This window comes from Lotus japonicus, chromosome 5, assembly GCF_012489685.1.
Source record: "Lotus japonicus ecotype B-129 chromosome 5, LjGifu_v1.2".
NCBI classification, from domain to species: Eukaryota; Viridiplantae; Streptophyta; class Magnoliopsida; order Fabales; family Fabaceae; genus Lotus; species Lotus japonicus.
In genome coordinates, this window is record NC_080045.1 from 56,303,346 (window position 1) to 56,359,012 (window position 55,667).

A 55,667-nucleotide genomic window follows, 5' to 3' on the forward strand; every position below is an offset into this window, starting at 1 on the left:
TTTATCCTAACAGAAGAAGAATCTAACCCATGACTACAAAATAGAAGAAACAAGCCCAAATGCTCTGTTTTTTATCCTAACAGAAGAAGAATCAAGAAGTAACATCAAGACTTGAGCTGCTAAGTCCCTGTAGCATATGTTGAATGTGAATCAAATCGGAGGGATTCCTACCATAGAACAAAGGGAGTTGCTAGATCCACTCCAGATTTTGCTAGAGAATCAGAAAGAATGATTTTTTATGGAGTGAATCTTTGTGTGTAGATGGAAAAATTGGATCTTGATGGTTCTCCAACACCACTGCATCTCTCTTTTCCTTTCTCGCATGGTTGCGCTCCGGCGATCTTCCACCGCTCATCTCCATTGCAGCGTTCTTCTTAGCAGAGGTCAGGCTTCAAATCGAATCTGTGAAAGATCTCCATGCCACAAAGGGTGAAATGGCTAGGTTGGAGTGCAAAAGAGAAGGAGAAGGTGAGAGGATCATGGAAGGAGGAAAGGTCAGAGGAGGTTGTGGAGGGGCGGAGTTCGTTGGAGCGACGGTTAACCACCAAGGCTAAATCTCAGATCTGGAAAGGATCAACCTTTTGAAGCTTGTTTGGGTTTGTGAATCTCATAAAGGCTCAACCATAAGAGATATTGCGAGGGACAGAGCCTAATTTGGTGGTGCCGGTGAGGAATACGGCGGCGCCGGCGAGAATGACGGCGGTGCGGTGAGGAGTTTGGGTGAAAGCTAGGGTTTGGGAGTTTGGTAATGTAATCAGAAGGTGGAAGATGGAAGAGATTAAAGAAGGGTTATTTCTGGAAAATCAATATTATTAAGAGGTTATTTTTGTACTTTCACGTTTTTTTTGTGAAGTATGGTGCTTCACTTACAAACAGACTCACGGTAGACGCAACCTGAAAAAGATGGTCCCATGAGCAAAGCAATACAAAAAAGGATTTCCAAGGAAGATTAACTAAAGGATAGGAGTAGAAATCTACACAATCACTACAATTAACTATTACATGTCACTAGATGAAGAGAAAATGACTTAACACTATATTTATCTTTGGTTAATCAGAATTCACAACATGAACTAGGAATCGGAGTTATTCAATCTTCATCCAAAATCTAGGAGACTCACTATGATGATTGCATCCATTATCAATTCAATGACAAAGGGAGGGAGAAACACACACTCACACACAAAGACCATGGCATAAAAAAACGAGTGATGTAACTTTTTAACAAACACAGAATACAACTAGTAAAATACAAGAATAAAGATAGGAAAAGAATGACATCAAGGACATCAACCAGTTTGAAGTTTCAAGTATCAAAGTTGATTTTGATTCAGAATTATCAAGTTTACCTTCATTACATAGTCATGATGATAGTTAAAACATTCAGAAAAAAGTATGTTAACAAAGGAATGTTCCCCTCGCCACCCCTGCAAAGCACACAAAAAAAAGTGTCAGAAGTAGGAAAAATAGGAGCATAGTAAGTAAATTTGAAGCACAAAAAATCAGAATGCGATGTCAAGGAATAGACATTAGGGCAAGTAATGGACTAAGCTAAGCTATTCAATCTTTAACCAAATGCTAGAAATGATTGACTATGATGACCGTGTGCAATATTGATGGAGAAAGAGAGTTTCAAACCAAATTCAAATCATGCATAGATATAATGGTTGGATAAGTTATACATCTTGATAGTTTCAAAATCACCATTAAGTTTACTTGCCACAAAGACCATAATATCAAAAGTTTGAGTGATATAATATTAAGTAAACAAGAAATACAATCACTAAAACATGACAAATTTAGAGAAATGCTACATCAATCCAGTTTGAAATATCTAGTTTCAAACTTGATATCAATTCAGAATTATTAATTTTTCTTTTATTACATGGCCATGACGATAATTAAACCATACACGACAAAGTAAATTAAGGACCCTAGTAAAGCACAAGAAACGAATATATATATGTTAAGTAAATTTTAGCATCAAAAACCAGGACTTGATGTGAGGTGTTAGGGTGCGAGTAATGGATGTTTTGATCAACATATTGGGAAAAAATGATTATATGAGTAAAGAAATACAAAGAAAGGTTTTTCGTAGAAGATTGACGGAAAGAGAGGTTGTGATGAAAAGGAATTGGAAATAGTGCAAGTAATGCATATATGCATCAACATATTGGAAAAAAAAAAATTGATCCCCTTAGCAAACAACACATAGAAGGGTTTTCCAAGGAAGATTAACTAGAATAGATTGCAATGGAAAGGAATATGCACTAGGGAAAGTAATGGATAATTGAAAAATTGATCATATGTGCATAGCAATATAGAAAAGGATTTTCCTAGGAAGATTGACTTAAGGAGAGTGATTCGGAGTCCATGCAATCAAAAATCCAGACAGTTATTGCAATTAAAAGTCATTAGATGAATATCATATGAATTAAATTTATTTTTGGTAATCAATACTCACGGCACGTAGGGTTGAAGCTATTCGATCTTGACTAAGAATGATTGACTATGATGACTGCGTGCATTATTGATTCGGCGAGAGGGGAATGGAGTAAAAGAGCCAGAGAATTGGATACCAAAATCAAATCATCCATAGATATAGATGCATTGGCATGGCTTCAAAAATCAAAAGTTGAACAACCACTCAAACTCAAGACAAGGGAAGCAGAAAGACAAGGGAAGCACTTCATCTAGGCCATAACCCACTTCGAAGTTTCAAGCATCAAACTTGATTTCAATTCCCTTTTAACCATGTTTAAATAGCTTTAGGAAACGCATGCCTTAGTGTCTTAGTCTAAGTCTAAGTCAGAGAGAGGGGAGATGAAGTGCCCTTGTTTGATATATAAAGGGGAGAGGGAGGAGAGTAAAAGTAGTGGACCCCACCAATTTTAGGAGTTTCCTATCAATGAAGAGGAAGTAAAAGAGAATGTTATTTTTTTTTTTCCAATTTCTATGTTACCTTTTTATCATCTAAAATAATTGCTTAATAATGTTGATAAACAATCTCTCTCGACAGGGGTCAATAACCAACCATGTCAATATAGAACTGATAAAAGCTCAACAACTACAATAAAAACCTCCAAAAACCTCTAACCCCCAGCAAACAACTCCTAACATTTACACCATCTGGAAGAGTCCCCATTGAAACCGAAAAACATAGCTTCAATCGACACGGGATCCTCTCGAGCTGCACGATACCTGCAAACAAAGATTCAACCCAGCCGAGCAAACCAAAACTATTTTATCCAAAAACTAATTTTCTCCCTTTTTATTTTCTATTTAACCAAACAAGTAAAGATACTCAATATTTACAAATATATTTTAGCAAATGGATATATATTAAAAAAAATATGTTATAAAATTTAATTAATTTATTACGATCAATATTTTTAAATTTTTCTAAATAAGTCTACTTTTAAAACTAATTAATTTTTTTACTTTTCTAATGTCATTCTTTTTTTAACTTAGTATTGGAAAATAAAATATAACCAAAAAAATAATTATTATTTAAAATAAATATGATTTAAATTCATTTATTTCTTAAAAATGTATTTTCTTTAATCTTTGAAATATCCTATTTCCAAAATTAATTAGATACAATTTTATTTCTATAAAATATTCTTTCTAAAAATTATATAAGGTACGCAATTACAGTTGGGAGTATTTATAACAAAAAATGAATAATTTTAAAATAACACATTTTAGAAATAAATTAAAATAAATTAATTTTAAGAAAAATTTGTGAACTAAAAGAGAATATATGATATTTTGCCCTCTTATTCAACGTACCAAACGAGTTTTTAACTTTTTATAGTAAATAAGTTTTTTTTTGTTAAATAGGATAATACCAATTAAAAAATTTACTATTAAAATTCTCATAAAATATGTGCACCAAAAAAGTTTAAAATCTACTACTTCTTATTCTTCCACTACTGTAGCTAGAAGACCACCTATAGCGGCTCGACACGTGTCTTTGTTTTGTTTATTTTTTTGTTTATTTTTTTTTTTTAACTCCGAAAACTGAAAACGACGTCGTTTTCAACTTCAGCACTGTTTCTCCACATCTCTACGACTGATTTCGCGTGTTCCTCTTCTTCTCCACCCACCCCACCGTACCAGTCATCACCTTCTGATTCGTGATTTCTCTTCCACATCCTTCTTTTTCTCCACATCAATCTGAAACCCGACCTGTGTGATTCTGTGTATCCTTCCTCTTTCCACCCACTTCTCACCAATCCATCAAGTGGGTCTTTTCCGATTGATCTGATGAAGTTTTACTTTCGGCCGCCGCTTGATGTTTCCAACCATTCACATCTCTACACCTCAATCCCTCAACTATTCATTCGTCATCCCTTCTCATCAGTTGCCCAACTTTTAGGGTTGAATGCATCAACAAAGGTCAGTATCAATCCAAATCTCCATTAATTTTCTCCATTGGGTTGAATTTATTTTGTACTACACCAACTCTTTTATCTCTGTTATTGATTTTTGTTAATGAGATTTCAATTTTTTAAAATTTATATATTACAGCTGCTTGATGTGTGTTTGTGTCAGTATAGTCAAATTTTGGCTATAAATACCCCATGTTGTGAACTCTCATTCACACCATTCCCATATCCCAATCCTTCTGCTTGAAACCCCCACCTCTATTTCATCTGATTTCCCTATTCTGTTTGAATGCTCATATTTCATCTGATTTCACTGTTTCTTGCTGTGGAATGGGAGGGCAATTTTTATGTCATTTTATTATCAAATTGCAGGTTCATCTTTGCGGCATACTTGCTTCCTGGGGATTTAAGCAGAGAAGGAAGAATTGAATGTATGCAAAAATGGCATGGAGAGTTGTTTTAGGTGGGGTTAGCCATTCACAAAGATGAGATACTTCTCTCACTTAAAGTCTCTATTTTCAATGTTTCTCCTTATATTCTTTGTTTCCTTCCACCAATTACTTTAATAATTACTTTGGGATATTTATAATTCTGGTCTCCTCTGGTATTTTATGTCATTTCCAGATTCTGGAGTGTTGGGGTTGTGCTGTTTTGCCTTTGGAAGAGAGCCTTGCGGGTTTGTTGATGGCTTATGGCTATATATGGATACAAAGAGACCCCTCTATGTATAGTTTATGTAGTTAGCCTTTGGGCATTTGGTATTCCCTTATCTTTCTTTGTTCTGTTTTAGTCTTAGTTTAGTCATTCCTTCTGTTTTCTCCTCTATTGTAATTCTATTGTATTTAGGTTGAGGCACCCCCTTGTGCTCCCTTTAATACAACTCTTTGGCTTATAAAAAACTTCAATAATTACTTTGAAGAGCAAAAAGAGATGGAATGCAGGTTTTTCTCCCTTTTACTAATGCTGTCATACTACTAAAGGAAAGGGAAATATTTCTCAGCGGTTGAATTTGTATTTTTATATTTTAAGTTATATTGTGTTTCCAACTATGTCACAAATAGAATAAGAAAGCCTTGGCAAGTAGAGAAATCTAATTTAGTATCAAAGAAGCGATATCTCATGTCATGTACCATTTAGTGTCATGTCTTTATGCAAGATCGTTAATTTAGAAAACTAAAGAAGTTTTAACCAGATTTAGATATGGATTTCATTTGCTAAATATTCTGTTTAGCCTCACTCATGTGGTTACTGAGGTGGACTTTAGGGATGTTTGAGGGCTGAATTTTTATAGTCGTAAATATTAGATACAGAGTGAGTATAATGGAATGTTGGCAAAAATTACATGGAAAGTGGTTTTATGTGGGGTTGGCCAGTCCCAAGAGTGAGATTCTCTCACTGATAGCCTTTATTTGAAATGGTTATTCCTTCTTTGTTGCCTTCCATCAATCACTACAATACCTATCCTTGAATATCCATTGAAGAAAACAACATTGTTAATGGGACCACAACCGTGTTCTTTCATGCTTGGAGTGCCTTTGTGGCTTTTTGTTATTTTCACTGACAAGTTCCAATTAGAACATGTTCTTTTATTGTTGGGGTAACTTTGTGGCCTTATGAGATTAACTCAGTTTAATTTGAGTTATAAGTGGGTTAGGTTTTTTTTATGCCTCATTACATTTGCTGATAAGCCGTGAATAGTATTACTTTTTTGATACTTGCCAATAACTATTAGAAATAATTGTTTATTGTCAGTTATCTTTCTTACTTTCAATCTTGCTTAAAGTATATTTAAGAGCCAATTACTTGCCAATAACTATTAGAAATAATTGCTTATTGCTCATTACATTAGTTTCTTTCATTGCTTGGACCAGGGATCTTGAATTTTAAAGCACACATTTCCTCATTCTGTTTATAATTCTATAGTTTTATTTATTCAGATATATGGTTATTATTAAATGAATTGAGGCTTTATATTTCATATTTAGTGTTGGACATTGCAATTCTGGATTCAGCTTTTGACTTTTCTGGTGTTACTGGATTCAAATATTCACTGATGCTTCTGCATTTCTTTTTTCTGCTTAATTTTGTATTTTGGAATTAGAGTTGATTGTTAGAATTTAGAACCTCTTGAGTCTCCATCACCAATAAAATGTGTAAATTACAAGTTACTAGAACCTGTGGAAACATTTCATGTGGAAAAGTTGAATTACTCCCTTTTGGAGAAAGTAGAAGCTAAGGTGCATTACATCACTCTGCTTTTCTAACTGCAAAAGGCTGAATTGAAGGTGGTTTTTGTTTTTATTTCTTCTTTTTCTGGAGCTTTCCTACTTTCCCTTACTAGGAAAATGTGATCCAACACTTGCCTAATATTTCTATGATTACAGTATAACATACATTTCAGAGAATTTAAGAGTCAATAAGGAAGCCACTAATCAAGAAATTTATGTATTAGCTATTCAAAGGTTATGTTTTCATGATGTATTTTCTTGCTGTGATTTCCAATACAAGGTCCTTATGGGATAGTTTTATGCTATAGGGACACAGTAGGGGATCTCCTAAAGATAACAAGAATCTCCACGAAGAAATTGAAACCACATAATACTCCTCATGCAGCCATAACATTGAAGTAAAAGATCAGGTACTAATTAATTTATGGTGTTGGAAATATAGAGTTTTAATCTGATTTTCTTTTTAATTCAAGAAAACTGCTTTAATTAACATGATCTTGATGCTTTTAAAAAAAAAATTAACATGATTTTGATGATGAGTTTGCAAACTATCAGCATTTAAAAGATTAAACCAATTTAGTATGTTGATAAGCTTTGAAATGCATTAAACTATTATTGACTTTGAATCTTGCATCCTCATTGTTGTATTTTCTCTCTCCTGTTGGTTTCAAAATCATTATTTATACCCTTATGTTGACTTATATATTGAATAAGCCTGAGCCACTGTAACTTCATGACTTGCTGTCCACACATGAAAAGAAGTGGTGGACGTGTTTGGAAAAATTGTTGAAAGATCTTTAAACTTTTGGTGGATAAGTTTAAGCTTTTGGCATATTCACTTTTTCTTTCGCACATGAAATTTTGTTTATATTAAGTCTTCAATTCATGTAGTTTAATCTCTTGCCATGTTCATTTTTTCTTTCAAAATAGGATACTTTAGAGTCAAGAGCTTTATTTTCAAAGATTGTTTTTCAACTTTTTCGTGCTGAAGCCACATTCTGATTTGGCAGGTGCCTTGGGGATGAAATATGTGTTTGCTGAGAGTTGGGCTTCAGAATATCTAAATGTCATCTTATCCAAATGGCCAATTGAGAGGTGGAAAGTTCCAGAATGCTGATAAGGTTGATGATTTCAGGTTCCTTCTTCCTCTTATATTTCCATTGAAAAATTGACACTTTCCATTTTTCATCATGAAAGTAGTTAGTTAAGATTTTTGTTAAAAAAGACTGCAATAAGAAGTGTTTATGTGTTGCAAGAATGTGTTGAAGGCCTCAATTATTGTGCAGGAGAATCAGAAAATGAAACTGTTTAGATCATCATGAATTGTGGTCATGTATTTACTCTTTCTCACATTAAGCTACCTATGAGTTACACTTGCAGGGATACACATAGTTCTCATTCTTCTTCATAGGGACTTTTGTATCATGCAGCAACGGAAAACCAAAGGAGCTTAAGGATTTTAATGAGGTATGGCCGTATGGCACAATATTCAATTTTGCAATGTGTTTTCTTTACCGTGAATGATTGTTGATTATCTATTTCTTTAATTCATTTTTTTCAAATGTACAGTGTTTCTATTTTATTGTTCGTGCCACTATCAAATTGCCACAATCAGTTTTCTGTTGCTAATAGGGTGAAGGCCATCAATTTGCAGATAAAACATTCTTGGATTTTGGATAAGATGTGAATCTCACTCCTTCTACAGAGAAAGTAAGACAAGGATCATGAAAGTGTTCGCAAAATTTGAAAAGTTGTGATCATTTTTCCATTGGAACAATTCATTGCAGTATGTTTTCCATTGGAACCCTTCATTGCAGGTCATCATGTTTTCTTTTACTTATTCCTTAGTATAAGGAGACATCAATGAGTGAAGGAAGATCCAAATCTCATTAGATTTTTTCTTTTACTCTCTGTCATAAGGCTCACACTTCTACTTTTTTTCTTCTGTGTGTCCATGTTTTTATATAATTTTTTTTAACACTACTCTGGTTTTCATTGAGTGCTTCAGATTATGAAAATTACTATGCTCTTATTAATTTTCTTAAATCAACTTAACTAATTCTGTCTATTTTAATCTTGCTTCTCATATTGTATTTGTTAGACGTTGCCTCACTCTTCAATTTATCTTTTATAGTTTCAATTCAAAATCGAACAAACAAGCTTATAATCACAACTCTGGTTTTCTTCTTTCATAATGTATTGCAATTTTGAATTTATGCTTTTCTATAGTTGGGGATTTCTATATCTCCTTATGCACAATGTTATATCAAATATTGAGAAGAAAATTTATCAGAAAGGGAGTGAGCTACAAAATAGGCAAGTAACTGCACTTCAGTTAGAGGATAAAGTGAGATCTTAAAATGATTTGATGCCTGCCATATACCAATGTGTGTAGTGTGTGATTCTGTGTCTTTAGAGAAGTAAATATGTATTATATTTTTATAAATAAGAGGCAATGTTTCTGAAATTTAATGGTGTATTGCAGAAATTGAAGCTCTATTGCATGAACTTGATGAGGAAGAGATGCAAATGGATGAATTAGCAAAGAGGACTATAGAAGTTGAAAGAATCCATTCCTTGAGGTGTTGATGCTGTTAAACCTGTTGAAAATGGCTCATGACAAACTGCAGCTTTTAAACGTGCTGAAAATATTTATACAGATATAGAATAGTTGGTTGGTTGTCTCATACAACTATTGGTAGATAGGGATAATGAGTAATAGCTTTAGTGTGATGGTGTTAGATGATCATATGTGAGGGAATTGGATAAAGGGATATTTGAAGGAAGGTGATCATGAAAAGGCTACATATTCTCATTTGATACTGTGCCGAAAAACAAAAGACTTAGACATGATATGAATAATATTGTTAAACTATATTTCACCTTAAAAAAAAAGAATCTACTTTAATAAAGAGATATTATAAGTGTGAATATCACACAAGCTCTAATTTCAAAATTTTAACTTTAATCTCTTTGGCCAAGGTTAATCAATTTTTTTGATTGTGTGATTGCTAAATCATTGTCTATACTGTTATGCTTTTTTTTTTAATTAGCTAACAACCGACAAACTTTCAAAGAGCTATGTGAACAACAATGTTTTTTAATCTTATCAGCTTTGTATTACAGTTTTTTTGTCCTTTTTCTTTCTGTATCCTATCTCTTAAAAAACCAAGTATATGTTTAATGTGGTTTGCCAATCATAAAATTTAATCTTTTCCTTTCAGTGACATCATTAAAATCTTCTAGCTAGAGAGATGCTTGAGAGTTGAGTCAAATTGAACAATTTTGGTCTCTAAATGAAAGTTGATTCCAGGGTGAGTTGTTTTTTTAGCTATCATCATAATCAAAAACCACAAAAGCACACATAACACACCTATACTAACGAGAGTGATTATAGCTGGACCAGTACAGGTTAACAGAATAACAATAAATTGTTGCTAAAATCTTTGGGCATTACCTACAGAATTTAAGAAACCAATTAAGTTAATTGGAGGATTTTAGTGCATGTAACTTCACTTTTAAGGAACTAGGATCACTTGTCTTTTGCATTTTAATGCATGTAAGCTCATTTGCAAGGTCATTGAATAATGTTTTGTTGACACTTCTTATCCACATCCACCTTAGATATATAGGAAGAGAAAATAGAGAAATGTGTGGAAATGAGATAGGAAAGAAAGTGAGATATGAATAATACTCTTTGATGTGTAAATATTTTCTTTTAGTTTCAAATATCTTTCTCACAGTCTAATATGTTATTCCATTTCAGTCAACTTTTCATCTTTTACCGTAAAGATTGCGCCGTCGACAGGGGTCAAACACAATTTACATTTGAAACTCATATAATTCATATATATAAGAAAGATAAAACATTTAAACATAAACATAAGATAATAATGAGATATAAGTGTTTGACTAATTGAAATTGTACGTCTTAGTAAATACATCATTGTATTATTCCATATATATCAAATACTCAATAATTGTAATTAACAGTGGAGTTCGTAAAAAATTATCCGTGCATCGCACGGACAAACGGGTATAATACTAATAATCATAAAATTGAGTAATGATTCATTCACATTTCATTTTCTCTTATCTTATTTTCACTCTTTTCTTTTTATTTGTCATTGTATTTTCTATCACATCACTTATCATATTATTCATTTCTCTCTTTTTTTTCTTCTTATCTTATTAAGGTGGAGGTGGAAATGGTATGTGAGCATACTATTATTCAAAAAAAATCATGTTAAAATTCAACTCTCTACACCAAAATCAACTCGCGAAATTTCACATAACATTCTTTTACCAAAATAAGTTTTACCTTTTCTATTCCAATCAAAGCATCGAGGTAAAGCAAGCTAGAACATCGTAAGACTTGAGAGCACAGGTTCAAAAACCAAAATAGAAGACTTGAGAACACAAGTTCAAATGCCGAGAAAGACATTTGTTTGAAGGGAGATAATTCGTTTCCTGACGGGTGGCGACATTGCAATGCACATCCAATCTAAGAAATACTAGCATACTCTCTTCGAAAAGAGTGACTGAACCACTTCTAAGAAAATCAAGACATAAATTAATTTGAAAAAGAAAATGTTAAACTTTCTAAAAAATAGATCAATCAAAATAGAACCGAGCTTCACCCTGGCTGAGTCAAGTATCTTAGTTTCCTTTACGGAAAATTTAAACAGCCACGGATACCCTGAGAGGAGACGAGATAATAGAGAAACAAACAAATCATGAATAACCTATCAATCAGAACTCAGGCATCTATTCAAAGTAATTAATAATAATAATAATATATACTAGGAATTGTATCAAAGACCGTGTCACTCTAAGTTGGCACTCTGAAACAAAAAATGTATGTAAAGGTGAATATGTTACAATGAAGGTATAGATTAGTATGACTAAACTACCACAAAGAAATCTACAAGTTCATGGGATCCTAATCATAAAATGAGCGCGATCAACAACACAAAATAATATCCTAACAGACTGGTGGAGCTTACTCTCTCATAGCCAACCTTACAGTTGTCATTTAGCAGTATACATGTAGCTTCCAATCTTGAAACTCAGTGAGAGAATCAGAACCGAAAACCCCATCAAGTATAAACAGCCATGTGACAACACACATGTAGTCTTGCTAGAGACCAAGTCAGAAATAGGCATCAAAGAATCAGAGTTAAAGTCAGATTGAGAAAACCCGGAAGACATTATGGTGGCATTAAATCCTCCATTCTTGCCCACCATCCAATCCATCGCATTGCCTCTTAAAGTAATGTCTGTTATGCTGATCATACCTGCTATATGGGTGGTATTTGAAGACTGGGCACCAGGATGAAGCCCAAGAGCAAACCCCTTAGTAGGAAACTCTGAAGCAAATGCAGGTGGAGCAGGCATGCTGGCCAACAATTTATGGGCATGCTTTACAATTGGATTTGAATCTTCTGCCAAATATAGAAGAATTTCCCCACATATGTGAGAAAAACGTAACAAGTTGAGGAGAACCAGTTTACAAGCTATATTGATCAACAGGAACACAAACCAAAAGAGCAACTGAAGGAGATATTAGGATGTAAAATGAATTACCTGATACAAACTTGGAGGTCTGATGAACATGCTGCTTTAAAGAAGCTTCATTGCTAGATTGTGCTTCAAAAACAGGTTTGCTTGCCACGGAAATATCACGGGTTTCGACCTCCACATTCTGTCGATACCCAGAAAAGGTTTAATAAACAGCTATAATACAAATCAGTAAGAGAAATGACATTGAAAATCTGAAGTAAACCATAACCTGCTGGATGGGCTGTGGTCCTTGGTCAGGAATGGCGATTTCACTCCCTTCATTCCCAGGAGAATCAAAACATATATACTTGTAAATATCATCCTCAGTGTATGAAAGATACTCATCTACCATGCCAATAACAGAAGAATCTGCCTCGGCAGGATTACCCTCTGCCAAATTTGCAAGATCATCGGTTTCCAGGATTTCATCAAGATTCAGAGGAGACCAATTGGGATTCAAGCCTTGAGCTAGACTATCAAGACAATCGAAATTCAGAGGCTTTTCATCATAGCTCAGCTCACCAGTGTCTCCTCCATCATTCCCTGCATTGGTGTCAGCACCATATTGCTGAGCCATATTAAAAGGCTGGTGATTTTCAGGCCCAGAATTTCCCATAGTGTCTTCCAATAGCTTCCGATCACTGATGAATGCTTGGGAATATTCAGGAAGGCTACTACACTCCCCGTAATGGAAGTTTGAAGGAAAATCAGCACTCCCAATCGCAACAGCCGGCATATCAAGCTTCTGCTAATTAAATACATTTTTTTAAAATTAGAGAATCTAATCGCATAAAAGGCAAAACAAATAAGCAAAAGAAAAAGTCATGGTATAAATGCTTGAAAGGAAGTCACAAAAAGAAAGAAGAGAAACTGCAGATATCTATCATTGATCAGAAAAGGTCATAAAAATGACAATCTGGAGGACATGTCTATGAAATGTGGACCATGACCAAAAAATAACATAGATCTGCCTAAATGGCATGCTCTGGTGCTCTCTAACAATGTGAACATATATCCCAAAAATATGGAAGCTTAATAAACATTTCATTCATATAAAAAAATATGGAATTCCAGTTCTGACACATAGTGATCATCATCAGGGACACAATACAAACCTTATCGAGGTCGTTTGTTTCCATAAAATCACCATCATCAAGCACTCCATTCATAAGCTTATCATCCACAACCGCCAAAGGGGCCAAGGGAGCCACGTGCTTCTGCTAATTCAACACATTTTAAAAAAATAGAGAATAGAATATGCTGCGCATAAAATGCAAAACAAAATAAGCTAAACAAGCAAGAGCCATGGTATAAATATGTCTATACCTATCATGGATCACAGATCAGAAAAGGGCATAGCAATGAAAAATCTGAGGAAGGGCATATTATGAGTGAAGAACACGATTAAAAGAAACAAAAACACAGATCTTCACAAATGGCATGCTCCGGTGCTCACTCAACAGCCAAGATAGTAATTCACAATGAACATTTACCACAACTATGGAAGCATAATAATCATTTCGGTCACACAAAAACAAATACAGAATTTCAGTTCCAGTAAACAGATCTTAACAAATGGCATGATCCGGGGCTCACTCAACAATCAAGTCAGTAACTCACACTGAACATTCACCACAAATATAGAAGCTTAATAATCACTTCGGTCACACAAAAACAAATACGGAATTCCAGTTCCAGTACACAGATCTTCACAAATGGCATGCTCCGGTGCTCACTCAACAATCAAGTTACTAATTCACAATGAACATTCACCGCAAATAAGCTTAATAATCATTTCAATCATACAAAAACATAAATAGAATTTCAGTTCCAGATCCATAATCAAGGACACAATACAAACCTGGTCCTGATCCTGATCGAGGTCCTTTGTTTCCAACAAACCATCCACATCAGGCACTTCATTTATATACTCATCACCAAAAGCAGCCAAGGGACTAATCATATCAAAATTGTCCCATTCCTCCTCTATCAAAGGAGCCCCATACTTCTCTCCATTCTTGGGCCCCGCGCCACTCTTCTCGAAAATCCTACACAGCACATAAGCATCCTTCTCCACCCAACAAAAAATCTTATTATAACTCAGTATCAACTATCAACAACCCAATTGAAAAGAAAAACAAAAGCAATTCATCACTGCAACATACCTGCGCTACTCCAGATTGAGCCAGCACCTCATCAACAGACCTATACTCATGCATAACCCAGTTAGTCCGCGCCCCGGTCGGAGCGCGACCGAAGTGATAAACAAGCGTCTTCTTCATCCCGACGGTGCGGTTAGCGTGATTAACCGGACGATCCTTCCCGGTAGTCTTCCAATAACCCTTCTCAGTCGCGCGGTTCGTCCTGGACGAACCCTTCCCATACTTCTTGTCAAGCCCAGTGTAGAAGTACCACTCCAAATCCCTCGTCTTCATCTTCGACAAACCTACAAAAAAAAAACAAAAAAAAACAAAAAAAAACTCGAATCAATCAATGATTCATTGATTCACCATAACAATCGAAGATCGAAGATCGAGATGCTAACATGGAAGGTCCCAGGGTTCGTATTTGTAGACATCGACGATGCCGATGGGGTCGCCGTGGAAGAGTCTACCGGTGACGCGGCGCTTGAGGTAGAAGCCGACGAGTTCTTCGTCGGTGGGGTGGAATCGGAAGCCAGGTGAGAGATTGCTTGACATGGATTTTCGAATCGGAGGGTTTGAATTGGGGGAATTGGGGAAATTAGGGTTTATGAATTTTCAATTGGAATGAATGAGACTATAAAGAGAGTTTGGTGGAGAAGAAAGAAGGTTCTAGGAGGAAGAGGATTAGGGTGGGGTTGGTTTTATATAGCTACGGGTGGGTGACTTTCTCACTGTCACCCGCGGGGCGTAGCACTGTGTCTGTGAGGGTGAGTGAACTCAGATAGTAACACGTGGAGGGATGTGATTCGCCAAATGATGTCTACGCGGAGAAAAATTAATATAAAAAGAACGTACGTGATAAAACTATTTAGGGAATGGTAATCCAATTAAGTTAGGTTGTTGGATAATTTTTAAGTAAAGGGTCTTTTTTTAATGAATGTTTTATGATTAATAAATGGTTTGGCATTAATACTTCTTGGAATTTCAACATTTGCTTTGTAAGGAAAATGATTTATTAGAAAATGTAAAGTATTTTACTTTTTAAGAGAAATAATTTCAACCCCAAATGGAAGGTTTTATGGGTTTGAAAAAGAAATTAAGTTAATAGAAATGATATTCAATGTTCAAAATTAAATGTGATTTTATGTAATATTTTTGTTTTAAAAACATTTACATTTTTGTGAAAATGCTTATTGTTCTTTTAGAAAGAAAAATGCGTATTGAAATTCATAGGTTTTGGTTTATTTAAATTTGGTAAATTCTGTGGTATCCTGAATTTTTTTTTGTGTGGTACCCTGACGCCATTTAGTTTATATGACCAAATTTTAGGTAGTCACTCGTCAACGTAGTTAGCTAAAATGAGTTTATGTGGATTTTGCGCATCACTTTTGGTCGCTCTAAATTTTTTTTAATCAGTTTCAGACTCTCTTCTTTCTCATCCTCCATAACCACCAAACTATAGATTCCTACCACTGCACCTCGTCTTGGCCACCACTGAGCTTCCTTTCTCCCTCCAGGAAGATTGTCCCGACCAGAAACCAACTCAAACATCGCACCCTAGAAATCACCCCTCATATCTTCTTCATACTCGTCCTCCCGATACTCCACTTATCCTTTCCTCCGAAAACCCCATCACTCAAGCAAACTGGTGCACTCGACGTCATCAGCGCGACCACCCAACTAAACTCACACCAACATCCCTTTCCTTCTCATCCTTTAAGCATACGACATTGTTGGTGGTCATTGCCACATCGACATTGTCGACGACTTTCTACTCGATCTCGTCTTCCAAATCTTCATCACTGCCTACCTGCAAGCCCAAAAGCTCATCAACTACCAATCCTTAAACCTCCACATCGCCGCTAACCCTCAATAGTTATGTTGAAACGGGTTCCTCCTCAATTTGTTGAACACTTGTGACATTAGTCAATTTCTGAAGCTCAATCTCGTCCTTCTTGTTGGAGTTTTTGGTCGATATGCAAGCAGGGCAGATAGTTGTACGAAGTGGTGGTTATGTGTCTGGGATTCCATTGGGATTTGGGTTTGGTGCAGCGGCGGTGAGCAAGGTTGCCGACTGGAACTTGTTTTTTCAGTGGTGATGATTGGTTTGTAGTGTTTTAGGGCTTGGGGCTGAGGGGGTTGTGGCCATAATCTACAGTGTGGTGGTTATGGAAATAGATAATGAAGGAGAAGAGGAAGACATGGGATGATGATACATTGAAAATGAATTTAGAAAAAATAGAGAAATCAAAACTAAAATTAAAATTTCGCGTGAGCACCCTTCAGCTAACTATGCACACCATGTGGGCTCATGACTTGGTGAAAAATTTAAACTAAGTGACTTCACTTGAATTGATTAAAAATAAGAAAAAATTAAGGGACCAAAAGCTATGAAAATCTCTTACATAGACCAATTTAGATTCACCCAATTAGTCAAACATATGTAAGACTAAAAATATTGCATATTTGTTAAAAAAAAAAATTGTGAAATTACAAAATAAGAAATAATATATTTTGTTTTTTAAATCCTCAGAAACATGCTAAGATACTTAAATATTTCCTTTCAAGAAAAAATACAAATTATAAACTGATAACTAATATACATCTTACATTATGATATATATTAAAATAATTATTACAGATATTTTTAATACATAACTTTATGAATGTAGAAATTAATAAATCTTGTATCTTTTTTAAGATTATTAGAAAATAAGTTAAAATACTTATTACTATTTTCTTTTCATAAAAGAGTCCTTTTATGAGGCCATGAATTAACAAATTCCATATATTTTCTAATTTTAGATGTTTAAAGAATATTCTAAAATATTGGCAACTATTACCTTTTAGAAAAATAAGTCAAAGCTTTTAATTCAATAAATAATATTTTTTTTGCTTGAAACCATAAATACTATATATATTTATGGTTTTAAATCATTCACAAATATGTTAAAATAATTATCACATTTTTTTGGAAAATTATTTACGAGATTAAAATTTAGTAAGTGGTATTTAATTTTTATTTGAAATCTATAAAAATATTTAATTACTTATTAATATTATTTTTTAAGAAAAAAATGAAATTAGAAATTTATAAATACTATATAATTTTGTTTTTGAAATTCTCTAGGAAATATTTAAACTTTTTAGAAAAAACATTATGGGATTATAAATAAAAATATTCTATTTTTGAGTACTTAACAAATATGTTAAAATACTTCTTACGGTTAAGTTTATGAGATTTTTTTCTGAAACTGTAAATTAATAAATACTATATTTTTTGTATTTTACATTAATAAAACTTGTCAAAATATTTATTACAATTATATATATTAGCTTAGTGAATTTGTTACTTCAGGCGCTAGCTCGATAAATATAAACCTCGATAAATATAAAATCCTAAGTCCTATTTATTAGCTTAGTGAATTTGTAGACAAAAGTCATCCTCAAGTACTATTGTAGATGATAGCTCGGTAGATACAATTTTCATTTTAATATTATATATGTGGGAAAATATATAAAATGATTGACATGAAATGAAATTATAGATTGCAAAACCAATATTATTTATCATATGTTTTATTATGATAAGGTTAATTATAAAAGGCTAATTTAAATTCTAATTTTTCATAACTTTACAAATTAGAATTCATTCAACCAAATATAGGGAGTACAAATCATTGTTTATAAACACCCGCAAGCCCAAAAAGCTATCCTCTAGCCAAAAACAATCTAGCGAATTAAGAGCTAACTTAGAAATCGTATGTCGTTGTGTTATAATTATGCTTAGCATGAACCAAAAGAATATTGAGCATTACTCTGGTACTTTTAAAAATGAAATGGCTTAGCACCATTCAGTTCATTATATGGACTATAAAGAACTGAGTTGCAAATTAAAAAAATTATTACAAATAAAATCATGACAAATCAAAGTAAAAGGTATGAACCCCTCTATTTTGAGTGGACCCTGAAGAAATTGCTAAGAATATAAATCATGAAGTTTTAATAAAAGTTTGACATTTTATCCCAATTCATTGAATATGGAGAAAATAAGATTTGGACTAGTTTAAAAGCTAAATAACTGGAGTAATTAACTTAATTTTGTAAAAAGACAAAGCAAGACAGACACATTCCATCTCTTAGATCAGACGAAATCAAATCACTTATAAAAATAACTTGAATTGAATTTTAAACAACATAGAAAACAAGATTGGCCAATTCATGACACAACTGCATTAAGAGAGATGGAATTTGCAGGAAAAAATTATTTGACCACAAACATTAACTTGGTTGGTTTAAAGCAGATTGACAGTGGACACATAATTCAAAGCATGATAACCTAGAAGAGAAGTAGGACCTGAATCCTTTCAAGTGTAAACTCTTTCAAGCAGAACAAAACACACAAACAGTTAAAAGTAATCCCAACTTCTATTTTTTTCAACTCATTCCCATTGAACTTTCAGTTAAAAATCAGATTGGGTTGCTAATCTATTGATTCACAAACAGGCAAGAAAAAGCCACTAAAATTGGATTCTTGTGAAAAGTTTTGAGTAATTCCGACGAGGTCTTGGATCACCTACCATTGCATAAAATGAAAAACATAGGAACACAAGAAGAGATACACCTACAATGGTCATTTTCAACAATGGGAAATTTGAAGTCATAAGCTACAGAATGACAAGTTTTTAAATATGCATGCAATTGACAAGTCTAGCTAAAGAAAAGAACTACAATGTTTACTCAGAAAAAAACTACTAGATATCCGGGACTGAGCACCATTACTCAGCTATAACTTTAACCATAACTGATGTTACACACAAGGGGCATGGCACTGCCATTGCCTAAGGATTTCCCATCATCCTCTTCAGCTCCTCATTTTCTTTGGTGAGCACGTCATTGCGAGACTGGAGAATTTTAATCATGGTTTGAGTACTCATTAACTCGAACCTCATAGTCTCCTTTTCAACACTGAGCTTCTGCATCTCACTCTGCATCTGTTTGAGGAACTTAGTGCAAGTCGGATGTGCTGCATCCAAATCCTCTGGCTTAATCGAGACAGGACTTTCCTTTGATTCAAGAGATTCTAGCAGAGAATACTCCACCAGTGCAGACAGGAAATGTTTTTTCGGTGCAGGGTTGGTGGCTGCTTCGGTGGTGGTTGTTGTTGGGAGTGTGGTTGCAGCGGTGGTTATGGTGGATGAGCATGGACCCTGGTTGGTTTGGACTGAATCTCCAGAAGCATGAGAATGGTTGGAGTTCAAGTTATAGCGCCTTCTTTTGTAAATTTGAGAGAAGGGTTTTGGATTATCAGTTTGGGAGGATGGGTACTCATCCATTTGCATCTGCTTAGAATCGTCTTTTTCTGGTGATGGGAACTCATCCATCTTCGCCCTCTTGCACACAGCTATAAGATTTTGAGTTTCAATGGGAAGGTTGGTCACATCAAATGGAGCTTTATTGATAGATTGAGTGTCCTGAAAGGATATAAACATACTGAAAAGTGAAGCCAATGAATGATTCATAAAATAAGTCAGGCAGATAGAAACACAACAATGCAGGAGCTGATTTTTCTATTAGTTACATCAATAACAGCATAAACAGTTTAAACTCTAAATTATCCAACAGACCTAATCTCACCATAAAACTGTTACTTCAAATTGAGTGAACTTGAATACACTATGCATTAGTTCAGTGTTCTATAAAAATATCATTGTTCTTGGAAACCCAGCATTTTTGGTGATCAATTCCTCCAATTCTGTGTCACTAGGTCCGTTTGCTATTGCAGAAGGATCAATAGAAGCAACAACACCACAAATTCTATTGATAAAATAAAAGAACACCAATGAACAATACCAATGAACTGCCTTGTTCCAGTCAACAATAGTTCAATAATCAATGTCATCCCAATCATATCCAATGAACCATTTGGTTCTCTAACTTGTCTTGATACTAGTGCTGTCTAACAAACAAATTACTTCACCTACTATTTCACAAACTGTAACTAACAAGCAATGATAATTCAGCTGAATGCACAAATTACTTCAAAGTAAGATATCTCATATCAGAATCAAAATGAAATTTTAGTACAGTACTCACTGCATCCTGACAGCATATTCACCTAAGCTTAGAAGAGCAGTGCAGCTTCCACAACAACTCAACAATCAATTTTCTAAATAACACTTACTAAGCTTAATTACAGGGGCTGATTTTTCCCCCTTTCCTCATGGCTCAGTGGTGCCTCATGAGATCAGTCAATCCTACAAGTTATATCAGAAGACACAACACTAATCTTTCTTACCTTTCCAGTCAAACTTTCTACTCATATATCATCCCTCACTATCATTTTGCAACCCGTATCTCCGTTGTATCAATAGAAAGGGCCTCAGTTATGCTATTGATGTGTACATGTCAATTCAATTCAAGGAGCTTGGATTTCAGGACAATCCTATATTAAACCAGATAGGTAGCTAATTTCTTTTGGGTTAAATGACAGAACTTCAAAGCAAAACAATATAGAGCACATCCCTTAATACTTGACAAGATCCAATGATAACTCATCATTCCCAATTATCTTACAACAACTCCTAAAGCCTCAAAATGTTGAAAAAATGGTGTGACCCAACCAAGTTGAAACTTACCAATTCCATGATGCATGAAGAACTTCTCTGAAAGAGGCAAAAAGAAGAAAGAACTTACTAATCCCCTTACTTTGGAGATAGAATACTTTTCAGAAAAGTTTTGACTTGGTCATTAGTTTGGAATCCAACTTTTTCCCCAAGGCATTGATACCCAGGTCTGTCGATAAGTATTTATTGGCCGTTTGTTAACAATCACCATGAAATAAAAAGTCAATAAATACTTTTGGAGCTATATAATCATCATTGATACCCAGCCACTTGAAAATTTGCACAAGCTATCATTGCAAGTATGCCATATAACCTAGGCACCAGTTGGCCCTGGCTGCACAGTGCACTCAGTGGATTTCAAACCATTACACTAGATGTGAATTCCACCCACATGAGGCTTAGTTTGCCAACTGAGCCACAGATCATGGTTCTAGGTTATCAAGCTAGAAAATGCAATCTTCGACAGTGCAATACAAAGTTAAGAAGCGCAGAAGGTAAGAAAAAGAAATCACCCATTAAAGAAAGCTAAATGATCAGGCAATGATCAGGCAAAGATGAAAAATCGCATCACTTGGGAGAGATTTGGAAAGGGAATAACAAAATCCATTGAATTGTTGGTACTTAAGACACATTCCCGAAAGCCCTAAAACTGTGGGGAGCGTGATTTTTTGTCTTGCCAAATGAGCCACACATCATGGTTCTAGGTTGTCAAACTAGAAATGCAGTCATTGACATTGCAAGAGCCATACAAAGATAAGAAGTACAGAAGGTTAGAAAAAGCAATCACCCATTAGTGAAAACCAAATGATCAGGCAAAGATGAAAAATCACATCGCTTGAAAGAGATTTGGAAAGGGAAACAGAATCCATTGTATTAATTGGTATTTAAGACACTCAGTCCCTAAAATCCTTATAATTTGGGGAATGTGATTTTTTGTTTTGCCAACTGAGCCACACATCATGGTTCGAGTTTGTCAAGCTAGAAAAAGCAAGCTTCGACATTGCAAGAGCTATACAAAGATAAGAAGTACAAAAGGTGAGAAAAAGCAATCACCCATTAATGAGAGCCAAATGATCAAGCAAAGATGAAAAATTGCATCACTCGAAAGAGATTCGAAAAGGGAATAACAAGATCCATTGTATTAATTAGTATTTAAGACATGTTACCCAAAACCCTAGTAATTGTGGGAATGTGATTTTTTGTTTTCAAAAAAGAAAAAATCATCATTACTGAGATAGAGTGAAATGAGAAAAAATAGTAATGTAACTTGGAGTAACTAATGGGGTAGCATGGTTCTTACTAGCTCTCCCTCAGAAATTGTAAGCTTACTAAGAGCAGACTTCAGAGAAGCCGATCCTTCCATTGAAGGCGAGAGCGAGACAGAACGGGCTGGCACAAACGGTCTGGTCTCCGAGCCAATTAGTATGACAAAGACTACTTCACTTATTATATTAGTATTCACCGCCTATCCCGGGAAAAAGGGAAGAAATAGAAAGATCAAGAAGCACTAGCGTTATTATTGCACATCTACAACTGACACGTGATGAACATGCTAAACTGAAATTGTGTATTCCAGCTATCAATTTTAGTATTTATTATAAAAGAAAAAAAAACATCAATCAGACAAGAAGAAAATACAATGAGCTCGGGAGATAAGTGTCCTCCTTAACGAGGAACACGCAAAATAACTACGTAAATAAAAAATGCTGCCAAGATTACCAATCCATCAGCAAAGTGATCTTTTTACTCTGGATTGAGTATTGTCATATACTTTTTAACTTTTTCTCAAATATTCAACGGTCATGCATAAATTAAATGTAAAGCATCAATAAATATATTCTTCAGTGAATCCACAAGACTAATTATTGATGACAAAGATACAACCAAAACAAATAAACTTGAGAGGGAACAAACCTGCACAACATCATTTCTCCCTTCACTGCATGAAACACCATTGCCTTCAACACGTGCATGGCGAGCAACAGAACCGTCACCCACAGGCTCTACCCCAGGAACCAATCCCGATGCATCATCATCCCACTCTTCCTCAATGAAGGGTGCATACCGTTGCCCATTTGGTGGTCCTATGTTATTTTTGTGAAATACTCTACACAAGACATATGCATCCTTCTCCATCCAACAGAGAAATGCACAAAAATGATTAACCAAATCAATACAGTAACAATGTCCAAATTGCAGTACATATCAAAGTATATTTTTTCCACATTTACTAAAGAACAAGGTATAAACTCCTGCATCAAGTGACACAAAATTTGGGTTGGAGAACCATATAAAACTAATCTCCTTATTTTTATCAACATGGAAATGAAGAGAACCCTTAGTTGCTACAGGGAAGCAGCATAAAATCATACAGTTCAGGCTCAACCATGGTTTTAAAACAAGGTCTATGACCTAGATTTCGGCCGTGACGTCAAGGTTTTGGAGATTTCCGAAACCGCAACGCGACCATGATTCTAGGTCACGACAGCCATGTTTATTCACAATTTTCTGCAATACAAAGGACCAATCACATGACCGTTCCTGCAGCCGCAATTTATAAAACCTTGGGCTCATCCCACTTTAATCTCTATAAAATTTCTATAATCTAACCTGAGGCTGAGAGGATCCAGTCCCAACCCTCTCCAACTCTTCCTCCACAATCCTGTACTCATGCATGACCCAATTTGTCCTCTTACCATCCGGTGCCCTGCCACTATGAAACACCAAAGTCTTCTTCAACCCCACAGTCCTCTGACCATGCCTCACCGGGCGATCATTCCCAGTTGCTTTCCAGTACCCTTGGCTCGTGGCCCGGTTCATTCTGCCACCATTCCCATACTTCTTGTCCAAGGCACTGAAAAAGTACCATTCCTGGTCCCTGGTCTTCAACCTAGACTTATCTGCAAAACAAACATCCAAACCACCACCATCCACAAGTTAAAAAAATCAGGCCTTCAAATAAAATCAAAACCCCATGAAATTTCAACCAGACAAAAGAAACCCCATCAACAGAAAACCCTCATACAGAAAACCCATCAACAGAAAACCCTCATACAGAAAACCCCCAATGAGGTTACTCAAATGAACCAAAACCAAACATACCCAGAAACAAAAACTAGTAAAAATTCAATCTTTACCCTACAAATGCTTCAAAAAATGCTTCAAAAAATGGTAAAATCAGAAGAAAATGGACTAACCCGCAAGGTCCCAGGGTTCACTCTTGTAGATGTCAACCTCAGATATGGCATCGAATCTAAAGTTTTTCCCACAAACCTTGCGCTTGAGGTAATAGATAACAAGCTCCTCATCAGTAGGGTGGAACCTGAACCCAGGAGCAAGAGAGGTAGGAGGAGCAGCAACAGCAGCAGCTGAAGCTGATGCAGAAGGAGCTGCCAGTGGTGGTGGTGGCGGCGGAGGTTGGGGTTCCACAGTGGTGGTGGTGGTGGTGGTAGGTGGGGCTAGAATCAGCTGCGTTTCGCGACCCATGTGGGTGGCGGAGGGAGCAAAAGGGTGTGGCGATTAGGGCTTCAGAAAATGATGGGGTGTTTGATTGAGTGTCAAGCAACAAATGAAGGGTACCTTCAATGACAAGAAATTCTTATACTCTCACACTTCAAGGGATTGTGTGTGTGTGTTTTTTTCTTAATCTTTGTTGGTTTTTCGGAAAAGTAAAGGTTGTGTGTTTGTGTTGGTTTAAAACAGTACAACCCAAAAAAATTCAGACCTTTTCATTGGGAATATTTTTTCTTTTTTTTTTTACTGGAAATGAATATGTAAACTACTAGGTAGCTACCCGTGCGATGCACGGTCACAATTATTTTAATAAAAAAATATGTATTAGATTATATTTTATATTTAGTTATTTTTCGATGTATCAAAAATAGTTTATAATTTATTTATAATTGTAATGAATTGATTATTATATAAGTCACTTTAATTATAAGTATATCATATTCCATCTAATGTATATATTTTTGAACATCTAATTGTTTATCATTTCCATGTATGAATAAACACTAAAAACAAAACAAATAAGGTACCTCCTACTGCTGGTGTGTTAAAACTTAATTGAGTGATTGTGTAAAGAAAACTTATACTAACGATGCACACACATTAAATTAAAACATTGTTACACAATGCATAACTATTTTGAATGAATATTGCTTTTTTGAGTTAAATGAACTAAATATTAATATAAATTTTATAACTTGTTTGACTATTTACTATTCAAAAATTTATTCACTACATAAAAATGAATTTACTTAATTTTGTTATTACATAGCGTTAACTATTAATTATATATAATAATTTATATATAAGGAAAAAGTGTAGAAATAAAAACATAAAGACCCAAATTAAATTAAAACCCAATATAATCTGTAAATTACATAATACTATTAAGTTTATTGAAATATTAAATAATATTTTATACATATATAATTATATGATTGTGTTAGAATCTAACAATAATGCACTTAATATTATCAAATAATTAGTTTAAACATTGAAATTAACTTTTTTTAGTACAGTTCATAAGAAAGAAAAAGGAAATGGGAAAAACTCCGAACTAAGACCTCACATATGAGATACTCATAGCAACGTCAACGTCAACATTGAGTTTGTTTATTTCCCCTTCATTGATAATAATAATGTCTTACATAGCTAACTACTTATTCCATATTAAATACTATCACATCCCCTAAATTAACTTATATTTGACCTTAATTCCATATTAAATACTATCTTATTTTTCAATTTCCAATTTTATACAAAATCTCACCATTATACATTATTTTCATTTTATGTTTTATAAGACAAATTTTTTAAAGATTGTATTCTACCACATCCTTTTTATAATTTTTAGATAAACATATCTCAATTAATATTACTCTACTAACATAAATATTTCTCAAAATTCATTAATTTCATATTTCTTCAAGATATATACTCCCTCCTTTCCTTATTATAAGGCAATTTTTGAGTGTTTTTCTTATTCCTAAATATAAGTCCATTTACAATATTAATGGAGTATTAATTATTTTTTCCCAAAATTATCCTCATATTTAATATGAAAGAGACAATGAGATTTTAAAATAATAACTTGGAGAGAGAAATTTATAAGAAATTAAATAAGGGTAATCTAGGAAAGTGAATAAATTATTTTACAAATTTATTGCTTGTAACTACTTTTCTTAATTTAAGAGAATTGAGTAAAATAGACTTATAAATAGGAACGGAGGGAGTATGAGAATGCCGATGCATATAAATGGTTAGGAAAGTAATTATAAAAAATAAACATAAGTATAATAAAGAAACAAAAAATACTATTAAGCATCTGAGGCTATTTGAAATTGAATAATCTAAACGAAAAAATATGAACTTTTAAAATTTTCCGCTTTTTGATTTTTATTTGGCTTAATTGCACTTTTGCTCCCTGATCTTTCACCTTTGTGCGATTTACCTCCCTCATCTTTAAAATGAGCGAATTCCCTCCCTCTTCTATTAATATGTGCGATTTAGGCCCTTCCGTTAGTTAGCCGTCCAATTACTAACGGCGGTTGCTATTTTCACCCTCCCTTTTACTAACCACACCCCCATATCAGAAATAAAAATAAAAATAAAATAAAAAAATGGAGGTAAATCGCATAAAGGTGAAAGATCAGGGGGCAAAAGTGCAATTAAGCAAAAAAATAAAAAATAAATTAAATACAATTAATAGAAAATAAAAAAAAACTGAAAAAAATATTTTTATAAAAATCAAAGAAAAAATAATAAAATAAATGAAATAAGTTAAATACAAATAATAGAAAATGAAAAAACATTTTTATAAAATCAATAAAAAATCTGAAAAAAATATTTTTATAAAAATCAAAGAAAATTTTTTTTTTATAAAATCAAAGAAAATAAAATATTTTTTTTAATTGAAGATAGAAATTTAAAAATAAAATAAAAGAATAATTATTTTTAATTTAGTGTAGGTGGTGCAAATAGAAACAAATTCTTCTTTTATTTTATTTTTAAATTTCTATCTTCAATTAAAAAAAATATGTTATTTTCTTTGATTTTATAAAAACATTTTTTTCTTTGATTTTTATAAAAAAAAAATTCAGTTTTTTCTTTGATTTTATAAAAATATTTTTTCATTTTCTATTAATTGTATTTAACTTATTTCATTTATTTTATTATTTTTTCTTTGATTTTTATAAAAATATTTTTTCAGTTTTTTTTAATTTATAATTTTTTTTATTTTCTATTAATTTTATTTAATTTATTTCGTTTATTTTTTATTTTTTTATTTTTATTTCTGATAAGGGGGTGTGGTTAGTAAAAGGGGGGTGAAAATAGCAACCACCGTTAGCAATTGGACGGCTAACTAACGGAAGGATATAAATCACACATATTAATAGAAGAGGGAGGGAATTCGCTCATTTTAAAGATGAGGGAGGTAAATCGCACAAAGGTGAAAGATCAGGGAGCAAAAGTGCAATTAAGCCTTTTTATTTTGCTTAAACACATTGATTTCTCTGGTTTAAGAAACACATTTGGTGCATTTGGTGCTCTCCCTTTAAGGATTGATTCCCGGGCCTTCTCCTCGCCAACGCATATGTCTCTTAGCTGTTATTACTTGAGCTATCCTTCAAAGACATGAATATATGAAAATTAATATTGAAAATATGCATACTTTAACTGAAATCTATTGTTTCTCCATAATGTCAACTTTGATCCTAGGCAGAAAGAGAAAATGTGCAACAACTTTGTTCCTGGCATTGACTCAAACCCAAAATATCTTTGTTTTGGAAGTATTCCTGTCATGGCCAATATTTTTTCTGAAAGGCCAATGAATAAATGAATTGTAGCATTATGGGTGCTACAAACCCAATTATAAAGAAACAGGACGCGAAAACGCGAACCAGTAGAAAGAAAAACAGAAAGTGCGGCAAAGGAACTAAGGCTGCAGAAGAGCAAAAAAACCAGCAGCAAGCAATAGAACCAGCAGCAACAAACGAAAGGGAAGTTCCAAATACAACATTTGAATTGAACCCTCGCTAACTGAGACATTGTTTCCCATCAGAGGTGAAGGAAGCTTGCATCTGACCTGCAATTTTTAGGCCTGAAGGAAAAGTAAGAGGTATAAATATACTTCATTAGCTAAATGGACATAATGGACATAATTGTAAAGATGAAAATTAAACTGGAATGATTATCAAAACACAAAAACAAAGAGGATACACTTAGATAAGATGCACATTCACTTTAGAAGATTTTTCACATAAGGAAAGTATATGTCAAGAACCTACCTTCGAATTTGTAGATGACATCCATTCTGGAACGTATAAAGACATGTGAGTCAGCAGAAGCCACCAATAATTTGGTTGGGTCACTTGGTGAAAACTGAAAAAGTAATCATATAAGATTAATAATCACTATTCGCTTATTTTATATAGGATGGCAAAGAAAGGAAGATGCCCATTTGCTCATCATTAGGGTGTCCATTTTAAATGAGACATCTCTAGTTGGGCCACACATGCTATCTACCGTCCAATGATCTAACTTATTGGAACCACCTGTGTTCTGCCTAGCTGAATCAATGTTCCTAAAATTTGCCTTGGCACTACACTTCTGCAAGTTGGAAAAGAACAATGCAATTGAAGCCTAGAAATAAGCAGAATAAAAATGCTTTTTGCTTGAAACTTCGATGGTAGAAACCATCTTTATCAGCTTTTACTAAGAGTATTATCAACACTTAACTGGTTCAAAATATTATGTTTAGCAGAAAATCTCATTCTTAATATGACACTTGTTTTAAGCACATGCATTCCTTTAAATCATTTGTCCATATCACAAATTCTCAATCACATTTCTGTAAAGAAGAATCACCTACCTTTAGCATAGAAGGGCAATACAGTTTCGTATTGTATGCTCAAAGCAAGTGTTCATATTCTATTCTTCAGAGCCTGTAATCGAGTAAAAAACAAAAAAAAAAGCAGGTAGGTTAATGGTCATCACTTAATGTTTGCTCAGTAATAATAATCACCAAAATTATCAAAAAACATAATAAATCATCAAACTTTTAAATGAGAGTTCTTATAATCACATTTCAGCAGTAAACCACAATCCAACCTAAAACATCATACTCAAGATAAAAAAAATCTCAGTTTGTAAGTTGCTATTGAGCTGGCTCAATTTTTACATTTTACACCATCAAGTTTGTTAAGGGGTTGAAGGATTATCATATGAAACTCCATCAGGTTTTGAATCTCATAGCCACTCAGAGTCTTCTTGTTCAAGATTGAGTAAAGAATGTAAGTAACTTTCTCTCTCAGAATCTGAAACCTCAGTATGAATCACACTTGTTCTTAGAGAAGCTAAAATTATCATCCTACTTCATTCTCTGACCTTACATTTGGGGTAGCTAAAGAAACTTTCATTCTACAACCAATAAAGTAGTTGCCGATTTTTCTTAATAGAAACTAAGAACTTGCCATTAGGAACAACTTTAAAGCCAACCATGGCATGAAGATGAAGTGAAGCAGAATAGCTTTCACAAACCAAGAATTCATGAAGATCATTGTCTTTCTCTAATGATACTCGATGGCAAAGATTACATAGGTGAAAGAAATATAAGTAGTTTGTCCTATTTAAAGTAGTTATTCCCATTAAGGGTCAATGGGACATTATTACATTGGTTTAACCAAACGAACATAAAGAACATTAACAATACGTGAGAAAAAATAAAGAATGGAATTGAAAGACAAACTGAAAATGAAAATGGAATTGAAAGAAAAAATAAAGAATCCAAATATATCAGATATATGACAAGACATACTGGTATCAGGACCTATTATGGAATATATGCAAAGAATTGAATTTGAATCATATACCTAGAACAAAAACAGTAAAAAGAGCTAGGCCACCAAGGAGCTTGTAGCGGAGGGACTCCGCTTGGGCAATAGCACAAAGGCCCCTGTTGTTGACCTTTTCAGCATAGAGTTCTACACTGTTTTCAGGAAACTTGAACCTCTTCGATACCACTAAGGTAAGCTCCCTAATTCTCCTTCCCTTCTCACCTATCAAATACAAAATCAGATTTCAAAATCAGCGCAACAAATGAAAGAAAAAAAATTGAAAATTGAAGGTGTATGTAGTACCTAGAAGTCTAGAACGGCCTGGGTTCGAGTGGCTCTGATGATGATCTCAGTTTTCGCTGGAGTGACCCTAACCTCCACACCCGAGTATCTGTCCTCACTCCTCAGCAAGCTTTCGGGTCAGAACCTCGTTCAGCCGAGCGAAGAGAAAAGCCATCAGCCACAAACTACATAAACACAAAAATTAATAACACATATCAAACTAAGGAGAACAATGAAGGGTAAGTTTCATTTCAGAAAAAGTAGAAAAGCGGTGGAAAGGCAAATAAAGTTCATTACAACCCACTAAAGTAACATAAAGTAACCAAAAAAGAAAACCGCACGGTGCCTTATGGTGGACCAACACACGTGGTATAAAACTCTCTTACTGCTGCAGCCAACTGTCATTTTCGCATCAAGTTTTATTAAGCCTACAAAGTAATCTAAATAAAAGTAAGATATTGTGACTTTCTAAAATAGAAAATGGCAAGCAGAGACACCAGACAGATACATAACATTATAACAACAAAAATGGATCACATCATCATTGAGTGAGTTATAAAATTGATAGAAGAAGTACATTAGTTGGAGAAAAGAGAAATTCATATGCAGACTTTAAGAAGGAAAACTGTGATCTCAGTTCTGATTTTGAAGACCATATCTTAGTTTTAGCTTTTTCTACTTCACCTTATGTGTCTTACTTGTCACAATGACCCATAGTTGTTTTGACTCCACTGCCCTAGCACCAGACAATCTCCCTCTCCTCCACTGGTATTGTTCGATAAGTTCAACACCTGAAACAAAAACGCATACACATAATATTAAAAGATGAATAAAAAATCATGGAGGAAAATCATTCACATACATTCAGCACAAGATTGAACCCCCACCGGTCAATCGAAACTGAAATTCCTGCTCACAAAACAGTGCTTGCAAGAATTTGAGGTATCTAATTACCTTGATTGCCTTGTCTAGCTGCAATGTGCAGTGGATGAAGGCGGGGCAGTTTTTGTAGGAAAGGGCTTCCGTGATGGTGTAAGGGAGGAGCTCCTTTACTTAATTTCTAATGTAGCCTTATACAACCTGCCTAAAGAGATTATTCCCAAAATTGTAGTGTGCCAGTGCATGCTTGAGAGTATACATTGGTGTTGAGTGAAGGGTAAAAGGAAGCATTAATAAAAAATATGTGATCTGCAATTCCAAAGTCAAATTTATCCATTAGTGGAATATCTAGGCCTTGATAAACACCCCATTTTCTCATATGCTAAAAAGCTTCATCAGTGGTAAGTCATTTCATTGAAACCCCAAAAATAGAAATGTTGAATAGTGATCACGTTTGCCCTAGTAAGTCACAATAAGCCATCATAGGTTTGTTTCTTTCTTGTTTATTTACTACAGCAAAGCTCTCTATTATCCTGCTTAACATTATCATGAGAAGAAATAAGCACCTTGTCAATTTTCAGCTTGTTGAACACGTCCTGCAGAATTTTGTAATTCTGGATCTTATCATACTCCATCTTTGCATCAAAATTCACCTAGGATAAAACAAACCCACATTGCAAAAGTCACCCTTGGTAGAAATAATATACAAAGAAGAGCTCAAAAGAAAGTTAAAACAAAGAAATGTTACAACCTTGTGCATTGGAACAACTCTTGGATGCGTCATGTCTATCATCTGGCATTGTACATCACCGGATGCAGCCTAACCAAGAGAATAAATAGGATTATATCCAAAAAGTATATCTAATATCTTCATCATAGATTTTATGCCTGGAGTTACTTTTGCATTAACAGTTCAACCTTCCAGTTAATGCTAAGCATGTGTGTTTGGATTTCCCTTAGCAAAACTTATAAGTTATTTCAATAGAAATTCATGTCTCATGATGGTGGATTGAAAAAAAAACACCTAGTCTTGGTGAATGTAAGAGAAATCCAAACACACACTTAGCCCTTATTGACAAAAAAAGGAACATTCTTTAAAAAAAATTAGAAAAATGCTAAAATAGTCCCCGCAAAACAAAGAAGTGATTTGTAATCATCAACAACATCACCAATTAGTGTGACTATTTTTTTTTGAAAACTCAAATATGATATACATTAAATGGAAAAAGAACCCTTGGGAACAAACTCTCCTAAGTGAGACAAGAGCCCCTTACAAATTTAATACCCAAACTAAACCAAGCAGCAACATGGTTCAGAAATACCAAAAGATAAAATTCCAAAAGCATATAAAAACAATACAGATAGCCCCCAATCACATAAGAAAAGAAAGAAATTCTTCCTCCTTATCCTACGTTTACTATGCCTGCAGCAAAAACATAAAGACAACAAACTCCCCCCCCCCCCATATAACCGTAGCTTAACCACACAGGTCATTAACCATGGGCAGCTGACAGAAACCTGTGATTATTAATTAGTGTTACTATTCACCGTTGAACATCCTTGTAAGTTATGATTGTCCAAATTCTTTTCAAAATCATATCAAGTGGTGTATACTATTCAGCATTATACAAGTAAGCATGAAAGAAAGGGTCGAAAGAATTGGTTACCTCCTCAATGTGCGAGCAAACCAAGATTATCCGAAGGATGAAGGTAGTAAGCATTCGCTTGATCTTTCATCAGGCACAATCAGGAAGTTGTGAAGAAGAAAAAAGAAACGAAAATCCCAATGCCCAAATCTGAAATCACAAAGTGGAGAAGAGTTGAAATCTCGATGCACAAAACCAGAACCAGAAGTCGAAAATGTGAGAACCTGAATCGCGATTAGAACGCGAATCTGGAGGCAGCGTTGAAAACCAGAACCAGATACCAAATCAGAGAACATAAATCACGAACCAGATGTGAAAGATTGAAGTTGTGGAGCAAGAATGAGGCGATTGCCAACCGAAAACACCATTGTTGAAGCTGGAAAAATCATCGTGGCTGAGAGAGCAGAGAAAGCTTCAAGAATCTTCTATGATGAACAAAAAGCTTGAAATGTGGGTGGTTGGAGGGATTAAATAGACGGAGAAGAAGAATTATAATGGGTTAAAACTATCAAAAAGTATGCTCAAAAGTTCAGTTTTCCTTCAAAAGTAACATTAGATACCAGAGAAGATGAAAAAAACATGAAAAGTAATCAGAAAAGCGGTAAAAAGGCAAATAAAGTTTTTTACAACCAACTAAAGGAACATAAAGTAACCACATAATAAGCTTAAAATAGACCTTCATCACATGGGAGAAAAAAACAACGGTTCATGATCAGAAAAGTAGAAAAAATGACCAAAAAAAATCAGATAAAGCAAAAACAAAAAAACCCACACATTGCCTTATAGTGGACCAACACACATGGTATGAAACTCTCCTAGTGAACAGTAGTAAATAAGTTCTTCCTTTGTAGTGTTTATAGATATAGATATGGATTCAATGTGACTTGTTTGGAAACCACATGATTCAGTTTTCTTTCTTTTACTAATTTACTGTTATTGTATTTGGACATTAATCAATGTGATGATTTTCTTCTTTTTCTACTTGGAGAAATAATTTGGGGCCATTTTGGGCACACTTCCCATAGTCACCCAATGCTTTGCTTTTTTGTTCCTGTAGTACTCAAATTCAATTTCAAAGTCACACGCCAATAGTTTTGTTTTGTTAATTGAAATCCATTGGATTATAGTATTGAAATATTTAAATACAAGATATGTCATTTGAGTTCAGCAATGCCTTCTTGATCATGATTTTATTGTAATATATCTAATGTGAAATTTTAATTTTTTTCCGTCATATTTTTCTCACTTTTTATAATGACTCGTTTGATACGTCGTATCAGACATGATAATATAAACTTATACAATACATTGTGAGTTTATCAATTTTTAGTACTAACATTTGTCTATCCATTATTACACTCTTATACATTAAAATGATGAATTATTTAATTAAGCTAGAAAATAGAAAAAACCTGATAAGATTGTGAAATATATGTTACTTGAAATTATTTAATCTACTACCACAACCACCACCATCCTCACCCTCCAACATTGCAACCGTCGTCGGTGTCACTATTGTCATCACCATGGTCACTTCCACCACCCCACTGTCGCATCGTCACCTCTACCGCCACCATCACCACCACTACCATCCTACAACATGCCACCACCACAACCAACTCCACAACTACCCTCGTTACCGTCATCGTCACTACGCCACCACTCTACCGTCACAATCCACCACTATTTCCATTGCCTCCATAACCACCACACTTCCCCACCACCACAACAATCTTGCAACACTGCAACTAGAGCTGTTAATAAGGGCCAACCCGGCCCATATGAGTCGGGTTGAAAACGGGCTGGGTTGTGTCAACCCGGGATCTTAACGAGCTAGTAAAATATGAACCCAATCTGGCTCGCTACGAGCTCGCGAGTTGGCGGGTTGGCTCGTGGGTTGAGTAAAATAAATATATATTAAAAATATAAAAAATAGAGAATTCGGATTAGGAGATATTTAAAAAATAATAATTTTAAAAAAATACTTACCAAATTTGGTATCAACTAATAAGAAAGAGGTTTATCAACGCAATTATTTTTCTGTCACATTTGAAATGTAGTAAAAGAATTTAATTTCCAGGATTTAGGAACACAATTATTTTACTGCCACATTTAAAATGAGATGAATAATAGAATAACAATAAATAAAACACAAAAAATCGTCTCAAATTTAAAGAAATGAAATTTCCATTTTTCTATTTAAAATAATCCATAAAACTAACCTTGAATTAAGGACAAATAAAATAATTTTTTTAATGAAAAATAACTCTAACCCGCGGGTTGGCCCGTCTAACCCACGGGTTAAACGAGCCGAGTTGCACTAACACAAGTTCTTTTCGAGCTGAAATTTAACCAACCCAACCCGACTCATTTAGCCAACTCGTCGAGCTGGCCCGCGGGTTGGAACCCATATTGATAGCTCTAACTGCAACCACCACCATCGCCACAACTAAAACAACATATCGTGTCCGCCCGTTTCTTCAATTCAATCACCTCTCATTTATAGGAAGGCAGTTGAAGTTGGGTATGTGAGTCACATGCATCTCTTATAAGGTCTTCGACTCACTAATATTTAACTGATGTGAAACTCTAAATCACTTGATATCCCAATATCCCCCCTCCCCTCTCAATTGCGAGACACCACCACATTATTATGGTCTCCCTTAGAAAGCTATCCACACTTGCATCGTTAACCACACTTAAATTCTCAATATTTAAGAGTTTCTTTTATCAAAGGAAAAACTTACATGGTTAAGGGCTTCAAAATTTTCTCCAAGGTTTTTGTCATTTCTGGTTTTTTTATAGGCAAATGTTAGTTGTTAGTAAATTAGTCATCCTCAGGGTTCGAACCCTGGACCCTTCACCCTTCATCTCACTCAACCCTTATATCCCTAGCTTTTACCACTTGAGCTATCCTTCGGGGACTATCATGACCGAAAGTCGATACTTGGCTTAATTGCAACTTTGGTCCTTGACGTTTACCGATTCCACGATTTTAGTCCCCCACCTAATTTAATTACACAGATGGTCCCTGACTTTGCTGGCAGTCTGCAACGTTGGTCCTACCGTTTGTTTGTTAATGGAGGAGGTTTACGTGGATGGTCACTTAGCTGATGTGGATGTTGAATTGGAGAGAGAAAGATACCAGCAACTGATTCAACCTTCTTCCTCTCCTCTAAGGACTCGTTCGTTCTTTATCTCTTCCCTTTTCGCTAAATCTCAAGCTTCGAAACACCTTCCTCACGGTGCTCTGTTTTTTAAGGAGGAAGAGGGTAGAAGATGGTCTTTGCAGGTCTCACGTGCAACTCACGTGCTTCCCTCTCTCTCTCTCTCCAGTCCTTCTTTCTCTCTCCAATTGGACATCCACGTAAGCGTCCTCCGTTAACAAATAAACGACAGGACCAACATTGCAGACGGGCAGCAAAGTCAGGGACCATCTGTGTAATTAAATTAGGTGGGGGACTAAAATTGTGGAATTTGTAAACGTCGGAGACCAAAGTTGCAATTAAGCCTTTTCAAAAATCCATCAATAAGAAGGCCCAGGAAATGAGCCTACGAGACAATATGAGTCCAGCTCAAAAATATGAAATCGGCCTCAGAGCAAAAAAAAAATGTCCATTGGATACTTAACAAAAAAAAATCTAGGCATGCTTTTGTTCTGACTTAATAGACCAAATCTAACCAAGATTTAAAAAGTACATCAAACTAAAAAGAAAACGTTTGACCAAAAAAAAAAAAAAGAAAGAAAACGAAAAATATGAAACTAAGGTTCATCAAAAATTAAATGTTACTTTTTTTATTTTATTTTTTATTTTTAATCAAACTAAAATTATTATTGCAATCTGGTCCTATACCCGAATATTGCAACAATTTTTAATTTAATTTTTCACATATATACGAGAATATTGCAACTAGTATAATAACATGTGAAAGTCAAACACATTCCTATTGGTGCGCGTGGGTCTTAAGATGTCTGAGATTTCAAGACATTCGTGAATGGCATGTCATGCACGTGTAGACATTGCAGCACTTGTAATTACCACGTGTCTTAAATTCCTTCGTCACGCTTTCTTAAAGATTGTGGTAAGATCGAAAGCGATGATGACATTGCACTGGGTGGGTCCCAGGGCGCTCATTTGTCGGATTCAGCTTATTTACGTTTTTTTTACATCTGAAAGATAAATTGCACTTGCCAGAAATTGAATAGAAATATGTGTTGTTTGAATTTAGCAATATTGAATAGAAATTATAAATTGATTTTTTGTGTGTGTAAATTTTATTTTTACTATTAACATATGATTATTGAACTCTAAGCAATGGAGCCCTCCTCATAGTCTAATTGATGGAAAATAAGAAATAGGAAAGAAATAAAAAGAAAACGTTAGAGCTTATTTGATTTATGGCATATATAACTATGAATTGACACTTTAGTAGTTTCTCTTAATTAAGATAAATTCGTATAGTTGTGACTTGTGACACTAACCATTCATCTTACGAATTGAAGCGTATTAGACAAATAGTATAAGATTGATTAATAAGTTTTTTCAATCTTACTTACTTAAGGGAGAAAGTGCTGAACTACTGCTTTAATTCATTTAGATAGCCGTAGTAGATCGGTAGTAGTTACGGTAAACGTAAAAAAAAATTGCTGATTTTTCATGTAGAATTGTTCCTCAGGAAAATGACAAATACGGAAACTTCCACAAACACGGAATTCATAGTGATTTAGTTTTTTAGTCGAATGGATATTGTTAGTTCATCCGTTTTGCATCTGGTTTTTTGCACTATGTGGTGTTTTGTTATAGGAGGGAAATTTCTTTAGAAAATGACAACCTATACTAATTCTTATGAAAAACGAAATTTGTTGATAATTTATTTTCTAAATACATTAAAAGGTCTTTATTTCTTGTGAACTTATACCACTCTACCTGACTTTACCAACTAATCAAATCTCTAAGTTAGGGTAATCAAAAATGAGATTAATTTGTATGCACTGATAGTGTAAATAAGTTTTATATAATTATGCAATTACATCATTTATTTTGCCAGTTCATAATTAATTTTAAATTTAATAATATTTAAAATAGAAAATCGAAGGATGTGATTGGATGACTGAGTAATTTTTTTTACACCACCAATATATAAAAATTAATCTCATCGACAATTTCTCCATTCAAATAAAATAGAAATGACATCATAATTTTTTAATACAATTATCAAGTTAAGATTCACTATTTAGTCACATCTTTTTTCAGGGAGCAATTTAGTCATATCTTTTTTCAGAGAGCAATTTAGTCACATCTTAAACAAATTAAAATGAAAAATACAAAAAGAGAAATGATTTAAACTTTTGGTCCTGCAACTCTATAATAAATACTTGATTTAGTGTAAAAGTTTGCACAAATCGAAATACCGTGTCAATTTTTGTCAGTTAACTTTACTTAACCAATGTAAAACAAACACTAAATGTTAGAATTTCGTCGGTAAAATTTTTGCGACAAATTTTGCTTATTTAGCGACGGATTTTGTCCATCGCTAAGTAGCTTTTTTGTAGTAGTGGGTGTCAACGTAACTTTCCTTATTAGAGTCGGGTTAAGTCGATGATAATTTAAATTTGCATCCGATCACTATTCATTAGTGTTAGTTTTGTGCGGCATTAGTTTCACCAATCAAGTTAGCGTTGACACTTGATGTGAACAATGTCACTATGGAATATTCCTAATTTTTTTAGTCTTAAACTTTTAAGTATATTCATGCAATATATAAATCTACAAAACATATAAATTATCTGAACTAAGTGAAATTCATATAAACAAATATCCTTTTATTATTTTAAAGCTGTACATGAAAACATACAGTTTTTCCCATGTATCGAAAAGAAAAATGATAGTCTTAATCAGAACATTTGAGCCTTCTTCTCACAAATTAAATCATGATCCTCTCATATTGATGTTTCACATCATAAACGCATGCGAAAAGTTTCCATCTAATAAATGCTGAGATTTTGAAAAGAAATAAGTAGAAATTTTAAGATAACGATCATATGAGATCCGTAACGATAATTATGAAAATGAGTGATGAGTATTTTTTTGTTAATATAGTATTTGTTACCCAAAGCTACATTGAGCGAGAAGGAAACAAAAAACATTAGTTGCCGGCACCCGGCAGCATTAAAAGACATATACATAGTCGCATGTTTGTACATACAATGTTTTTTTTGGTTACAGATTGTTTGTACATACAATGTACATTTATCTTTTAGATAATTGAATTCTTCAAATATTTGATTAAAGATTTGATTGCTGTATAATTTGCATGAAAATGATTTATTGGCAAAAACCTAATCATTTAATATGATCTTCAATATTGATTATTGAGGAAGATTAGACTCATGAACGCCGGTTGTGAGAATAGCTTGGGAAATAAATAATTTAGTCCCATGTTTGTGGACACAGCAAGAAGCAGCGCGTGGACTCAATCTCAAACCTATAAAATATGAAGTGTTTGCAAGAAAGTGGACATTTGTCCTAACCACCAAGCTGCTTGATTTCCTTGGACTCAAACTCTCAAACCGCATGGACTACTTGCCAACCTCACCTCCTTGTCTCATTCCCTTCACATCACAAAGCTTCTAAGTTTGCTAAGTTTCTTCTCTCCAACCCTCTCTTCCCATTTGTTTCTGAATCTTTGACCCTTTTTTTGTTGAAAGAGAGAGATCATCATTCAGGCACGGTTTGAAAGGTGAAAAATTAAGGAAACATGGGTTCTGGTTCAAAAGTTGGGAATAGCAACTATGATTACTCCTTTAAGATTTTGCTGACTGGTGATTCTGGTGTTGGAAAGAGTAGTCTTCTCCTCAGCTTCATATCCAACTCTAACTCTCTTTATGATCTTTCCCCCACAATTGGTTCGTTTCTTTTCTTCCTTGTCTTTTTTTTTTTGCTTCTCTGTTTTTATTCTCAATTGTGACATTTAGAGCTTTTAGAGAATTTGAATTTGTTGATTGGGAGAATATATCATTGTGCTACTAGGTACAGATATGACTAGCTCCCTAAACGACGAAACTTGCACGGGATGAATACAACATTTTTTTGATACTAATTGGATATATTCATGGTTTTCAGTTTTATGGTTTGAAAATTTTAAAAAACAAAATTGGTTTTCAATTTTATAAATACAGTTTTAGTTTTTTTTTATTGTTTCTCACTTTTAGAAATACCAACTTTGTAATTCACGATTGTGAGAAATTTTCTACCAACATCACCGCCACTTGGTAATTTAGTATGGTATAGCGTGCATAGGGTGGTATGCTGGTGAAGGGTGTTGGGTGGTTGTGAGTGCGCAAGGGTGGTGGCGGTAGTGGTAAAGTGTACTAAATGGTGGTGACCGTGACAACAGAGACTATTAGGTGATGAAGGCTGCGTAGTGGTGGCAATGATCGGTATGGGTGGCGGATGGAAAGGGAAAATAATGCAGCATTTTGGTATCTAATGCAAAAGGATATAAGCTGAATATGACCAACTACAACTTTTTTGGTGTCCAATAAGCTGAATACTCATTGAAATTTGCCAAATCATCCCATATATTTTTTGGGGAAATTTTATCAAGATTCATTTTCAGTGTCCTATTTGAAACTTTAATTTATTGATCCATTACATGCTGTGAAATTGTGTTTGTCTAATAATGAGGTTATATCTGGGTCTTGGACATTCTTTCTGTGTTGCCTTTGGAGATTTTCTTCCTTTATGATCTTTCAATACATACTGAGTTGTTCGTATTCTTAAATTATTTACAGGAGTTGATTTCAAGATGAAACTTATTACAATTAGTGGTAAAAGATTGAAGCTTACAATTTGGGACACAGGTAGTTGTTTTTCTAGTTATTTGATCGCATTTTTCATTTATCTTTTTGTGAAGAAATTTATCATAGATATATAATTTCCCTTATCTAATACAATCTTTGTTCATCTGTGAAAATTGTTGTAATATAACTGCTTTATTGTCTTTATCATTTAGAAACTATTATTTCTAGTAGAACTTTGAAGTAATATTTCTAAGATGTCATTTGCCTTTACTGAGGAAAGGATAGGGTGATGTTAGTGCAGCATTTGTTCCTTATCAAATAGATATCTTGGAATGGGAAAAAATGAAAAGAATTTGAATATGACTGTGGGAGGTGTTGAGAAGTCTCACATTGACTAGTAATATGGCCTAAATAGTCCTTAGACAGGGTAGAGCAATCCTCTCACCTGAGCTAAGGCCTAACCCGATTCTAATAGGAGCAGGGACGGATTCAAGTGGAGAGGCATGAGGGCAAATGCCCTCACTTGAATTTGGTATAATACATTAGAAAAAAATTTGAGTAGTAAAAGTGTGCGGTTTTTTATGATTTCTTTGATAAAAACTGCCCTCACTTAATTTGAATAGTAAAAGTATGTGATTTTTATTGACTCATTTGATAAAAATTGTCCTCACTTATGTCCCACATTGCTTAAAGTTGAAACTTTTGTACTTAGAGTATTTTTTTATTTGGTGTTTCTTGAATCTTGACTAATGCCCATCAGATATTAGTATTACTATTACACCATTCTTTCACTCATTTCTTTTGTCCAATGGTTATACCATGGCTCACAAAATATCCCCAAATCCTCAACTTTTCTCCTTCTTTCATTCAACACTCGACAGCATACAACAAAGTAGAGAAAGAAGGAACCGTAACATGCAATATATGAAAACTCGTAGGGAACAATTATGATGTGCTTTAAAACTTCTAATAGTATATGTTAATTTTTTTGTGACGTATTTATATGTATATACTGCCCTCACTAGATTAAATTCCTGGATCCGTCACTGAATAGGAGGATCAATAATTCCTTCTACTGCTTGATGGAACTGAAAAAATTAGATGGAATCCTACTTTTATTACCACAATTTGGTAATGAATTCTATCATTAGTAATGATACAAGGAGTAAAATCTAACACCATTGGAATTATGTCTTATTACTAAATAAACTCTTCAAATGGTTCTTTCTCTTCTTTCTATTATTTGGATTGTTCAATGATGATTGAAGCAAATAAATAATCTTGCTTCATAGGTCCACAACCATAATTATATTGTTTGGATTTGAATATTAACTTTTTCTTTAAACTCACTGGAACTGTGCTCTAAGATTGATGCAACCTAGTGATTACTGATAAGCAGTGATAAGAAGTCATTAGCCTCTTATAATAACAAATTTTATAGGTCAGAGCCTGTTCTTTGTCTGATCTCCCTTCCCTCAGGTAAAGAAGCTTTGAAGCTAAATTTCGTGATGCAAATTTTAATCTCTCAATATGGATTATTTTCAAGCCTCAAGTATAGGCGCGCTATAGCTTGATTGTAGGGTAACATGAAAGTTACTGAAAGTTCAGACCTGTGGGCACATGATCAAAAGATTTTGGGGTCTGCACTCAATCACATAAAGGAAAAATTAAAAAGAAAATGAAAAGATTAACTAATGACCACAGAAGTATAATGTCTATCAGCTCTATGTCAAAGGGGTGGGGATGGTGAAGAAATTCCACTGGGAAAATCCAAAATAGAGACTACTGATGGATTCATTAATCTCATATGGCTGAGACTATAAGAATTTAAAACTCTTTTATTCTCGAAGTATTACGTTAACTTCAACATGTTCCGTCAAAACTCAGTAAGACTATTAAATTCATATGTTTCTATGGCATTCATAGTCACCAAATGAAGCTTGCAGTAAAGTGAAATTGGGCAACACTGAATCAACTTGAGGCTTTCATTGGCCATGTTGAATTCTACAACTACAATGTTACTTATTCAATCAGATTGCTTCTTCCACTGATCAGTGAATAACTACTTTTAATGATGGTTTTGGGATTATGTTCTCATATGTGGTACTGTTTACTATTGCCTAATAGGATATGCTTATCTCTGTGATTGCACTAGTTCAGCAATGATGAATAGAGATGATTTTTCTCCACTAGTAACTGTCAACATAGGCTATTTTGTAACTGTGCTTCAAATTACTACACACACATTTATGCATAAGACTATGGAGAAAAAATTTAGATAACTTAGTATGGACTAGCACATGCGCGCACTCTTGTCCCTGCATTCACCAGTTAGTCTTGGTGCATTAACCTTAACTAAAATTCATTTGATCAACCAAACCATTGGATTCTGTTTATATGAAACCTCGCGGTGGTGACTTATTGTCGTTGGATTATAACATTTAGTTCTTCTGGCAGCTGGACAAGAGAGGTTTGGAACAGTAATAAGCTCTTATTACAGAGGTGCACATGGGATCATTCTCGGTATGCTCTCTCTCTCTCTGCCCCTCTGTGCGTGCACACGCGCATATGTTTTAAAAAATTGAATTTTTTCTTTTACATTCTTAGATATATGGCACTTAAAGATTTACTTTTGTCAAGTCTATATTTACAATGGCACATTCGAATATGAGACACATTCACCCCCCTCCGTATTGTTCTTCCCACAAGTCACATGCCCTTGAAAATAAGCATGTATAGGCTCTTTCATGAACTATCCCCCCTCTGTACTGTAAGCTTTGCACCCTGCTCTTATTCTTACTGTAATGCTTGAATGTACTAATATTCCCTCGAAGGAACCATTTGACATAAACTTCCACGATAAACCTCTCTATGTAGCTTGTACCCCACGCCACCCATCTTTGTTATATGTTTCACTACTTGTTCAGGTAGATTAGGACTTTAAATACTTGACACTCCTACACTTGCAAATCTTTCTTTCTGTTCCTGATTCATGCTCTAGCTTGGAATCACTAATGCCAATGTGAATTTGAGTGTATCTATTATATGATCAATGCTGCTGCAAAGGTAAGAAATCCTGTCACTGTCACAGTTTGTGTCCTGATGGTTGTAACCACATATTTTTGTGCTGCTTTGCTGAATAAAGCATGTTCCATAAATTATTGAGAGTTTATGGTATGAAAATGGATTTTACCGCAACGAGTTTAGTGTTTACTGTTCAAAGAGCTAGAGGGAGAAAAAAACAAGTGCTCAGAATAGTAATATGCTTTGCTTAATGGTTTTCTATCCTCTTTATCATTTTGTTAAGTTCTTTAAAGGAGTAATATGCTTGCACCAATGTGGTGCTCACTGTTCATGCATTTAAGTATTGCCTTTAGTGTGTACATCTAACAGCTTTTTCTTCAATTTTCTAATAGTCTATGATGTGACACGACGCGAGACATTTACAAACGTTGTGGAAATATGGGCAAAAGAGGTTGATCTGTACTCCACTAATCATGATTGCATCAAAATTCTTGTTGGCAATAAGGTGGATAAGGTAAGTTTTACAGTGAATAATCTTGTAGTCCTTTCCTTGATCAGGAAAAGGCAGAAACAATACAAATTTACCTGACAATTTAAATTGTAATTCAAATATATATATTACTTAATATTATCTTGCGGATTGTGAAGAATGTCTATTGTATATATTATTTTTCAGGAAAGTGAAAGAGCTGTAACCAAAGAAGAGGGTATGGCTCTTGCAAAAGAGCATAGATGCTTATTCCTAGAGTGTAGTGCCAAAACTAGAGAAAATGTTCAACAATGCTTTAATGATCTCACATTAAAGGTATTGTTATTTGAATACATGCTAGAAAGATCCTAGTACATGGTCATACTTGGCATCATCTACACCATAATTGAAAATTTGGCTAATTGACTTGAAGATAGACCTCTAAATCAAATTTTGCATGCACATTGATATGACTACTTTTATTTAAGTGAAAGCTCCTTTCTGGTATTTGAGTTAAAACTTCCACACTTCTATGATAAGAACCTGGCTTTGCATTGAAGTTTTGTCCTTAAGTTCCTCTCACAATCTCCAACCAGCATCCTCCTCTGCTCTCCATCTGATAAATTCTCTTGTTCTTTACAGATACTAGAGGTGCCGAGTTTGCGGGAAAAGGGTTCTGTTGTAGTAAAGAGACAAAAGCAAAAGCACTTGTATGAGACACCTCAAAGCGGAGGTTGCTGTTCTTAGTAAATTTGCTTCAACATGAATGTGCAATAGGTTTTACATCAAGAGTCAGATAATTTGGAATTGGATGATCATGTGCTCCAATGTTCAGTACAGTCTTTTTTATTGCTTTCACAAGAAGATGCTTGAGATGGATATCTTAACATCTGTTGGAGCCATAGCATGACTCAGTTTATGGTAGTCAAGTTTATCACAGAACTATTAATATACTAGCCTTTTTCTTACTTACGTTACAGTTTTAGAAACACCTGTACTCTGCATATGTAAAATGTAAATATATCTACAGTTTCTATGTATTAGGGTTGGTTTGAGATTCGGTTAGGTTGGGATATTCAGCAAAATACATTTATTATTTATTATTTTCTCCCCTTCTAAGCATGAATGATACTGTCAAAAGAAAAGCTTGAATGAGAAAAGATTTTGTATTCATATCATATGCTATTGAGTCATTTTTTTCTTCCCTTCTAAGATTATGATAATGCTTTATTTGGACGATCATTATTTATACCTACCGTTTTCATAAGATATATCTCCCTGTATTTTTATACATAAATTAATTTGTTTATTTTTTTTGAAATGGTCATACAATGCAATGTGTTGGTCCGAGTGGAAGAAGCTCAGATCTCTAAAGCATATGGTCCTAGGTTCAATCATTAAATCGTTAGAATATAATATAAAATTATTACCCTTACCTAACAGCTAAGCATGTGGTCCTAGGTTCGATCCTAAGCTTTTCAGATAATTTGTTACTTAACATAGTATCAAAGCCGCTATGACTAACTGGTTTACATTTCGATCCTTAGTGCTCCATTATTCTAATAAAAAAACGTAGCTTTTGGGGATAATTGGTTACTTGACAGAATCCATGTGTATGAAAAAACACAACAGTTTAGAGGGGTCTCCACTTTGGCGTCTGAAAGTTCATAGAGATTAGTCTCTCACTACTCTCAGAAAACGAAAAGGATATTTGCCTTTTATTTTCTTTTTTTTTTTATCTTGATTTTATTTTCTTGGGTGCACCACGCCCGTGTATCATTTCAATTTTTTTTTGAAAGTGTCATTTCAATTCTTGAAAGTCGAAAATAATTGTTACTTATCATCACTTAACAATGAATAAGTATATCATAGTTCTTTACACACGTATATATGGGATGCATAAAGAAGTGAATCTCGATTAAATGATGATTATATTTATATCATCTTTCTGGTTACATACGAAGAAAATTATATTTATATCTAGCAATGAATGATAAAAAATTTCCAATGAAAGAATTACAAAATGCCAAGGTTAATCCAAATATGAAGTCTTGCCGGCTGCGTAGCATAACCGAACTTCTTGTACTTTTATGCCTTAAATTTAGCAATTGTAAAATTCAAAGCTATTTAAACTCTTAAGTCTTAACGTCTAACCCTTCAAATGTAACAACAACCAAGAGGCAATGAATGGTAGAGGTCACAACACAAACCCATAAGGCATAAGCTAAGGAGGTTTTGTGTCCATGGCTGCACCAGGTTCTCACCTGGAACTTGTTTCATGTGCAATTGTGCTTCTAACACTCTTTGTCACCATAGCCACTAGTGCTGACATATTCCTTGATTGGCACGTTTCCATTGACTTCAATCTAAAACCAGTTTCTGCAGATCAGCAGGTGAAATTACTAGTCTTTGAACTTTTCATCTTTTCATTTGTATATATAAGTGCGTGTTTGACTGTTTGGAAATCCCTCTATAATTGATTCTGAAGTCCTGAGTGTTTTAAAATTGAGTCTGACGAAAGAGAAATTGATCCAAACATGAAACATATGTTGCCTAATCCCATTGTTGGTATGTTTGGCAGGTTATAACAATCAATGGCTTGTTCCCTGGACCCCTTATAAATGCAACAACAAATGATAATGTTCATATCAATGTTTTCAATGGTTTGGATGAACCCTTGCTATTTACATGGTATATAGTGCTCTCCTTCTTTCTCTCTCAATAATCTTCAGTAACTTTTTGGATGTAAAGCTGTAAAACAGAAAGTAATATCAACGATGGTTGATTCAAGTGGTACATGTTTGATTTCCTTTAAGTAAAGTCTCAGTTTGAGTCTTTGTATAGGAAAATCTCGCTAGTAGAGCTAGCACCAAGAGAATGTGCATATTCAGGGCTTGAAAAGGATTGACTCCCGTGGAAAATACCTTTGTTAGATAATGAGGGTAAACTAAATCAATATTGCAGGCCTTGGACAAATAATTTTGCCACTTGGAGAGGCATAAGAAAGCCAATGCTAGTTGCAACATCCAAGATTCATGAGTTTCTTATTTTATGGAATTGTTGTAGTTTTAGGAATGAGTCAACTTCTCTTTTCTCGAGATCAATTCAGAAACTTTGAAGCTACTCATATAAGCTAATCCCAAAAACTGATTAGGGTTTAGAATCAATCATAGAATGATTTCCAAACCTGTATAATGAGGGTTATGGTTCTGATGTAGGAATGGCATACAACAAAGACTTAATTCATGGCAAGATGGAGTGTCTGGAACAAACTGCCCCATCCAACCTGGCAGTAGCTGGACTTATGATTTCCAAATGAAAGACCAAATTGGCACATTCTTCTACTTCCCTTCCATCAATTTCCACAAAGCTGGTGGAGGGTTTGGTCCAATTCGAATCAATAATCGCCCTGTGATTAGTGTTCCGTTCCCAAAACCTGCAGCAGAGTATGATCTTCTAATTGGTGACTGGTACAATAGTAGCTACAAGGTAGTTGAGTACTTCCTTGCCATATTACCATTCATTCTCAATTTTGAACATTGATAACATGCCATGGTGATCTTCAATTTCTAACGTTAGCTATTTATTTCCATTTATTTTTGGATTGTATAAACTAGGATATTAGGTCCAGGTTGGATACAGTGGATGATGGTATTTCCCCAAGTTGGATGCTAATAAATGGAAAAGGACCATATATGAATAATTTTTCAAAATCATATGAAACCATCAATGTTACACAAGGTAAGAAGTTTACAAAAAGTGCTGTGAATTCCACTTTATGATCATATCTTCTATTAATATAACTCGTTTATGATGATGTGTCAATAGGTAAAACATACTTGCTTAGGATATCAAATGTAGGAACAGCTTGGAGCTTCAATTTCAAGATTCAAAATCATCAAATGGTTTTGGTTGAAACTGAAGGATCTTATGTCAATCAGATACAATTAGATTCTCTTGATGTTCATGTCGGCCAATCCTACTCAGTTATTGTGACAGCAAATCAAATTGATGCTGATTACTATATAGTAGCCTCTCCTAAAATGATTGTTTCCACAAATAGTAACACTCTCATTGGTGTTGCTGTGCTTCATTATGAGAACTCCACCACACCAGCTAATGGACCTATCCCAATTGGTCCAGATCCATTTGACCTGCAATTCTCCATCAACCAAGCAAAATCAATTAGGTAATTGCAATGTCACTAAACAGTTAATGGAAACTTAAATATGATTTTAAGGTCGTTTTCGAAACGAATAATGATTCGTGGACATCCGCATAGTGCAGACACCCAACAGACGCCGAGAGTGAAAAAAGAAGAGAAGAGAGAAAAATAATGAATGTGAATATGTGATATATGATGTGATGTGATAAAAAGAGAAAGACATAGAGGAAAATGAGGTCTATGTGGGCTGTTAGGTTGGCAATTTGTCATTGTTGTCTCAAAACATAATACAGAAAATTACAAACACTCACATCATGGGTCTATTTGAATTGAAGGTGGAACCTTACTACTGGAGCTGCAAGGCCTAATCCTCAGGGAACTTTCAACGTAACAAATGTGACAATATCTGAGAATTTCATTCTACAAGCATCAACCGGAACGATTAATGGATCATCTCGCTACACTGTCAATAATGTGTCTTACTTGACCCCGGATACGCCGTTGAAGCTAGCTGATTACTTTTCCAATGGATCTGGGGTATTTGAACTTGATGCTTATTCCAAGAACACTTCAAATGTAAATGCTGTGAGTGGAGTTTTTGTAGCAAGTGCATTGGATAAAGGGTGGTTGGAGATAGTGCTAAAGAACGAATTCGAAACCATTGATTCTTGGCATTTGGATGGATACAACTTCTTTGTTGTAGGGTAAGTACATCACATGATAATTGTTAAACAGATTATTTGTTACATGAAATTTTGCAGTTGGTAAATAACAGAAGTTTGTTACCAATGATTCTATTTAGATACGGGGAAGGAGAATGGAGACCGGAATCACGGTTCACATACAACCTTTTTGACCCAGTATCGCGGTCCACTGTGCAAGTGTTCCCAAGAGGGTGGAGCGCTGTGTATGTGTACACAGACAACCCTGGAATGTGGAACTTGAGATCACAGAACTTGCAAAACTGGTACTTAGGTGAGGAGCTATATGTGAGGGTTTATGATCCTGATCCCAACCCTGCAAAAGAGAATCCACCACCAGATAATCTCCTTTTATGTGGTTAGTACATGTCTTAAGTTTCTTCTATATATACTTCTCCCTTATTTCTTTTTTAACTTTTTTCTTGAGTGATCATGAAAACAATAATGATGATGCTTTTGAATGTTCACAGGAAAGTATCAACCTTCAGCTCCACCCCCTTCTCCCTCATTGTCACCACCACCACCTCCACCTCCAAATGGCCCTTCATCCAATGCATATAATCCACCTAGAACAAGGTATGATTGATGTGTTTAGAATTGTGACACATCATTTATTTGAAATGCTCATAAGCTAACATGGGTTCTTTTTGTGCTTTCTTTGCAATATTGCTAATAGCAGGTCTCTAATTGCTGTGATCACCACTGCTATATGTTACCTCTTTATTGGTCTCCTTTGAGAGGGTGCACCCATTTGCTAAGGAGATTGAAGATCTATGCAGATTCAGATCAAAAAGAAAAATCCATGTTATTTTCTTATTTTTAAAGTTACATCAAGAATGAAATCAACACACCATTTTTTTTTCTTTTGTACTAGTTAATTATATCAAGAATGAAAAGCTTAGGTGACAATATTGGTTACTTCAATCATGTTACAGGTTTAATTTTCATTTAGTTAAGGTTTGGAGTGTCATTCTTTGGCCACATTTGATGAGGTCCCTTTATCTGCATAAGGGTAGAAAATGATTCATTGTTTTATGGTCAAAATCATGCAAACTGCAAACACTTTTCACAAAATCAGGTCCTTTTCATTTCCATGTAAGGCTCTGATTGACAGCAGTCAGCTGCTGATAAGCTAGTTGATTAAAAAAAGTGTTTACCAAATTAACTGTGAAATAGTAAAATAACATAAAAGCATATCCAGTAATAACATCATCCGATATTCTAGTCAGAATTTTGAGCTCTGCTCAGTTACACTAGGGAGTGAAATGATAGACTCTGTATACATGGGCACTTGGGATTTTCGATAATCACGATGTACGCAATGCTCTAGCCGTTTCCCTTTATCATTATACTTGGCCAGTTTTGATCCATTTTCACTCGCCATAATAATATCACCATTTTTTGTAGAGCATACTGGGCGAAGGTGTTTTCCTCTGCGTGTCAAAGATACAACAAGAGTCTTGGTCCAAGAAGATTGTACTCTGTATTTTTCCATAACCAAGATATCAATTGTATTTGTATCACTCCCCCAAACCCATAGACTCAAAAATCTTCCATGCACCCACAAATCACCACAAGATGTAAGATCATGAGCAATATTATCTGGCCGGGGTATCTCAAAAAATCTCAATTCCATTAAATCAAAGGCAATAATAACACTCATTGATTTATCATAATCATAAGTCAACCAGTGAAGAATGGTCCCGTTGAAGAGCAACCCGGGTCTTAGAAAATCTTCACATAGGTTCAAGTGAGGCAAATCAGTGAAATCAATGTATTTCCACACATTAGCTCTTAATGAGAAAATCTGCACATGTGCAGGTGGTGAGGAACCTGATTGACCACGAACATAGAATTTAGCCACCAAGTAGTCATCTTTTGATGAATCATAACAAAAACCATATAGCTGAGGAGTCTCCAAGAACTCATATTTTGATTCAAAACCATATGGATAAACAGGAGGAGATGAAGGTATTGATTTGTGGACATGTGTGGATGGATTCCACAAAAAGACACTTTCATCACAGTCCAATAGCAGAAAGCCTCTACACGAACCCATAATTTGAATAGGAGCCACAAAATCAGCATTTATTTTTTCAGAAAAAGGATAAGACTGACGCCATCCACCCTCTACGTCCATGGTTTGAATAGCTTCAAAGGAACTCAATATGAGTCTAGGAGGAGCAAGATCAAAATGTGAGCTTGCAAAGTGGGGATGGGATATGATAGACCGCCATAACTTGCATGCGCACTTGAACCGGACAAGAGACTTCACCGGCAACCTCAACAGGATTTGAGTTATCAAATCTTGAGGTAGAAGATGATGATCATGAGTTTCAATATTCTTGAGAAAATAGACAAAATCACAAAATAGAAAGTGAGATAGACAAAATGCAATTTACAACCTTACAAGTGTGATCACATAAGATATATATAATTAAGATAACTTAAAGATACAATTAACTGAAAATTTGATATGGTTAGGGTAAATTGTGATCTATGTTTATCACCATGTAATCAATCAAACAATTATATTCAAAACCAATAGTCATGCACTGCAAAGACAATTAAAAACCAATAGTGATTTGCTGAACTCACTGTTTTAATTAAAAAAAAAACAAGATTAACGGCAATTAAGATTACTAAACACTCTGTTCCAAACTTTCAAATCCAATAGAGACATGCATGCATATTACAACATGCAGCCATGTATAATCAGTGATGTGTGTATTAAACGTGTACGTATTGGTAATTTACTATTATGGTGATTGGAGGGAGAGAGTCGGCTTTACCTCGACTGCGTGAGTGAGGACGGCGGAAGGCGGCGGGCAAACGGCGGGTGAAGCAGCACGGCCAGCAGCCCAGCAGAGGAGAAATCCAAAACGAAAAGAAAACCTAGTCCCGAAAAGTATTTTCCAATACTTATACTATAATATTTTTTGGTACAAAAAGCTTAATATAATCTTAAATATAATAAAGGAAGGAGCTGATATGCACATTCAAATGTTTGTGATAAGAAGGTATAACAACCTTAAGTTCAAAAAAAAAAGGTATAACAACTTATAGTTATAGATAATTTTATTTTATTTTTTATACAACCTTATAAATAATTAAGAGTTTAATGGATATGCACTGACAGTGTAAAATAGTTTTACACAGTCATCCAATCAAAGCATGCCACATAAGAGAGATAATTACATTTAACTTTAATTTTAATTAAAAGAATAAGATATTTTTTAATTTGACGGAATTCAATTGGATGTCTGTGTAAAACTATTTTACACTGTCAGTGCATATTCATTAAACTCAATAAACTTCTTAAGCATTTAGTTTAAGATTCGATTCCTGAACAATGCGTATGAAAAAACATTTGTGTGCAATGCGTGTTGTTCCTCCCCTCTTGTGCCTAACTCCCTATCTTCACTTTTTCTCTCCGAAAACTCACTGATAACAAACAAAGCGTTAATGTTGGGCCGAACCATAACCAAGGGGGCCAATTAAGTGCCTAATTGTTTTCACATTGCAAACTTTGTTTGATGTCTTGGAATACTAAATTGCACATAAGAGCATCTTAAATGCTAGTTTTTAATTCTTAGTTCGTAGCACTATTCATGTGGGCTCGTATTGCCACATGTGTTTAAGCAACTCTCAAACAATTTTGCTCTAACCATGAGTTCTTAGTTCTTAGTTCTTACCACTATTTATTTGGTCCCACCAATCACATTATTTATACTTTTTATTTTAATTAAGTAATAAAACAAAACTCATAAAGTAATAAAGTAATTTGAATGAGAGAGAAAAAATAATTTTTTATGTTAAGAACTCAAAAAGTAAAACTCCTTATATAAGAACTGAGTTCTTATTTTTAAGAAATACTCCCTCCGGTCCTATTTATAAGCAACAAAAAAAAATTCACATAGTTTAAGAAATGTAGTTAAACTAGATAAAATGCATTAAATTTGTCTTAAATTAAAATGAACTTCCAAAATTACCCTTTGTTATTAGTGTTGGAAAGTGGAAAAGAGAGAGAATAATTAATGAGACACATTTTACAAGTTAGAATTAATAAGGGCATCATTGGAAAAAATTAATTAATATAGCTCAAACTTTCATTTGGTTCTTATAAAAAGGACCAAGATTTTTCTTCTCTTTCATGCTTATAAATAGGACCGGAGGGAGTAAGAACTTCATGTGAGCACCTCTAATGGTTAAGAACTCAGTTCTTAGTTCTTAACTCAAAAATAAGAACTATGAACCTTGCATCGGAGATGCTCTAAGAACAATGCAGAGAATGTGGAAGGAGCTAAAAAAAACTACGACTCTATTAGCTTTTATGTTGAGAACGTTTCCAATGTACATTTATATGAATTACGAAGAAAAAAGACATAATCAAAGAGATGAATTGAGTAATTATGTTTTAACTTGTTCCAACACACACTAAGTTGTTAGCCACTTCAGTTGAATTGAAAACAAACATAGGCTAAGAAGCTAACTACTTTGTAAATAACATCAATAACCATTTTCCAGTTACTCTCCCTTTAAATTTTAATTAAAAATAGATGCAAATATCTAGTTCTTGTGTAATGTTGACCTACTCCGAATTTCCTTATATACACAAAAATACAGAGCTTGTACGCACCTGAAAATGAACTAAATCCAATGAACTAAAAAATTGGCATTTAATTTGTAAGAGAAGCGTGTTAAAAAAACATGTACAAATAACATTTCCCTTTCAAATATATAAAAACTTTATGATGAATCAGAAATATATCCACTTAGACTGTTTTTTTTCTTTTGTCTTTGGGTGTCATTCGCATGTCCTCTTAATAAATATAATTCATGAAATATGAACTTGTGCTCTTATATTTATGGAAATTAACTTACTTATCACTAGACCAACATCTTAATGGTGTGTTTTCTTTTTCAGTTACAAATATATCATGTTTATATCTTTAATTTATTTTTATTTTCAAATATTTACAAAGGAAATGGAGAAAATAACTTATTTATTTTTTTGACAACATGAGAAAATTAATCTTAAAACAAATAACTTAATTTTGTAAATTGAAGTAAAAAAAACATAATGTTGTTGCCTAGACTCAAATCAAAGACCTTCTTGGTCAGCCCCCTACTGCTTAGTGCGCTGACCGTGAGGCGAGAGATTAGTCTCACGGCTGTCAGCTGTGGGGATACCTTGGTCAAGACAAAAAAAAGAATCAAAGAACTTCAATAAGAACGAGATCGTTTTGGTTTAAACAGTGGCGGATCCAGGACCCGGGGTCAGGGGGTTCAAATTTTTTAAATTAACACATCGGTAAAAATATAATTAAAAACAACTTTAACATACCAAAAAATATACAATTGCAATTTCTAGTACAATAATACCAAATCAATAAATTGGGGATTGAGAAAAAGGAAATTGAAAGTGAACACTAAGAACAAGGCATTGCATACTCAACCCACAAGTTCTTCCCTCTGATTTGAACACCAAATCAAAATCAAACATCTAGATTATGCAAAACCTCTTCTCAAAAGAGAAGATCAGTAAATCTCCAAAAACAGCTCAACTAAATAGTGAAATTTCTTAGTATTTAACATCATTGACTTCTATAGTTCTATTTGCTATTCACTCACTCAATCCCTCAAACAGTTTAGAGACTTACCTTAAATTGAGCCAGGTTTTTTTTTTTTGAAGGCCAAAATTGAATAAATAAATGTATTAGCAATAGGGTGCTAATAATCCCATTTACAAAGAGTACACAGAAAAAAGGGAACGAAACAGAGGCAGCAACATAGGAAAAGATAGAAAAGAGCCTCATGTTTCAGTTCCAATACAGACAAAAGGAACGCAGCAACCAGCAGCAGTTCAATCAAAATAAACAGGATTAGGACCATTCAAACCCAGCCAGAAGAGGAGCAAAACCAACGCAGCAACAATGATGCCCAGCCAAGAGGAAGCAAGCTAGAAGACCGATCAGTCAGTGCAAAAAATCAGCAACCAGATTGAGAAATAGACAAAGAAAGAATGCAGAATGTAGGTTGAATTGCATCACTTGAAATACCCAATTTCCTAACTCATTCCCAAACAGTACTTTGGGTTTGATCTTTCATATGAAGACCATTTGAACTCCTTCTTAAATTGAGCCAAGTAATAACAAGAATTGAAGAAGCCAAGAGAAAAAAATAACGTCTAGCTGAGAAGATGCGCGCAAATAAGCTGCTGTACTGCCTACCTATTTGGGGAAACCAAGGAATAAATTAGATATGCTTTAACACATGTAGGACAGCGATATAAAATAGTGCATTGCTCAATTCAAAGTGACTTGAATTGCCAATGAAAAAGAAAATGATAAGCTTCTAATTCAAATACTACAAAGCTATGGCAATGAGATTATGAGATGACCACTTGAGGAAAATCTTCTCTATAAACTTATAAAATGTTCTGGTCCAACTTCAACGACAATTTCGAGTTTATGAGAGAGAGGGTCTGAGTGCAAATTAAAATTTTCAGGGGGTTCAAAAAATAATTTATACAAGGGGGTAAGTGGAATTTTTATTTTTTTCAGGCTGAACCCCCTCAGTCTAATGTGGGTCCGCCCCTGGGTTTAAACAAAGATCTCGGATCTGTTTGATTACAGTTTTTGAAAACTATTTTCTGTTTTAAAAATTAAAAACTTATTTGTTAAAAAAAACATTTTTTTCTCAAGAGGCCGTATCATCTAGATAGGAGTTGAACCATGTTACAAGTAAACTTGGAAGCAGCAGATAAAAGAGGTAGGCAAAGTGTGGGGTAGAGGCAAAGTATATGTATTGTGTATACTCTACCTATAACCTACGCTTTGTCTCTTAGAAATATTTACAAGTCTACTCTTTTGTTTGTGTAGTATAAACGTAGGTGTG

At 34.3% G+C, this 55,667-nt stretch overlaps 5 protein-coding genes and 1 long non-coding RNA gene across 10 annotated transcripts; 3 read left to right on the plus strand and 3 right to left on the minus strand.

Annotated features, from left to right (window-relative positions):
- The first annotated feature begins 4,023 nt into the window (after positions 1-4,023).
- On the plus strand, positions 4,024-9,674 carry LOC130718037 (uncharacterized). 4 transcript variants are annotated; one of them, XR_009012511.1, is made up of 7 exons: positions 4,024-4,401; positions 4,764-4,854; positions 5,016-7,029; positions 7,630-7,740; positions 8,000-8,086; positions 8,274-8,436; positions 9,105-9,674. It is a non-coding gene; the product is annotated as an uncharacterized LOC130718037 (long non-coding RNA). The 4 variants fall into 4 exon arrangements; XR_009012509.1 differs by having other exon boundaries at positions 7,630-7,754; positions 9,105-9,673; XR_009012510.1 differs by having other exon boundaries at positions 5,016-5,149; positions 6,928-7,029; positions 7,630-8,086; positions 9,105-9,649.
- Positions 9,675-11,387: 1,713 nt separating this feature from the next.
- LOC130718034 (NAC domain-containing protein 53-like) lies at positions 11,388-15,000 on the minus strand. Its single transcript, XM_057568473.1, has 7 exons — positions 14,727-15,000; positions 14,347-14,627; positions 14,043-14,249; positions 13,297-13,398; positions 12,411-12,926; positions 12,206-12,323; positions 11,388-12,063 (listed from the first exon to the last, which is right to left on the minus strand). Exons 1-7 carry the CDS (start codon positions 14,878-14,880, stop codon positions 11,651-11,653), a joined length of 1,791 nt encoding a protein of 596 aa, XP_057424456.1. The 5' UTR covers positions 14,881-15,000; the 3' UTR covers positions 11,388-11,650.
- Positions 15,001-18,944: 3,944 nt separating this feature from the next.
- LOC130718035 (NAC domain containing protein 50-like) lies at positions 18,945-24,590 on the minus strand. Its single transcript, XM_057568474.1, has 4 exons — positions 24,149-24,590; positions 23,562-23,851; positions 22,866-23,078; positions 18,945-19,799 (listed from the first exon to the last, which is right to left on the minus strand). The coding sequence occupies exons 1-4, from the start codon at positions 24,435-24,437 to the stop codon at positions 19,167-19,169; spliced, it is 1,425 nt and encodes a 474-aa protein (XP_057424457.1). The 5' UTR covers positions 24,438-24,590; the 3' UTR covers positions 18,945-19,166.
- A 14,518-nt stretch (positions 24,591-39,108) lies between these two features.
- Positions 39,109-45,056, plus strand: LOC130716609 (ras-related protein RABC2a-like). Its single transcript, XM_057566582.1, has 6 exons — positions 39,109-39,511; positions 40,400-40,468; positions 42,866-42,931; positions 43,825-43,946; positions 44,109-44,237; positions 44,544-45,056. The coding sequence occupies exons 1-6, from the start codon at positions 39,364-39,366 to the stop codon at positions 44,646-44,648; spliced, it is 639 nt and encodes a 212-aa protein (XP_057422565.1). The 5' UTR covers positions 39,109-39,363; the 3' UTR covers positions 44,649-45,056.
- An 856-nt stretch (positions 45,057-45,912) lies between these two features.
- Positions 45,913-49,630, plus strand: LOC130718440 (monocopper oxidase-like protein SKU5). 2 transcript variants are annotated; one of them, XM_057569030.1, is made up of 9 exons: positions 45,913-46,294; positions 46,483-46,592; positions 47,120-47,390; positions 47,519-47,642; positions 47,730-48,090; positions 48,402-48,770; positions 48,869-49,125; positions 49,238-49,343; positions 49,444-49,630. In XM_057569030.1, the coding sequence occupies exons 1-9, from the start codon at positions 46,145-46,147 to the stop codon at positions 49,502-49,504; spliced, it is 1,809 nt and encodes a 602-aa protein (XP_057425013.1). In that variant the 5' UTR covers positions 45,913-46,144; the 3' UTR covers positions 49,505-49,630. The 2 variants fall into 2 exon arrangements, with proteins under 2 accessions (XP_057425013.1, XP_057425014.1); XM_057569031.1 differs by having other exon boundaries at positions 45,914-46,294; positions 49,447-49,630.
- A 321-nt stretch (positions 49,631-49,951) lies between these two features.
- On the minus strand, positions 49,952-51,107 carry LOC130720562 (F-box/kelch-repeat protein At3g06240-like). Its single transcript, XM_057571215.1, has one exon. It carries the CDS (start codon positions 50,905-50,907, stop codon positions 49,993-49,995), a length of 915 nt encoding a protein of 304 aa, XP_057427198.1. The 5' UTR covers positions 50,908-51,107; the 3' UTR covers positions 49,952-49,992.
- Positions 51,108-55,667: the final 4,560 nt, after the last annotated feature.

Bases quoted from the DNA above. Each gene is read 5' to 3' on its own strand.
- LOC130718034 (XM_057568473.1), bottom strand. From the start codon at position 14,880: ATGTCAAGCAATCTCTCACCTGGCTTCCGATTCCACCCCACCGACGAA. The intron at 14,628-14,726 runs GTTAGCATCTCG...TTTTTTTTGTAG, and splicing joins CGAACCCTGGGACCTTCCAT to GTTTGTCGAAGATGAAGACG. The intron at 13,399-14,042 runs GTTTGTATTGTG...TTGAATTAGCAG, and splicing joins TCGATCAGGATCAGGACCAG to AAGCACGTGGCTCCCTTGGC.
- LOC130718035 (XM_057568474.1), bottom strand. From the start codon at position 24,437: ATGGGTCGCGAAACGCAGCTGATTCTAGCCCCACCTACCACCACCACC. The intron at 23,079-23,561 runs GTTAGATTATAG...TGGATGGAGAAG, and splicing joins CTGGATCCTCTCAGCCTCAG to GATGCATATGTCTTGTGTAG. The intron at 19,800-22,865 runs GTTTGTTCCCTC...ATATCCTTTCAG, and splicing joins GGAGAAATGATGTTGTGCAG to GACACTCAATCTATCAATAA.
- LOC130716609 (XM_057566582.1), top strand. From the start codon at position 39,364: ATGGGTTCTGGTTCAAAAGTTGGGAATAGCAACTATGATTACTCCTTT. The intron at 43,947-44,108 runs GTAAGTTTTACA...ATTATTTTTCAG, and splicing joins TTGGCAATAAGGTGGATAAG to GAAAGTGAAAGAGCTGTAAC. The intron at 44,238-44,543 runs GTATTGTTATTT...TGTTCTTTACAG, and splicing joins TTAATGATCTCACATTAAAG to ATACTAGAGGTGCCGAGTTT.
- LOC130718440 (XM_057569030.1), top strand. From the start codon at position 46,145: ATGGCTGCACCAGGTTCTCACCTGGAACTTGTTTCATGTGCAATTGTG. The intron at 48,091-48,401 runs GTAATTGCAATG...TTTGAATTGAAG, and splicing joins AACCAAGCAAAATCAATTAG to GTGGAACCTTACTACTGGAG. The intron at 49,344-49,443 runs GTATGATTGATG...TATTGCTAATAG, and splicing joins TATAATCCACCTAGAACAAG to CAGGTCTCTAATTGCTGTGA.
- LOC130720562 (XM_057571215.1), bottom strand. From the start codon at position 50,907: ATGGACGTAGAGGGTGGATGGCGTCAGTCTTATCCTTTTTCTGAAAAA.